Below are 72,089 nucleotides of genomic sequence, written 5' to 3'. Positions count from 1 at the left end.
TCAATAATGTATTATATATTTATTTGGTACTTACACACGTAGTATAATATATTATTATCTATTTTATTGAAGAAATGTGAACTGTACTTGTAGGCTGTAGCCGTCGCCGTCGTTCGGTAACGAAATACAAACACGAAGTAAACGATTCTACGACAATAATAATTATTGTCTTGTTTACAAAGCAAAAATTCAAATAGATCAATGAGAGTTAATGGTGTGCGTCGTCAATTGCTTGCAGTGTTTCGACTGCTTCGAGAATTATTGAAGTTTATCTAATACGGAGGTTTATAAAGTGGTAATATACATACAAGGAAAAGTTGAGTTACACGCAACGTCGGATTTTTGAGCGTTCGACCGCGTCCGTTGGTTAATTGTAAACTATATTTCATATAAATATATTTTGTTCATGGGAGAAAACCATGTCCGCGCGTGCCCACATAAATCGAGGTCTGCAAATATTATGTAAGAATTTTTAGTTTTCTTTTTTTTTGAAGAGGTTTTGGGGGTGGGTCCAGTAAATACGCCACTGGTTATTTTCGATAACGAAAACGACAACAACTATCTTGCGCGCCGCCGAAGTATCATTTTGTCCTAACTATTTGCAATGTAATATTGTTATTTATTCTTACAATATAACTAGACAATCATCGGAGATAGAGAAAATATCATTTATTTAGTTAAATGATATTATATTCATATCATTTATCGTCTTTATTTGGTCAGTGTATAAAACTATAAAGTACCTATGTATAGATATTCCACGAAATAACACCATTTCATACTATAATGCTAACAAATATAATATTTTAAACGGTGGTATATGAGGTAAAGGTTTATCGTTTATGGATACACCAGTTCAACGGAGATTACCAAATTACTATTTTTTTTTTTTTTAGTTTTAAATTTTATGTTTAACTTATTATCACGGACTAAGATATAATAAATTCTTATATCCGTGATTATTATTGTTGTCAAAATCCTATGTGAAAAAAAAAAATTATTCGACGAGATAAATGTGAGTTGATAGCCGTGCATAGGGCTACTATGAAAAAGTACTATGAAAAAAACTAGAGAATAATATTATCTTCAGCGATTGAAATTATCGTATTAATCTAGACGTTTTTAAGACGTACAACATCGCAAATGTGCTTGTATTTCATCGAATAATTAATTAGAATAGGTAAATTGTGCGACCCACACCATAATACAAGAATGTATTTTAAACCTGACTTCCAATGCAAACGTGTCTTTAACGTTTTGCGCTCCATTAGATATCAAAAATACGAACGATTTCGAAGATAATACTAATAATCACGGACTCGGTTTATCAGTCAACAACTGCTATAAATAATAATTATTCGGGAATAACAACGGAAAAAAATACTGTACCCCGCCCCGCCCCGCCGAGCGCAAAACATTAGCGAGGACCCACGAGTTTGTAAGCGCGTCGCGACAATCGCACTTTCGCAGCGCTCTCGTAAAGAATATTGTTGTTCAAGTGTGGCGGCACGAGCCCCTCTCGATGAGACGATAAAAGCGTTCGTTGTTCCATTTCTAAAAGTGTGTTCTATTTTTCTATTCCAGTTTTCTTTATTTCATTTCAATAGGATCGCCGCTGCTGCACCAACTATCAAAATGAGTGATTCAAATCCAAATGTGAGTACCTATACCTATACGATCTGCCTACTGTCTACGCGCATAGAACCAAGCCCGGATTAAGGGGGGGGGGCACTGATTTCGTTTTGTTTGTTGCTCTTTTTTGTTGAGCATTTTAGATTACCGATTTAACTATTTAAGTATATAAAAAGGTAGTTATGAGAAAAAATTATTTAGCTCTTGTAAATTACCCAGACGGCATCTGCTTGTTATGATAATATTATTATAGTATTATAATAACGTTATACTACTATTATTCGTTATTACAATGTTATAATAATATTATTAATCATAAAATTGCTGTCTGGGTAGGTAGGTATTTCAGTTAAAAGTATCAATGCATATTATACTGAACATTAGAGGTCCACAGTTAATAAACTAGTGAACCAAAATTGATCATTTGACTGTAAAAATGTTCAGAAAAAAACCTTTACTAGAATCCATCAAAAAATATAGTGGTTACCATTTGAAAAATAAAGTCGATTTTATTATTGGTACAACTACTTGTTTAAAAACGTTATAAACAAATTGTCTTTTTTTGGCCCACTAAGTGTATGGTGTCCCGGGGCCCAATTGATACTTAATCCAGGCTTTCATAGAACCACAAATTAACTTAAATTAGTCAAAACAACATTAAAGACGTTAAGTTATAAGTATGGTTTGGATTTTAATGAATTTACACTACCTATTGGGTACATCAGCGTACATCGAACATATTATGAAAAATCAAAAAATATATTACTATTATAGGTATACAAAATAGGTATTTATTTTGAAGTTGATACATTTTTTTAAAAATTTGATACCAGTTATACAGTGATGGTGCAACTTTCAATAATTTTAAAAAATAACTTAACATTTTATTATAAAATTTATCGTACCATTCCTTGTTATTGCAAACCAACTGTAGTGTTCTTGGCAATTATATATTTGTTTTATTTTTAAAGTTAACTGAAAAAGGCTATAAGTTATTAAGTTAATGGCTATTAGAAAGTGAACATTTTAACTAAGTAATGCTCAGTGTTAGGGAGTATCTTAAGTTATAAGTTACTGTAGCAAAAGTACTTTTTAAGTAATTAATAGGGTTTGGGACTTCTTGATTTGCATGTTTTTTTAGTACGTATTGGTTGTAGATTATTCTAGGTAAGTTATAAATTTGTTTTACGAAATGGTAAAATTAAATATAAAGTTTGAATTTGCATATTTTTGCATTTTTCATCATATTTTAGGAAAAGTGCATATTTGAGCAATTTTAGCATATTTGTGCATATTTCATATAATTTTTATTTTTATGTAGGTACCTTCGCAAAATGTTTGGGAAAAATTATATTTGGATAACATTCAAAAATATTTCTTAAAATAAATTATGCTTGGATAGGTAGCATAGGCGCAAATAGTGTTTTGGAAAGATTTAGGGAGGCTGAAGCTTGAAGCCTTACTATAATATTGAAAAAGCATAAAAAAAAATTAGATAATGTTTGTGAGGGCTGTTAAAATTGTTGGTAGTAGTTGCCCCCTAAATCCCCCCTATATGAGGATTTTATAGTACATAAGTACCTAAGATTTTAAAAGTCTCTTTTCCAAAACCAATCAACATCTATATTCTAGATTGTACGAAGAAATGAAAAACTAGTACACGTGCCAGTATTTCTAAAAATCAAGTTGATTTATTTCACAATAGTTTAAAAATGCCCAAAATATGCATTAGTGTCCATATTAATCAATATATATTTGAATTAGTAAACATGTGAATAAATTATTTGTATTACCTATGTTCATGTAAGTACCTACCTACTCATTTTTAAATTTTTATTTCCAAAATTATAATATGTTTTATGCATTTCTCAAAAATAATATAAAAATTAAGCTGCACATATTTAAGCATATTTTGATAATTTGTTGTGCAACAAGTCCCAAACCCTGGAAATTACCATCAAATTATCAAATTTAATCAAGTACACTTTATTTCAAGCATTTTAAGTTAACTTTAAGCAGATAAAAAAATTACCAAATTTACTTGTTGCTTTATTTTTTGAATACATTTTACTAAATTAATTGATAATATTATGTATATTATTATATTGAATAAGTACAAATTTCTGACAATAACATTTTTGCAATAGTTATTTGACAAAAAAATGTATTTTACTATGGTATAATTTGAAAAATGCATTGTCATTCAAAAAAATAATGAATGATGTTTTCAAGGATTTTTCTTTTCTTTAATTCTTAAATAAGCATTTTATTTTATTTCATGTTGTTGATTCTCATTACCTAGTTGTTAATTTATCAACAATATATTTATTGAGCTACACTGTTATTTTTGAACTTAAATATAAAAATACATTTTAATATTGTACCAAATAAAGTAACTTTTTAACTAAAAAATTATATTACTTTACAAATAAAAAAAAAGGAACTTAAGAATAATTTAATTACAATTTTGAAAGGTAATTTATAATGATTTTCAGGAAGGCATTTATAAAAAAATATATTTAATTAATATTATAAATTAATTACCATATTAAAATGCAGTACCAACAATAATTTTTGTGTGGGGGGGGGGGGGTTGATCCCCTTAACATCTATGTATGCCACTGTGACCCTGCCCAGGTGTCTGAATACTATATAGCCTTGCCATTCAGGTTTGTTATCTCGCCGCCATCCATAATGATAAATATATTGGAAAAAAAACTTACCAATAAATAAATAATATTTAATAAAAATAACAAATAGTATATAAGTGATAGAACCTAATTCATTTTTTTATTTGTATAATAATATTATATTTGAAAAAAAGTGTTATTAATGATTAATGATATATTAATATAAATAAGAGTTTTGGCATTCACAACGGGCACTTTTCTTGGCACAAATCTTTTAAATTTATTTTAATAATATTATTATATAAAATAATAATACGCATTTTATAACTCTGTAAATTGAATAACGACGAACAAAAACGTACTTAGACACGGATGTTATTTTTTAAATGGTTTGATGTTATGTCTGTTTTATTATTGTTTTTATATAAGCCATATCATGTTATTAATAGGTATGGTACCAAGGTTTTGTCATAGTAATGGTATCTTTTTTCTGAGAACAGTCAGATTATTAACGGCTTTACCCGATATATTTGTTATAATGGATGTCGACTATATAACAAATCTGAGTAGCGGGACTATAAAGTTTTCACATGCCTGGTACTCAAACCAGTACCGTAATTTAATTACCAAAAAAATGTAGGTAGCTTTCCCAATACTGTTGATGCTTAATTTTGTCTCATTGAGTATTGGAACATTTAATCTAGATATAATAGCGCTCCGTTTGTAAGTTGTTTTATAGCCCTGCTATAACTGATTGGGCTTATGAGTTAAAAATATATAAACTTTTTCAACCATAAACTTCTTGCTAAGCTTAGTAAACAGTCATTTTATTTATTATTAACTCGTTGATATTTAGTATGATCAATAATAATAATAAATGATTATACCTACATATTTATTATTAAGAACAAATGAAAATAATAATATAGTATAACAAATAAAACTTCCTTGAGTTATAAAAAACTTAACTGTACTCAAATATATCTTTCAGTAATTTAAATTAATAAAATTTATTTATTGAGTTAGATTTGTTGACTTTATACTATTAGGTATTTAAATAATCATAAAAATGAATATACATTTTTTTAGTTGTCTTGGGTAGCGGCCTACTTCCCAAAATCTGATGAATATGGTGTATTACCTATGAACTGGTTATTTGAAAAAAAAGGTAATGGAAATGAATTGTACTGTCTATGGCCTCCTGGTAAACACATTACTAGCGAAGTTGCAATAAGAGCTGACCCTCCAAATTCATCTTGGTTAACATTTCAAGTAAAATTAATTATCAATAGACCATTTGGTAAGTCTTTAAATTAGCTTTAGGCTAATAGTATTATGAGTAATACCTGTGTAATAAATATTTGAGCGTAATATTTATTTTGGAAATTTAATTACTATAAGATACCGTAAAGGATACCTACAACTAAACAAGACTTTAATTTTTTTTTTAAAGATGATTATGTTCAAGCTTGGCACCATCTAATAATATTAGCTGAATCTTCTTTAATAAATATTCCACTGATTACACCGAAAAATGTTAAAAAGTACAACTTATCAAAACCTTGGAATGTTAATATGCTGACTGATGCATGTTCTTCAAGTCAGTTATTAGAGGTACAGTGTGTATATAGTATTTATATATTTTTTATGATATATTGTTTATTTTTTTGAAAATGTTGATGATCATAATTTGATTCATTATTATTATGGACCAGAAATATATGCACAGAAAACTACCAAAATATTTGCTAAAATATGCCCTTGCATTTTGTATTTATACATACATATACAGGTGGATTCATAAAGCGTAAAACACTCATTATCTCAAAAAGTATTAATGTTTTTGAAAATATTTTTTTACATAGTTTCAAGTTGTTAAAAAACTATATTTTTAAATATTTTTTATCCTTATAACTTTTTAATTTTTTTACTTTTTTGAATGGCAGTATAGAGTTTTAAATTCATATTCCAAAGCAGAATATTTTTCTAAGTATTTTGATTCATAAAAACTAATTTTGGGGCGAGTAGTCTATGAGGGTATAAGCATTAAAAGTTTTGATGGGCGGAGTGGAGTGGTATGGGGTTACCCCGCAAATGTGCAAAACCACTACTCCGCTTGTCTAAACCTTAAATACTTATAACTCATAAACTACTCGTCCTAAATTCGATATTTATGTATTAAAATACTTAGAAAAATATTCTGCTTTGGAAAATGAAATTAAAACTCTATGCTGTCATTCAAAAAAGTAAAAACTTAAAAAAATATAAGGATAAAAATATTTAAAAATATCATTTTTTAATAAAAATGATGTTTTTTAACAACTTGAAATTATGTAAAAAAATTTTTTCAAAAACATTAATACTTTTTGAGATAATGAGTGTTTTACGCTAAATAAATCACCCTGTATAAGAAAAAATACCACTTAATTCTACAATTTTTATTTCAATTAAGTTGATGGTAATTAAAAATATTATTTTTAAAACATTAAAAAAAACTTGAATTTCAATTTGGAAATTATGAAATATTGTAAACGCCGTATATTATATGTCCTTTTCAAACATTTCAATTTACTATCTTATAAATTTTCAAATGTAATCAAGTGCTGGTTATTGACCAACATGTTTTTTTTACAATAAAAGCTCGGCTCTAAGTAAAATTATGAAATTGGAGTGTATTTAAAATAGGTATCACTTGAATAATCTTCTGTTCAAAAATATAACTAGAATCAATCTACATCACCAGAACTAATATGTCTTTTAGATTCTGTGTGAAGCGATGAATGTATTGGTTTTACAATGATTTATGTGTGTCGGTCATCACTTTTTAAAGGCAATAAAAATGCTTTGATTGAATACTTCAGCATATTTTCTGAGAAGAATGTGAATCTAGTTGGATACTCTTTGGCGGGTCAATAGTAAAAAAAAAATTCCCAATAGTTTTCAAAAGTGTAAGGAAAAACTAAACAAATAAAAAGGTGGACAAGTGGGTTGGGTACAGCTCTCCTGTGCAGTAGTTGTTGAGTATGCCATTATAATGGATGTGTTAGATTTGAATTCAATGATAAATCATTGCATACAAAAAACGATTCTCAGCGTAGACTGTATGTCATTCTAACATACTTATATAAATAATAAAATTTAATAATTTAAAACCGCTGAATATCAAATATCCTAAACATTTTAAATTCAAACAATCCTAAAATTGAATGTGACTTTACAGTGAACTTTTTTTTTATTAAGGGAATTTTTCTATTCAAGTTTCTAATGTTAGCTATTCCTCATAAGTTGTAATAGCAGTTGAAAATATTAAAGATACATAGGAATATTTTTTTAATACAAACATTTATTCAGAATTGTTTTTTGTATACAATGATTTTATATCCCATTAAGCCCAACTTATTGGGCTAACCTGTTTTGGTCCGTCGCCCGGGTACGTTCTTATTCTGGCCGTAATATAGAGTCTTGACAGTAGACAATTACTGTACAGTAGAGAGGTACCCACTTGAACTTTCAACCATGAATGAATATCAAAAACACGAAAATTTGAAAATTATTTTGTAGTAAAATTCATAAATTTTTAATTTGAATAGATACCTATGTCTTAACAATTTAATACTATGCAAGCCTCATAAGTTATTCTTACTGGAATAAAAAAAATTGTGTAAAACTACATTTATTTTTACCAGCAATAAAGTTCAAATTTTAACAAAATTGGGTAATTAATCATAAAATAACAAATTTTCATCCATTAATATTAGTTGTTTTATTATTCAAAAAACACTAATTGTTAAAACTTTACATTTTGCCATTTTACATTTTACATATATTATCATTTTCTACGCATGGTTAATTTTCCAAAATATTTATAACTGTTTGTACCATTTTATTAGACGTTTATAAATCATTAATAATAATTTTCTATTGTATAATATTATTTCAATAGTTTTTATATAATATATGGCATTTTATTTTCAAAACTTGTTAACTTGTCACAGTATTACTAATAAAATAAATTATTACTAATATTAATGATATTAATATAAATGTATTATTATAAGATATCCGTAGAACTAACTTCACGTCAGAATCGATTTTTCATTGAATTGAAATTTAAACTATCCATTAGTGATTTTTTCAATGCCCAACTTCCTATACAGCAGATCTCCGATTTTCAAGTTTTTGGATTAACCTTCCTGGGATTTCTGATAAAACAGACTTATTTTGTGCCAATTGTACTGATTATTGTAGTAATCGGATAATACTTTTGAAAAAATATTTGAATTTGTAATGAAGGTAACATGAAAATAAAATTCACTTTTTTGAAATTGTAACTCACTCTTCAAAATTTTATCTTTTAACTTTTGAATACCAAGCATTTTTCAAATACTAATAAAATTAAACTAAACAATTAGTTAAATAAAATAAAGGAAGTTGTTTTCAAGCAAACTTTATGAAAAATTAAAAAGTGGTTTTGGCCATATCATGGGTTAAATTTGTTTGTTAATACAAGAAATGGTACATAATGCAATGTTGTATTCAGTGGCAGATCCAGGGGGGACAAATGGGGAATTTGCCCCCCCCCCCACCAAGTTAAGCCTGGATCTGCTGGTTGTATTGGCGTAAAAAAATTCTTAGTTGTAAAAGCCACAAGAAGAAAAAAATACAACTGTCAAAAGGTTAATAATTTTATACAAAAATAAATATAATATTTGTGTAATGCATTATTGAGATGAGCTTGCACTTGCGGTTTGCACTTTGCTATTTTTTTACACTATGGTCACACATACTACTGATCATTTTAACGCACACATAAACTTAGAAAATTGCTTATATTATTGAACTTGTTACATTAAAAACAATTTGTATCAAATCCTTTTAAGGGGCTTTGTGCCAAATTTGCGAAATTTTATAAAATTTGAAAATTAAAATAAGACTTAATTATATAATACTATTCCATTAATCTACTACCTGATTCCTATTTAGGGGTTTTTGATAGGGTGTATTAGTGGAAACCTCCAAATAACAAGACACTTTTTCAGGAACAAACTACAATCTGAACCCTCTGAATAACAGCGAACACCTTTGAACTGTGAACAGAATTTTAGTGACTGAGATGTCCAGTATTTATATGTTTCACTGTATACTTAATAATGATTTGTCATCAAAATTTTACTAATTTTGAAGTTCTTATTTTATTTTTATTTACTTATTTACAATATTTTTGTACTATTATTAAACTTAGAATAATAATCTGCCTAATGATGGGATGAAAACTGGCCAAGAGACAATAATGATGAACACACCCAAGTCAACTGACATTCAGAATGATGATTCCACTCATTTAAATAGTAAACATAGTCTTTTTTCTCTTAAAATCTGAACTTGTCCTACATTATTAAGTTTAATAAATATATTTTGAAGTATAGTTAATATTATGTTTGTTGTTTGTGATTGACAATTTTTAATTTTGTGCGTAGACTTGGACATAAAACATTTATTATATGGAATTTTCAATGGTGGAGTAAATATAAAATTCATGTTAAGCCAAGTATTGTCAAAATTGGATAATTTGCAAAAACTTTTTGCCAAAATGGAGTTACCACCAACCAAAACTCTAGATGCACAGTTTTTAGAAAAGTTTCCTATAAACAGTTCAGATGCATTAAAACATATAGAAGAATGTATAATAAGGGACGAATTTGACTTTGGATATAAACTAGTTGAGCATTTTTAATATTATGTAAAATATATTAATTTAGGATTTTCTAATATAACTGTCTTATTATTAATAGGAAATTTATATTAAAACAATTGGTGGCCGTTCCTTTAAAGATCATGTAGGACGTGCTTTGTCAAGATTTATCACTGAAGAATATGCAACAAAGTGTACATGGACTGGTAGAGGAAAAGGAAAGATGACTAAGATTCGTGATACATGTTTGATTAACATTTTAAAAAGTAATGTAGATTTTTTTTATTCACCTGCAAATTATTTTATTTCAATTTCTCGTACGTATTTAACATTTATAGGAGTTTTGCAAGAATGTTATGCTCCACAAATAAATACAGATATTGAGTATGAAAAAATTGTAGTTGGGTGGCTTAGATGTCGTGTTCTAAGATACAATAAATCAAAGTCGCAGAATATCATTACATAAACCAATGGTAAAATTATGAACATTTCTTAATAAAGTGCAATAAATTTAATAAATTAAATATTAATTATACTACTATTATCTTTTTATAGAAATAAATAAAACTCAATTTTTATATTTATAAAATAACTCATAACATTGAGTTTATATTGTGTATAGAAACAATGTTTGATATTTTATGCTACGCTACATATTAGTTCATTGACGCTGACAACAGAGCGCGCTAACAATATTATTTTGTTTGTAATAGGTGAAATTAAATTATATTATATTATTACTCGTATTTTATTATTTGGCATATTAATAAAAATATAATAATTTATTTTACTGCTATATTGTTCATATTAGATTAAAGGTAATTATTATAATGACTTATTTGACACTGGTATTTGTGTACAATAATTATTAATAGGTAGCGTTACTACACTAGTTTTGCCTCTGCGGCAAATTTTTCCATAAGCCATCTATAGACAAAAATTTGTCCGCCTCCCCGGGAGCACAGGGTATTTTTATAGTACATTGTTTCTCTATACAATATATACTCAGAATTAATAATTAAATACTGATTTAATTTTATCTATTGTACCAAAGTGTTACATTTTAATGTTTAAACCTTCTAAATTATTACCTATAGAAAAATGATAATATTATTTAAATTAATTTTATATTGCAAACTTGAAACATTTTATTGTTTGAAATATTTATAATAATATAGAAAAGTGGTAAAAACCTTTTCTTTTATAAAAATATTAAATATAAGTAATTTGTTACCAGTTTCAATGATCTATGTTGATTATTTAATAAATATAATAATGAAAAACATTGAGTTGTGAGTGCCAGAGTCCCAGAGCAATGCAAAAGACAGGTTACTTAATACTTGAATAATAATTATTCAATAATTAATATAGTTGTGATTGTTAACAATATAGAGAAAACGGAAAATATATAGATTATACTATTATAGTAAAAGTCAAAACTGAGATTATAAACCTATTTTCATATGTAGATTGTTGTTTTTTCATGGTATTATTTAATAGTTTACAATTTAATTACAATTTCAGATATCAAATTCAAGATTTTATGTTCAGAATATTTGTTGATATTTATACAGCACAGTTTTGAATTAATTAAAGTTAACAGATGTTTACCAATACATTTTATTATAAACATACATCCAGAGTATTGTCTTACATATTATAAGAGTATTTGAATTTTTTTTTTTCCTTTTTGATTTAAATATTGCTATATTATAATGAACTTTGAATTATTATTATACCAGTTTTGTTACAAAAAAAAAAAAAAATATTTACAAACTGTGTTATATTTCATTATTATTTTACTATTTAGTTATTACAAGCATTGTTATGGAAGTAGGTTTTTATTTTTTGATAATTATATTAATTTATTATGTTTTAATTTATAGACAATTCTAAAAGTTTGTTATTTTATTTAAGAGTTGAGTTACAACAATACTTTCTTTTATAATATTCATGTACCTACCTTGAATTATATTTTAAATCAAGTTTATAATTTTTTTTGTACTTATGTATGTTATTAATATTTTTTTATGTTTTAAATCAAACAAAAGTAATTTTGTATTATTATAATAAATAATAACATTTTGAATTTCCTATAAAAAGTTTGGTTTTAAGTTAAATTAAAAATATATTTTAATAATTATCATTGATATTTAAACTATTCAAATGAGTCTAACCCAAAATAGATCCTATTACAGACACTTATTAGGATCCACCTAGATCAGAGACCAACAATCTACATGCTATATTCATGCATAATATGAATGATTTTGCTTGAAGTTAAATTTATTCGTTATGTAGGATAGGTCATTAAGCGCATTTAACAGACTGGTGATCCTTTATAAGGACATTATATTTATATTAGTTCTAAAGAGTATAGGTCAATTTTCTACATTTATAATTAGACCATCAGGTTATAGTACCCTAACACCAATTGAATAAGTGTTATATCCACTATCTTTAAGAGGACGTTATATCCGCATGTGTTGTCTCCGTCTTACAAGTACGTAACATTTTACGCTCATCAGAACACGTGTAGGTCTGTTGGTATAAAAATTAGAATGAATTGACTCCTTATAAAATCTAAAGGTAACATTATTATTTAGGCAAATAAATTTTTATTATATTTTAATTTTAACGCGAGTTATGAGTATTTTAAATTGTAAATTTTTTATTCATCTTAAAATACTAATAACTTGCTTTAAAATTAAAATATACTAAAAATCCCATGAGGTTGCATAGATAATAGTCTTACCTTTAGATTTTATAAGAGGTCAATTCACTCTAATTTTTAAATTTATGGAGCTACACGTGTTTTGCTGAGCGTAAAATTTGCTATGTTACGCACCTGTAAGACGGAGACAACACATGCGGGTATAACGTCCTCTTAAGTTATAAGTTTTTATGATTTGAATAAAGTTGTTTTGCTATATTTTCAAACTCAATGTCATGCTTTACAAATTTGTTATTAAATTGTTGTTTTGGCCAATAACACCTACTAGCCGTCAAGCCATAAAAGCCCACTGTTTTGTTGCTCTGTTGATGTTGTATCATATGTATATAATAAATAACTACAACTTCCCATAGTCCTAAACTGTCTTAACTACTTTCCAATAGACTAACTTATTTTAGTTTAATTTATTTATTTTATGATATATAGAATGATTTTTTAAACATGCTATATGCTTAAATCATGCATATAATATATCATTAAAATTATTATTTTTATAATTTTTAAATACACTTCAGGACTATATTTTTGAATCTTTAAAATGTTATGTACCACTTTAAGATGATTTTGTGGGCTTGATTATTAATTTCTTAGAGGAAATTCTCTGCGCATTGTTGTTTTGCCCTCTGGCTTATGTGCAACATACAAAACGCATTTATGTAGAATTATTTTTTTTTTATTCTCAAGTAATCTTAGAGTAAAATCACCCTTTACAAAAAAATAGATAATATATTTTTAAAGGAGCTACATATGAATTTGTCTAAATATTGCCTCAAAACAATTTAAACATCAATTTAAATTTACAAAAAAAAAATTAATTAATTTTAATTTGAATACAAAGTCAAAAAATAATAAAATATAAAGCCAATATGCCATACCCTCAAAAATATCCACTCTAATTTTTATAATTATATGTGATTTTCCTCTGAGAAAAAAATGTCCCAAAAACAGCTAAATATGCAAAAATATGCACCAAAAAACCCCAGATTTGGCTTTGTTTTAACATGTTAACAAAAATATTTGTAGTGATTACATAAAACGAATGTGCAAAATATGCTAAAAGTCCTATGCCCTGGACTTAAAACAAACAAAAAACAGAACAGTTTAAAATCAATACATTTGCTCCACTCTGCTGAAATAATCAAACTCCGATTTGGAATATCTTAATATCTTCTTTTATATTGTAATTTACATAGTAATTTTTTCTTTTAGTATTCTCAACAAACCTAAATGGTTAAGTAAATATATGACAAACAACAAATAAATAAAAGTCGGTTTAAATTTAAATTATATTTGTTTTATTATTATTAACTGCTGAAATCGATTGCACATTACTATTTTTTTTTAAAACTATCTACATGTTTTACACAAAGTACACACATTTTCTTTGAATTTAATAATTTTTTTTTACGTTATTTATAACAATACAATGTTACTTTAAACATAGCGTTCTCTAGGACAATAATATATAAATAATTATTACATCATAATATTATAGCGCATGACGATATTTATTTCATTCTCAAACAATATTTAAATTCGATTTTCACTAACATCTATTGTATATTTTAATTATTATTATTTTCTGAACAAAGGCGAATAATATTGTGCATTATATATCAGTATGATCTGAACTAAAACATAAATAATAATAATAATAATAATAATAATAATAATAATGATAATGATAATATAATAATAATAAAATATAAAAATAAGAAAAAAAAACAGTTTAAAGGGTGCGTACGACTACCTGCACTGATTTTTTTTTTAATATTAAGTAGTACTTAGTGTACACACACACACGCACACACACACTCACAGGTACATTAGTACATTTAAAGGCACTTAGAAAAACAATTTTTTTTTTTTGTCTTTTTTCATGACATAATTAAACAATATAATAATCAATTTTAACTTAAAAAAACAAACTGCTGCTCGACAAAATGATGTTTGTACATTTATTGTTAAACAATAATAATAATTATTTTAATAAAAAAAATTAGTCATAGTACAATAAAAACTTCAAAGAAATTTAAACATTAAACACTGTGGTATGGTGAGTGGGTAGTGAGGCTAACTAAACCAATAAGAGGGGAGGGAGTCCAGAATGCATACAAAAAGATGAACATCCAACAGGTACACTGCGAAAATAACTTTAAACAAATAACTACGACAGCACACGTCGTAGGTATCTACTATATTATGTAATATACTACAATAACATGTATGTATAATCTTAAAGAGTTCCTTAATAATAATAAGCAAGTAATAATATTAACCAAAACAATTATTTTATTGGTTTTTCAAACTCTATACAACACGTGACTCGCTATATATTATATTATTTTTTTCATTTTTTTTTTTTTCATAAGGTGTTATTAAAAATAATAATTTTGAAAAACTGTTTGAACATACACACACACACACACACACGCACACACATACGGCAAAGCAATTATTTAAATACGATCATGGCGGGGAGGAGAGGAGACGCGATGATGGTGGTTGACCAAATCTTTTATAATATTGTAGCACATTGAGGTCTGATAACTGATATTTGATAATCACCAATAAAGTATCAGCCGATAGTAAAACAATATAAACAATTTTGACAGAGGGATGGTACCCAATAAAAGCAATAAAAGGGTCGAACAAATGGTCACCACCGCGAGCATACACGTGTGTACAGGAAAATCAAAGATGTCAATAAGAAAAAAAACCCTGGAACGTTTCTTTCGGTTTAAGAAAACTCAATATTTGTTACTTAAATACAATAGGTTGGTAGTATAAATTTCATACATTAACAAATTGTGTTAATTTAATCTGATGGGATTCGAACTAAGAAAATATACAAAACAGCGGCCAGCGGGCTTTTTAAAAGACAACAAGAACTCAGCGGGCATCATATTGTACGTTCAAAAAAACCGAATAATAAAATACATAAAAATAATTAGGAACATTGACTGGTACCGATATTGATGTGTAAACCAATTTTAACGTTGCAATTTACAGAATCAATAAAACATAACATTGTCAATTTCATTATGATTATCATTTTAAAACTACTGGTCTCCGCTTATCATTTGAAATTATTATTGTTTGTACATTGTTTTCCTTAATCGTATTATATTTGTTTTTAAGTACAAGGCCTTTAAAAATTAATAATAATAATAATAATAGTAAAAATAATATTAATTATAAAAAACCATACAACTAAAAATTATAACTGTAAAATAAAAAAAAAAATAATAATGAATTATTATAAATAAAAAGTATTAACAAATTGAGCAGAGCAGATCTGTTTTTATAAAATGAAAATAAAATATTGGAACTCAAAAAGCAAAATACTCGATGCAGCGAATATTTTTAAAAGATCAATTATGTGGTGGCATGAAAAAAACAAAATAAAGATAATTATTCTTAGAAGAGCGCTTGATATTAAGTAATTATAAATATTTCACAATAAGTTGTATGTTTTAAATATTAACATACACTAAATATGAACCAACAAGTCTAATTTCACAGAGATTTTATCATGAGTATGAGAACTTGACAGACAAAATTTTGATAGCTCGACTAAATCTCTATTGGACGTAATCTTTTACTTATCATAACGTGATAATTGACAATTGTTTCGATAAAAATAAAACATTTAATGTGATATTTTGCCTCATGATCGGTTGTTCTAACAAATATATATATTTTTTAAAATCATGAAATTCAATTGATTAATGTTTAAGATAAAAAGTTGTTGGTTCATATTCTAGTAGATGACAGTTATCTAACTTAAAGACACATAAATTACGGGTACACGTGTTCCATTTGATTTTACTCTTTAATATTCAGAAAATTATGATTACAATATTTTAAAATATATGGCACTTGTTCAACATAAAAATAATTACTTATTCAGGTTTACAAAAGAAAAAATCATTGACATTATTTTATGCATAACAAATCTTAATAACTAAAATTAAACATGGTACTATCTAACTTAAGTATTAAAATGTTTGTACTATAATAATTACCTGGTCTAAACTTTGATTAACAATAAAAAAAAAATGTATATACATTATACATATTATGACAAAATAAAATACTCAATTCACTGAGTCTTAAAACAAAAATCTTGGTTTAATTTTACATTGTGAGCTGAGTATAATATTAATAATAATTATACATCTCAATTCATTGTTAAAGCACCAGTCTACGTTATAAATTAACATTAAAATCGGTCTGAATAAATATTTTCCTACATTTGAATAAAATCTTGATGGTTTGTATAAATCTGTACAAAAACGTGTTATATATATTTAAAAAAGGCAGGGAGGGAGTTTAAAAAAATGAAATAACTCAAATATTAATCAATCATTGTTCTACTTCTTGGTTTAATGTGTTTAATAAAGATAAAACTTATCGATTTCAAGTTTAAAAATATATTATTAAATTGTTTATCTACTCAGTTTAAATGGTTTACACATTATTTTAATTTAATTTATAATAAGTCTTATTTGACGTATTCTTTTTAAAATATATTGTATATGCTTTAATTTATGGTAGTCTTTTATTTATAGTATATTGTTGAAGTAAATTAAAATGAAAAAAATATAATATAATAATGAGAAACTGTTATGCATACATGGAAAAATTTGTTCAGTTTGTGCCCAACCACCTATCTACTAACATAATTAATAATGCGAGGCACTTCAGATTTTTCAATGTAAAACATAAAAATAAAAAATACATAAAGTGTCATCAGTCTTTCCTTTCGTCAGTCTAATTAGGAAAAATGACCACGACCTTAAAAAAAAAAAAAAACATAATATTAATAACTTAAGTTTGTAAGTAAATATTTCATACTATTACTTCATTGGTCAACAAGCTGTTTTATTATTTTGTTTGATGAGTGGCATGAAAGAAATCAATGACTAGTGTCAATTAATAATAAAAAAAAAATAATAAAAATAAAAATAATAAATAAAAATGAATGAATGATCAACAGAAATACACATAACATTCGTATAACCAAGATGCTGAACTTTTAAATTGTTTTTTTTTTTTAATTAATAATAAAATAATATAGATATTATTATGTCAAATAATTATTGCACTTGGGTTCGACTGAGGGAGATACAGAAAGAATAAAATAATACAATATCTTTGTTCAGATGTTTGATAGGTAAATTATTTAAAACATTTAAAAACTATGTATACAGTAATAACACGCATTAAAATAATTTTAATAGTAAAAATAACATTTATGTTTGTACTTTAAGTTGTATTGACTATATTTGATAAGATTATATATTATTATTTAAATTGTACTTATAACGTAGTAAAAAGAAACCCAATTAGTTTAGATTTTTTAATTTAATTTCAAATTCGGCTATCGTTTGTTAACCGCTTGAAAAAAACTAATGCTAATTTTGCACTTTGATTTGTACTCTATTTTTTTAAAAAAAACGTGTAAAGTATAATTAAAAATAATAATTCAATAAAACACGATATTATATACATTGAGCCTTATAATTGTTTGTATATATCATAAATTAATATATACATATATTATAGTAATACCAAAGTATTATTATTTTATTGTTTATTTTAGTCGTATATATAAAACATAATTTTTTAAGTTCTATAGAACGATTATAAAATTATACGTTTTTTTCTTTTATTTTAATTAAGATGATGCATTTGCATATTTCGAGTCTCATAATGAAATAATTTATCTTATATAAATATTACATTGTTGTTGAACACATATGAAATGAGGAAGTCTTCAGACTATACTGTTAGCAATTTTTATCATTGAAATGTATACTTGAAACAAACGGGTCAACACAAAACATGTGTGTGTTAATTAGATGAAAAAAAAATAAATAGGTAAATAAATAAATTTAAAAAATGAAACTCATAGGGGATAAGTTTTTTTCAATAATGGCACTACCTACGAGTTTTCGAAAAACTTAATAATATAACTTTGCTGCATCACTAAATTTGTTTTTATTAATACTGGTTTATAGTTAGGAGGTACCTACTTTTAACTAACGAGTTAATATGGCATGATATTTAAAGACGAAAAAAAAATATTATACATGTAATAATATAATAAGTTCAAGTCTTGTGATAAGAGGTTGTGATCGATTTATTACTTGGCGTCAGCAAAAAAAAAAAACACATTTTAATGTCTACGATTGAGGTAGTTGAAGAGGAATGGTATAGTTTACTATATAATATTAGAGAGTTTAACCCGTAAAAGGTATCGTAAATATTATATTATTATATAGGTGTATATTATATACTATGGCACGAACGAAAAGAAAAAAAACCGTTTTTTTTTTTTTTAAAGTCTGATAAAAACATTTAGGAACAAACATGTTTGAACTGTTATGTTGGACTGTTAAACAATTTAATGACTAGTCGTAAATAAATAAAAACGTAAAAAAAATAGATTAATAATAAAAATAATAAAAAAAAAAAAAACTCCGGTCAGAAAATCGATCTACCTACATTGTCTTCTGTGGCATTGAATCAAAAAATTTTATACCGTGTTTCATGATAGTTTTCGCTTAGCAAGTATAATAATATTAGAAATTATTGTCCTCCGAGAATTTCCGTTGACGTATATAATATAATATATATTCACAATGTCTTTAAAAAAATAATCTTTAGATCTTACGGTTCCGTCCGCGAATCACATCATACACACGACCTAACCGTCCGCTACACTTTATAGCCATTATATTAATAATAATATTTTATACACGTACTATCCTCCTCTCTTTCTTTTTCTTTCTCTCTCACACACATTGCAGACGACGAATCGCGGGTTTATTCAATATATTACACTCGAAACTAAAAGGCCTAAGTCCTAAATTTTTTTTGATTTTTTTAAAATTTTTTACACATCTGTTTTGTCGCTCTTGCATTGGCGAACGGTGGCGGTGTGGATGCCGCTAAATTGTAGGGACGATCAGTTCTTGCCGGCCTGCAGCGGCAGCGGCGTGTCATTGACGCTACCGGCGGCGCCGCCGTCGCTATGCCCGCGACGGCGGCGACGGTCGTCGTCGTCCTCGTCGTCGACGTCCTCATCGACGTCGTCGTCGATGTCGTCCTCGTCAATGTCGTCCTCGTCGGACGCTGACGAGTAATCCGCGTCGTCGGGCGCGATCTCATGCTTGATCATGTCGCCGGCGATCTTGGACGCGTAGAACAGCGGCGGGTTGGTCTCCACCAGCGCCTTAAGGTACGAGTCCAGGAACGCCTTGTTGTTGTACGGCGAGATCTTGCTGTCGCCCGGCTGTAGGTCCTTGCCGCAAGCCGCGAACGACGGCAGGAACGGCGATAGAGCTCCTCCGCCGCTGCCGCCTCCACCTCCGCCGCCCACCCGCGCGTAATTGTCGATCAGGTCCATAGCCGTGGGAAACTTACCCCCGCCGCTGTTGTGGAGAAGGTGCTGCTGCTGTTGCAACAGTTGCTGTTGCTGCGAGTCGCTGAACCGCTGTTGGTTGTTGTTGTTATTGTTGTTGTTGCCGTACTGCTGGTGGTGATGGTTATTGTTGTTGTTGTGGTGGGTGTGGTGATGGTGACCGGACGAGTTCACGGTAAGGTCCTCGGGGTCGTCACCGCCGCACACGCTGCTGTTGGCCGACTGCAAGTCCAACTTGCCGTCGCCGCGCCGGTGACTGGTCGTGACCGCGTCCGTCGGCGAAGCCCTCGCCCGTAATTCGGCCGGCGATACCTGAAATCATCAGACGCGCATTAGGGAGATACGATACAGGCCGTGTTTTGTGCCACGATAGACCTGACTTATGTCTAATTGCAAATCAGGTTTGTATCAATTTTACAATTTATTCATTCAAAATATACTATAATTTTATACTTGTTAATTCATAGCTATTATAAGTACCTACTATAAATTATTTGTTAAACATTTCATTTCTTTTTTTCACGAACGATTATTATCTTATCTAATTTATGTAACGGGCCTGACCCGTTTATAACTTAGATCAATAAATAAACTATCATTAGTAATCCCGGATAAAAATTCTGAAAATATGATTCTTGGTGAGTTAGGCTAATTTCGCACAAGCCATAATCTGTCCAAAATACACCGCGGACAACCAACTTACAATTTGTCCGGTGTAATTAGGACAGCCAATTTAAAGTTAATAATAGTCGTGACTTTTAATCATTATGATCATTCTAAAATTGTAATATTTTCCATTTTTTATTAGTCATTTAATATTTAAATATCAATAAAATCCTATATGCGAGATTGCCCTAGATAATCTTACACCTTTAGATTGGATAATTGAATAATAAAAAATAAAATAATAATTATTATAATAATAATTAAACCACTATAATATTAATAAGTATTAGATCTAATACTATAAACTATATGTACCAACTACAATACAATTAATATGCAACAATTAACTGCGTTATAATGAAACAAACAACAGAAAATGGACTCTTCTCAACAAAAAGTTGAAATGCGTTGTACGTTTTTAAGACGAAAACACCACATGTGTTGTAGTCTTAGCGGTAGCAGCGTCCGTTTAAGTATATTATATTTTGTCACGAAAAAAGTTCTTTTCGTATTCTCCGTTAATCATTATTGTGGTGGATTTTCAAAACTTTATAAATTAGTGCCAATTTTTACAGTCTATTTGCATGTCAGGTATAAACGTGGACACTGGACAACGATACCGTCGTTTAAATTTAGATAAAATAAACGACGTGACCGCTCACTATTAGTAGGTTAAAACCACACTGCATAATTAGGTCACCGTTCACTTTATATAATTAATTTAAAGTTCCTTAAAAATGTATATATTTTTAATTGTAAAATGTTTAGTTTATTATTTATATTTATTTATTTAAGTATTTAACTTTAAGTTAAGTATACTCATCGCAATAATTTTATAAGAATTCAATATTTGTTTACAATATGTTAAAATAACAATTTCATCTTTTAATTTTTTAATATTGGGCGATAAATATCATAATAACTTAAAACAAAATTTAGTGCTTCTCTTAAACTTTTTTGTATACTTGATTAAAGTTTTTGACGTTCATAAAATATCTGCTGGTCTCTATAGATTCAAAATAGTGTGCAGCATTTATATTTTACAATAAACCGTGCGGATTTTGAATGCAACCTACAACATGAATTAAGGACATCAGGACACACTAATTGTTTAGAGCAGGGGTCTTCAACTCGTGGCCCGGCTTGTCAGTTGTCATTATTTGATCGCATTTGAAATATAGCTTGTATATTTTCTATTTTGATAAAATTAGAACGGCTATAGCCTATAATTTAAGCTTTAATAAGACATCGGTATCGAAAAAATTGGGAAACATGCGATATTGCGATAATATTACCTACCTAAACCTACATATAAATGTTGGTTGTTGCCTGTTAGTTCGTTATCGATCGCGGAATAAACATAATAATCGTTTACGAGTTAAAGTTACAATTTCACGTATTTTCAGTATTTTTCCTTAGTGCTTAAAGCAGTCATAGAAATAAAAAAAAACATTTGAAATCAATGATACACCGCACGGGAAACGAGTAAATGGCCCAGCGATAGAGTTTACCGACCGACCGCATTTCCGTTCCGTGAAATTGTATACGGTTTAAAACAGGACGAGCAATAAAAAGGAGAGTCCCATCCTTAATTTTTCGGAAACACTGAGTATCAAAAACATTTCGCAAAGGGGGCCTCTGTACTGAACAATGAACATGTATAAAATAATAACTATTATTACTGTCCCTGACGCATTTACAACATAAAACAGATAAAATACCGAGACACGAAAGCTATTGTGTTTAGTACCTACTTATCCAGACGACAAATTCGTAACAACAATATTATAAAAAGCTCAACGGCACTCAGTGAAATGTTGAGTATTATAATTGTAATTGAATATTAAATCTAAAATGTATTAAAATCTCACAAGGACATGTATAATACTACAATAACATTTTGTTTTTATCATACCTATAGCATAACTTTGTTTTGCAAAATCGTCTTTGTATGTTTCAAATTATACAAATTTGTAATATTCTAGTTAAAATTTGTAGATAAAAATTTAAAGAACAACAAACAAATAGGTAATCAAAAATAATATTTAAGTACCGTATGTATGCATAGTATTTATTAATAGTATTTATGATATAATTTAAGCATTGCTTTTATAAAAAAATGTTTGAATATTGAATAATTAAAAATCATAAAATATATTTTTATATAATATATCTATTATCTACATTTACATTATTATTTATGAACAGTATTTAGTTAATTTCAGTGTGATGATTTATAGTTAATATTTTTATAAGACTCCATATAATTCTATAAACGTCAAAGGCGTGGCCAATAAAACAAAGTAGAACTTACTAACTCATTACAATATTCGAATTATATCATTAAAAATCAATCCAAACATTCTTAGAACGTTTTTATTTATTTTAGGTTCTTAAAATTTAGATTTATTGTCTGGGACATATAGCACGTGTGCTTATAAAAATAAAAAAGACGTATTGGTGTACCTATGTAAATAAATAAAATACACTGTAAAAATTAGTGAATTTAAACTAGAAATGCTGCATACATTTGCAGTGGATATTATTGTGAATATATTTTGCGCGGAATAAATTAGTAAATTTTCTGATTTTCATGATTGGATACATGGAAATATTTAAATTTACAAACCGCATATATAGATTGATAAATGTCAACCTTCTAAAGTCTGAAGACGGTAAATTTACAAATGATAATTTATTATGCGTTTGTAAATGTTCGAGACAATAATATAATATAATGTACCATTTTACATTACACGCTATTATAGTTGGTTGTCTGATACCACACGTTATTTATGTAAATATCAAACCAAATAAATATTTTCACAGTGTATAAAATGTTTGTTTATGCCATTTCGTCTTTATTTATTTTTTCGCTGTAGACATTTCTATAAAACACCGTCTATAATGCATAAATTCGATCTAGAGGTCATCCATAGGGCGACGGATTTTTATTAAATAAACAAACTATATTCGATTAATATTTTTTTTTCGTTGCAAAAATATTTTCTACGTTTTGTTAATTTTTATAGCATATTTAGGTACCTATACATTTTTTGAGTACCTATTTAGTATAAAATAAAGCAATTAAAAATACTGTTTTAAAACATTTCGTAAATTATTTAATTATTCATGTAATGCTCATAATTATTTAACAGGTACTTATATAAAATAGTTAAACGAAGAATTTAACATAATTGGACATCATTTTATTTTTATATTTTTGCATGTTTAGAATGAATAATATAGCCCCAAGATGTTTTTCATCAATAAAAACCATCACTGACGAGTCATTTCCAATTTTGACATTTTAAAATGATTTAACTTCTACGATAAATTATTGAAATATCCGAATATGTACTAAATTGATTTTTTTTTTTAATAATGTAAAATAATGTTTAAGTAGGTAATTTATTTAAGTTGTTATTGCGGTCAAGGCATTTTTGACTATTTTATTAGAGCAATAGATTATATAGCTTGTCGGGGATGTACTTGCCTATAGCAGTGGTGTATTTAGTTTTTTTTTTGTAGGGGGCGGATGACAAGAATTTTAGTTTACAGATTACGATGTAATAATTATAATATAATATAATACACATGTATTTAAAGAGCCATGGGGGAGGATTTGTCCTCATATCCGCCGCCGTAAATACGCCCCTGACCTGCTATAGTAATGATCGCGGTTTTACGAATTACCAATAGGTTTTCGAGAAAAACACACTTGAAAAACTATAAAAAAAAAATCATAATATTTTATGCATAGTTAATTATAATACCTTGACTCCGGCTTTCAGCAGGAGGTTCGACGCCAGTTCCGGATCGAAATTGGACGGCATCGGTTGCACGGGTAGGTCCTTGGTACTTATACCACGGTGTTGACGCGACATGTGCGAGTGCAACGAATTCCTCGATTTGGCCACCGTGCCACACAGCACACATCTATATCCAGAACACACGGTGTGCTTGTCCTCCAGATGTGTTCGGAGCGTGTGTGCCGAACGGTAGATCTTGCCGCACTTGGGACACGGTCTCGGGTCGGTTGCCCTCACTCTGGTCATCTCGATCGATCTCCTGGCTGAAATATTTACACGTTTAAAGAGACGGGCCAACAAACAAATACAATAATATGCCTGGCATCAATATAATATTATTAACCATCAACAATTATTATTACCTATCCAGCGGGCAAATTATTTTAAATTTACCAACACTACGTCATTATAATAATATACTTTATATTCATATTTAATAAGCCAGTAGAAGAAACCCGAATATTTTTTTAAATAATTTGAAATTTACATGGCTCGCTTGGGTATGACTTAACATTAATATATACCTAACGTATAATGTACGCTACTCGAAGAACGCTATCAGTTGTCACCGCTTGTAATCATGTCTAAATTTAACATAACACTTTTATACAAAAAAAAATATTCATAAATTGAATAATTGCATAACGCATAATACCATATCGTATAAATCGTATTATATTATAATTTTAGTCTATATTGCAAACGTTGACCTGAATTACTGAACAAGTGAAAACACTGTCGCTACTCGACTCCCCTTGAAGGCGCCCTTGTTTATGTATAGTTATCTCAAACACGAGATCGACGTATATAGTCATATATATAGGTACCTACCTCGTGTTTGAGGAACGTGACATTAATAATATGCGATGGATGCAAATGCAAATTTTTTTAATGAATAAAAACTTTTTTTTGTTGTAAAATTTCGCCTTTATTTATGTATCCATATAGTTAATATATAAAATAAAAAGAAACCCATAGGATTCTACATAGTACCATATTTTAACAAACAATCGATAATAAACCGTATAGATTACAGTATAGAGAATTTCGCCATAAATGTATGTATATGTACTTACACACGTAATAATATATTATCATAAAATACACGACGTACACAATAATTGTCGAAAAAAATACAGCTCGTTCGAAATAATAAGACATAATAATATGATTGTGTGTATAATCAAATAATCGCATAAATAGTTAAATACTATGTATTGTAATAACGCGCAATAGGTATATCTCATATAAATCATTATTAGTATAATAGATAGACGCCTGCTATACAATTTTTACTGCTTACAAGTTATAAATTAAAATAGGTATAATGTACAATAAAATATACATTATATAAAATTGTTATTTTGAGTTTTGAATGTTTCAAATGTAATAAAATATAATATTTTGATGTTTTTCTATATTTTATAATATACGTTACTACGAAATAGGTATTGGGCATTTGTGATCTGTGATAGGTATTCACATTTTTTTGATGGTGGTTGAAAATAAGGTTAATTTTTTATGCATTTAAACCAGAAGGAGGTAAGATAAAAATTGTTATTCCCGTGGTTCGATTAAAATTTTCAAAAATGTTTGAAATTCGTAAGCCTAATTTCTACAAATCTTATAGGAAATGGATTTTTAATTTTGTAGACGTTTCTTACAAAAACAATTATGCAGATTTAAAATGTCATTTCATTACTACAAAATGGACGGTCGCAGCTGCAAGATGAAAAACAAAATATAAATAAAACTATGACTCTAAACAAAATGGTTTTAACCGCCTTATACGCTTATACACAGATAAAGTAAATAGATTGTTTCGTACAATAAACAAAAACCCTGATAGATGTGCAATGAAAATATTGAATGATGTAACTCGGACAGTTTTTGTTATTTTCTTAATGTTGGGTTATATATATATTATGTGGAGAATTATATTAGTTAGCGATTACCAAATAAAAACAGTTTATATCGTTTTATCGTATTTATATATTTTTTGATGACACGCACAATATACGGTTTGCTGTTAATTGATAATGTATACAAACAATATTCTGTTAGTATCGATCAGTCTTCTATTGAATAGAAATAAAACATAACAAAATTTTAAAAAACAGACACAAATCGGAAATTCGGTGTAAGCATAATAATATTATGAAGAGTTTGGTGTAAATATTGTTATAGGTAAAATTGTATTACTTGACTTATTATAATAATTTATTATTTCATGTAATCAATTCAGGAAGTTAAAATTAATGGTAAAATGTCATCTTTAAAAAAACTATATCAAATTTAAAGGGGTATATGAGGAGGTTTATAAAATTATATTATTATCTGTTGAAAAAGTATGGAGTACATTGAAACAGATACGTTTAAACCAAAATAAACAGAATATTTTAATGATTGTCAATAACATATTTTAAATTATTATTTCAAAGACATGTTAAACTATTTAGTTTAAACTGAGGAAAGGATTACGTGGTATTCGAGTGTTTAATGAAGTAAAAAAAAAAGAACCAGCAACGAGTGAAACCATAATAATAAAGTTTTTAAATGTGATTATACTACAACGACTTTCAGATGATGATTAAAATTAATTTAGTATATCAAAAGTGTAAAATTGAAATACAGGGATCTATCTAGTTTAATATTAGTACATCCCAAATTGAAAACAATTTTGACAACCAAAAATGGGGAAATTAAACGTGTTTGATTATTTTAAAACTAAAAAAAACATAGGTATTCCCAGAAAAATCTTTTATTTACAACGAAAATATTACTTAATAAAAATAATAGGTACATTTAATATGCCAAATAAGTTTCCAGTTGGTCGAAAGGAACAATACCAGAATTTTTTGTTTATAGTGTTTAGTAACAAACATGTAATAGGTATCACATAATTGAGATCGATCACTAAGTTTAATTTCAAAAGTAACAAACCATTTCACATACATTAAAAAAAAACAAATTGTATTGCTTTGTTTTAAAAAAAAATTTATATTAAATTTTTATACAAAGATAGCACCCGAAAATGACCAATATAATTAAAATCTGACCTTAACCGGTTATGTTGCTATTGGTACCAATTAATTAATTTATCATATTAGTAAAACCAAATTAAACATTAGATAAATAAAATATTCCATGTTACATAATAGCATGTATTTATATAAAATTGAAATTTTTGATGATGAAAACATTTATATTTTCAACAGTCAAAATATGCAGAGTGCTAACCAAATTTATAAACAATACATTAAAATAAGTTCGAACATAGCTCGTTATCGATACCAAATTTATAATTTAATTCCTTAGGGCCGTTCTTACAATGTCCGGTTAAAGTTAATCGACACTTAACCGGCCGAATTCTGCCGGTAATAAAATCTGTTATCAGTCGGTTAGCGTTAACCGACACTTTACCGGACATTGTAAGAACGGCCCTTAATTTGTGTTTCAGTTGTTAAACTACAAATAAATAGAACGATTTTTTGACATTTTGATTTTATAAATTTTGATTACATTTTAGAGTTTTGAAATGCCTGACTAACATAATAGATGAAAACAATATTATGACATTGGCATCTTATTGACTAAATAATGCATTTTACTTATTATTATACAATTATTATACTTTATAAAAACGTTATATGAATGGTATAGTTATTATTACTACTCTTTTTTATTAAAAAATAAAATGACCAATAAACTAAAAAAAACATATTCTAAATTAAACATTTGAAAAATTATAAATAAAACGTAACAAAAATAAAAATAATTGATAAATAGAGTAGACAATGTAAAGTAAGTTTGGTATTTAGTTATTGTAATCTATTTGCAATTTTTTTGATTAAGTAGTGTAAATTTAAAACACTATTATCACAATTTATTCATACTTGTTTTGAAAAAATGTCTATAAATTAATAATATTAATATATTATGTATTTAAATATGAAAATGGTATTTCGTTTATTTAATATAAATTGTACAATAAATTCATTAATGAATTAGGAATTGCAATGGTTCAACTACCTACCAAAATACTTTACGTCACGTAACAAAAACATAAGCAACTATTTTATAAACTAAAAATAAAATAACCAATAAAATATAATTAAAACATTAGAGTAAATTTTTAGGTAATTTTTTTAACGTAAATAAATGTAAGATATGTAATAAAACATGATAATGCATTATATATAGCTGCACTTCATTGTCTGAAGACAGTTTGAATAATATAATCAATTAAAATATTTATACGACTAATATCTAATAATTATTTCCACAGTACTAAAGACTAGAATCAGAGGACCAAATTAAGGATAAATGACGATATAATATAAAATATACATTATTTACGCAGTCGTATTTACATAGTAATAAAATACAAATAATCCTTACTATATTATATTATATTATATATGAATTGTAAAAATATAAATATATATGTTTAAATTTAAAATTTAACGAAAATCATTTTATTCTTCATCTGTCGATAAAAACGATTGTTTCATAGAGAACAATACCTAGTAAATATCAACAAAATATTTATATAATTTCTAAATGTAGGACTCATATTTTCGGTCATAAATATTTTAACAAATATCACTATGATTATACGAATATATGACTATATCACTCAATTATGTATCGCATAATGTTTAATGTGTCGTTATATCTATTATCTAGTATATTTTCTAATTATTAGTTATATTTTCAAAAGTATTTTAATAATCTAAAGGACTTATTATTTATTATGTTCAGACGTAGTCTGCATAAAGAATCAATTTATTTGAATGAAAAAGAAGTAGCCAGAGTTCAACTGTTCCATTAATAACAGACTATATACTAAAATACAATTGATAGATTAAAAAAAAACTTTTTATTTGTATTAATTATTATTATGTTTATTTGGTTATAAGGATAAATAAAGAGAATTCAGTTATGATTTTTTATTTTAATATTTTGTGTAATAAGCACATTTGTATACACGACAAAGTAATGACTAATGACGAACACGGCGCGAATCGTAAAGAATATTAATCATATTTTCTTTTGTAAAAAATGCTTAATGCTTAGATTTATAATTTATTGGTATTATAATATTATTGATCGCGGTTTATCGTGAATACCAATTATTATTATAATCGTGTGTGATTCGTATTTTTTGATTTCGTAATTTTTAGCGAACATGTTCAAAAATAAGATGAGCAAAATATGATGGTATGTAGCTTAATATAATATGCTACAACTAAGTATTAAGTATATGATATTTCCAAACGTCAGCATAATTAAAAATATATTTTTAATTTATAAAATTGTCAAAATTGGCACGTATTTAGTCGTTTATGAAAAAAAAAGTTTTAGATAATAATTATTGCTAAAATCGGATGAGTTGACGTCATAACACCCCTTCCACGTTTGCGAGTTTTGCCTGCAAATACGAGAGTAGAAAACAATGTCAAACATTATGATATAATATATTACGTATGTACCTACTATGCGGTACAAACCACAGTTTATAGAACGTCAGACCCGAGTGCAAACCGGATAAGACACACAGTATATACCTAACCCAATACAAAAGGCGGTTTGGAAAAAAAAATTAAAATGATACTATAAAAGTAAACCTCGAGTAAAATAGAAAAACAAAAGTCATAAACAATGACCTCGTCGTCGTCCGACATACGCGCAGTGTACATGATGCGTAGCAGTATACACGTAATAATATAATAGGTAATAATGTATTACGCGTAATATTATATACCATCGGAAACCATGGTTTTAAGTCCCATCGTCGAGGTGTACACCTACACAGTGTAGCCGGGTTAATCTTAACTAAACTATTATTATTATTACTTTAACAGAATTAATATACGAAACGGGGGACTATAATATTATCTGGTAACGGCCGACTTGGATAACATGTAGAACTGGGAAGATAGATCGGGGTTGTTGAGTCGGTTCAACACGGACGCCGACGAGGACGACGGTAAGGGTGGTACGAAAGTGTTTGGGGGATGCTGTTGTTGCTGCTGTTGCTGCTGCTGCTGCTGCTGCTGCTGCCGCTGTTCGTTATGATCGGCGGCGGCGGCGGCTGCGGCTGCGGCGGCTGCTGCTGCGGCGGCCGCGGCGACGGACGCATGCGACAGGGGCTTGATGTCGGCGTGGTGCGACATGAGCGGTTTTACCACGGAGGCGTTGGGAAAACACGAGGAAATTGTGGCCGACGGGCTGTGGGCCTGCAGTGGTGACGACGACGACGCGATCGTCGATGGGTGAGAAGGATGGTGGTGGTGGTGATGGTTATGGTGGTGATGGTGACCGCCTCCACCCCCGACACCACCGCCACCCGAGGGCAAGTGCATGTGCATCCTGCTGCCCCGCTGCCGGATACCGTGGGTTTGCAACAGGTGATTGAACAGATACTGTCTGGTCTTAAAGTGTTTACCGCACACCGGGCAGGGTTCCCAGTGCGGAGTGGCTGAGTGGACGTTGGCTACGTGCTGCTTCAAGTTGCTCACGCTGCTATACACCCGGCCGCATTCTGTGCACACTGGCTTCGGTTCGGTGGCGTTCAAGTAACATCCCATCGTAGGTCCACCGCCATCCCCTGGAACCCCACCAGTCTAGTGTCATATATACGTGTCATACAGCATTTTTTTTTTTTTTTTTAAATAACATTATTTTTTTGGTTTTTCTTCATGGCTATAATATATTTCACACACGTGTACCGTTTTTGCCACCGTGTCAATGATATGGCCTATTTTCTATATTATATAGTATTTTTGATACATGATTTTGGCCAAATATTACTGATCTTACAATTACAATAATATGATTTTTAATATTTTTATGATTTACCCGAACTTGAAGTAAGAAAAATTTAATTTTTTTATCTATATAGACACCCGATTTATAAAATAAATTTGTATGTTAATATTTTTAAAGTTGAATCACTCTAGTATTCAAACAGTTATGTACGTTTAAAGTTTAGGCAAGAAGCGGGATAGGAGTATTTACCAAGTGTTTAGTAGGACTGCAGGCGGGTACCAATACAAACAAAATGAGATACCATATATTATATATTATACCATCATACTATAAAATAAAATATATATTATATTACAAATATACCATATTATACATTGTTAGACTTATTCGTAAGTTTCATAAAAATTTTCATTTCCAAGATTGGATTTTTTATCACCTGAGAACAGAGTACCCCTCGAAGCCCCACGATTATAAATACAATATTGTCCTAAAGAATGATTGTCAACAGTTACGCCTATATATTTTTTTCTATACATCCAATCTCGGTTTTAATTTCCGTGATAATATTATGTTTGCTGTTTATTGTTATTAATTGTTTTATTTTAGTTAAACGCAAATTATTATTATAAAACTATTCTATCAATATTTATATTTCATACCCTACGTTGAAAATAGTGTTTTACAGTTCCTTTTGCTAGTTGAATTTACACCATAATGAATAATTTATTTTCAAGTAAAAAAATATTATAATCTAAGGTTATATTGGGGTATTAAAAGTAAAAATAATGTCGTTCGTGATAAATCAAAAATGTAATTAAATATTTAAAAAAAAAATAAATAAATAAATAATTAAAAACTGTTTACTATAAATAGAATATAATTAATAGGACTTTACACCCTCATGTGTTGTCTCCGTCTTACAAATGTACAACAAAGCAAAAACTGTACTACCTAACTATACTACCGATCTGTATTTATAGTAGAATTACTAAAATTTCACAACGCATAGAGAAGAACTTTATCTGTGCGTCGCGTTTTTATTTTTTTTGATACCACTATCCAATAATTTTTAATAATTGAAATGATAAAAAAATCTAATGTTCTCCTCAAACTGATAACTTAAATTGTATTTATGTTATCCAAATAATAAAACGCTACGACAAAGATAAAGTTCTTCCATATGCGTTGTGGAATTTTGGTAATTCTATTATAAATTCAGAGGTTGTCCCGGGCAAAACAGTTTTTGCTATATTATAATATTTTTGTAAGACAGAGACAACACATCCTCTTCATATATTTTTTACTTTAATTACAATGATATTATGTACCACTTGCATCAATAATTAACTATATACAAATAAATACATAATCAACCTATATGTTTCTACAAATCCAGGTATATAATTAATGAGGTAAAAATAATATACACATCAAAAATGGCCACGAAAAAATAACCTGTTGAAAAAACTACATTTACAACAATTCAAAATGACCAAAATGACCTAAGAAAATATGGCTAAATACAAATGTTGGGGAAGTCACATGCTATATTGGATGTGTCGAGTGTATCATTAAGTAGGTGAAGTGTTAAATTTAAATTCAAATCAATTAATCAATGATACGCCATCGTAAACCTTTTGATAATAAACGATTTTAAACAGAGACGGTACGTCTAAATTTCTAAGGATATTATTATTAATTTATATTACTGTATGTAAGCAATTTATTATTATTATTTAAATTTTAAAGTACAACATTTTAAACGCCTAAAAATAGCTACAAAATAACCAAAATAGTTTTTATAAATTGTATCATGTTAATAGAAAGTAAATATAAATATTTAATGAACATTTCAAATTTGTATTTCCATTGTGCTTTGCTGTTTTCAACCTAATTACCTGTGTATTAGTCTAGAATTAGGCAATTTTAATATTTGTAAGTACAATGTTTATTATTAATCACCATCAATTTGCTTATTAGCATAGGTGCAAATAGGGTGGGGCTTGGAGAGGGGGATAATTTATTATCGTATTAGGTAATATAATTATTGCAAAGAAAAAAATTAAAATATGACCTACATCGAAGTAGGTGCATATAGTACATAAAAATTAATTTTAAAAAAATACTTAAAAAAATCAAGGGTATACTAGTAATTTATAAAAATTGTCCAGAGATTTTGAACGTTTTGTACAGTGTATACATAATTTCATATAAACCTATTACTATTATCGGAAATAATATTAATATTAAAAATAAATAAATATTGATGTGGAATCGGTCTTAAAGATTTTGGAAAAACTCAAAAAAGAATTAATTTAAGTTTGTAAATATTAACTAAAATAAAATTGTGTACATTTATTACCTATTTTATATGATTGTGATTTTCTTAATTTAATTAAGCTTTTATCTTGCGACGTTACAGCTGTGAGTATAACTAAAAATAATAATTCAATGATTATTTTGAATAATTTAAAGGTTAAGAAGAAGACCCACTCATTGGAATTCCCTATTTGCGCCTATGGAGTAAATTTAAAATTTTATTTTTATCAGGTATTAAAATGGTTAATTATTATTTATGTCCTATACATTTGTTTTGAGTTTATGTAATATTGCTTAACTCCTTACTTTTTATAAAACAGATTTATGCATAATAATTAATAATCAGTCTATTATCTTGAATGTAAGTTATTGCATATTATAATTTGCAAAATAAATTAAGGTTATTCACTAAAACAACATTCTGAGACATACCTACCCATAATATCATAAGTATTAAATAATTATTCACATATTTTTTCTCATGGCCTTATTTTTCTTTGACTAGTGGTATTTTGGTACGTGGACATTTTTTAACTGGGCACTTTTGAATGTGTAACATGGACATTTCTGTAAGCATATGGGTATTTATTTTTATATATAATATATATATTTCTCCCTGGTCATTTTCGACATTGACATTGTTACTTAGACTATAGTGACACGCCGTGTTTTTCCATATCCCCACAATTAGATGGATATTGGCGGGGGCTTTCAGGGACATAGTCCTCCAAATTGAATTGTATATGTGGGCCATGTAAACAGAAATTGAAGTGCGTGCCACTTTACTTTAGACCCCCTAAAAATGCAAACAAATGTTCGCTTATGTGTCGCCTTGTTGGCTATTTATAAGAAGACAGAAAAATGGTGGATCTCATTCTCTATACATTATATTAAGTAGATATTATAATTAACTGTATCTAATAATTCAGTGATGAGGGGAAACGAAACATTAAATTACAACAAATAGCAATTTAATACAATATTATACACGTTTATTATTACATAACGGGTCTCTTGAACAATTCTTATTTATTTATAACTTTACACTTAATGATTAAATATGTTATACATATTTTGTATAATAGTATTATTTCGTATCCACAAAATATTATTATGGGCAAAAATAAGATACACCTCAACTACCTAACCTCAATTCATAAAAATCATGTGGAAATATAGAATGTTAAAATTTAAAACTAAATGCGATAAAAAACTTATTAGACTTCAAAAGAATTAGTTTATCAAATTAAAAACATAACTAACTAAAATGTTTTAATATTCAATTCCATGCCAATGGATAAAACTAAATCGACATAAACGTATTGGGAATAACTAGAGACAAGATTTAGGGCTTAGAAGAATTAATTATATTTGTAACTTGGAATTTTCTTCTTATCCAAATTTATTCTGTAAATCTTTTTCATTTCTAAAGCATTTAAGTATCTCGCACACACACTAATTTCGATTTACAGGCGACTTTTGTGGTTACAAATATCACCTAATAGATAAGGTTATGGAGCATCCTATATTCTCACTGTTTTCTGCTCGGTAGAGATTAACAAGCTCTGGTTCATTAGCTAAATTGTGCATTTTGGCTACACCGAACCTTAATCAGTATAGGTACATTACTTGGCAACCTAATCGCACAAATAAAATATATTTGTCATTATTGTTGATGGTTTGTTACGAGAATTTATTTAAACGACTATCTATCACCTCAATACGATTACCACATATATTATCACCCATTTACATTCATAATAAATAAAAAACATTTCAAACGTAGGTACAGACGTACAGTAAGTATACTGTATAGTTTAAAATTAAAATTCATCATTAGTCATTAATCGTTAGAAAAAAATTGGCTTTTGAAGAAATTAAATTAATTCTGCTCGTTATACTAATTTGTTATTTAATTACTTGAAATTTCTTTCCTTTATTTGATAAAATATTTTATATTAATTACAGTTCTTACGAAAATTAAGTTAAACTTTTTACAATAATTATATTACATTAATTTTCTGAAATGCTTTAATATTTACACAAGCTTGGAATGATACAGTGGTATTTATAGAGTTTAATTACGTTCAAAAGTAAAATATGTTATTTATCTTTTAATTAAAACCTTTGCTCTTTACTATTTTCTTATATTATTATTAATATTTGTTTTTAATTTGACATATTAACAAAACTATAGCATGTTACATTTTATTTTATACAGTAAAAGTACCGATTGTATAAACCGTTCAATATAGAAACCTATAGTTGAATTTTCTCAAATCTATGTAGGTATGACTTAAATTATATATTATAATTTATAATATAACGTTGGAATATAAACCAAAAAAAAAATTCGAAATTATCGTAGACTCAAAAAAAAATATGGTTTCTTACAATTAGTTTCTTTCAAAAATAAAATTTTATGTCTTCATGTAACATTTAATTCAATTGACTTTTTAATGCGTAAAATATTAATACCCTTTAAGTTAAACGTTAAAATTATAAAACCATTAGGTAAATGATGACGGTTTGAATTTTCATCGTTTAATTTCATAAGCCAAATCATATTATTTTAACACATTGTGCATACGCAATTTCGTTCTTTTAAGTTAAGACCTAATGACTAATGACACTACAAGTAATGGTTTATAGTGTTTAAAATGTAAGTTTTAAAAGCATATCAACGTAAAAAATAAATGCATTCATCATATTTATGGTTAAATAAAGTGATCAGAAAAAGAAATCGCCAAAAAATGTTGTTTCTTAGTAGATAGGGACACTGTTTTATTATTTTAGAAGAAAACAATCTAATTAAAAACAAGTTTCACAAAATTTTTATTTAATTAAAATACGCACAATCTATAGTGTTATTATTTTAAAATATAATATATAACTTAAAAAATGTTTTTGATACCTACCCTTCAAAGTCCGATTTATCGTTTATCTTCAGTGTGATATTTAGAACCAATTAAAAAAACTTTAAGACGAACACATTGTTTATTATTTATGATCTATGAACTAAAAATAATGGTTTAACAAATCATGTCTAAAATGTAATTAGCATTGAATAAAAGTAACTAGGTTGGCCGTACCGACATGTATTGTGAAATAAGTACCTACATAATTTGTTTATTGCCAAAACTGAAAGTATAAGTTTTTGTTAAATTGTATGTTTTGAATTTATTTATTAAGTAAAATCATCTTTGTGTAAATATGATAATAAATATTATTCAAGTTGCAACAAAATACAAATACGTATCTACATTGTGTAGGTACGTAATGAAGAATGATTACTAGTCTTTAGTTTTTTCGGTGCCAACATATAATTAGACAGTCCAAAAACTAAGGTCACTTTATTATGAACCATATTTATACAGCAGTGCTTTACAATTTATTGCACGATCTCGCCATGTGCCGTGCACATGTGTTCAGGACCGTTCTTAAAATGCGCAACTCAAAAATGTGGCAGAACCGGGAAAGGGACTGGAATTCATCAACAACCAGATTTTTGTTAATTTGTAAAATAATATATATACGTAATAATATGTAAGTGCACGAAAACAATTTAACCCGGAGTTATTTTCAATGGTATTTTAGTTTATTTTCTAGTTTCATCGAATTATAAAATATATTAGACAAAAAAAATTGTACAAGAACCATTTTAAACAATAATATGATACCTATAAAAATACATCCATGCAAACTTTATTTTTCAATTTTTATTTTGGTAAAGTACCTATTCAATCTATGTTTAATTGAAAAATAACTGTTTAAAAAATACAGATATGTATATTACAGGGCACTATAAATTGCAAAAAACTTATTTTTATCATAATCATAATAAAACAATTGTAGAATGCTGTAGAAAATAAAAAAATGTTTATTTAAAATTAAGTAAGCAAGAGTGCTCATTTATGAATTAATCCATTCATACGCGATTACCCGGATTTCCAAATGCATAAACATAATAATATGCCATATAAATATAATTAAACGAGAAAATATCTGAATACTTCCTAACCAAGTTAAATTTATTAGATAACGACCAAACACCAAAAGTGTCTACATCAACAAAAATATTACCATGTCAACAGTATATACTAAATGTTCAGATAATTATAACTTTTGCGAAATAATAAGTATGAAGTATACATCCAAAGAATAAATATTCACAATACCTATATATAGGTAGTTCTTCAATGACATTAGTTTAGGTAATAAATACCTATGTACCTAATATTTGATATTTGAAATGTATAGGATAATTGTTATTAAAAATAAAACAGTAAATGGTTTTTAATGTACCTAATAGTTTGATCAATGAGAATATTTTATCAATGCAAACGCATTAAATGTACAAAACAAAACGCTACTGTGAATTAATACAACACACACATTAAACAATTTTAATAATGCAAACACACGAAACTATACAAATAGTTGTTTAACAGATACAAATTTCAAATAATAATTGATAATTGAATGGATTTTTTTTAATTGTATCGTGTAATATGCACGGAGTTTTTGAAGACTAGCATTTTTATTTTTACTTGGTATATTGTAGACACGGGACAAATCAAGAGGACGCTATACACGGCTATTTGTCGTCTTAGTCTTACAAGTGCGTAACATAGTAAATTTATGCTCATGGGAACGCGTTTAGCTCAGTTAGTTTAAAACTTAAAATTAATCGACCTATTATGAAAGTTGATGGTAAGTACATTATCTATGTTTGTGTGTGGGTTTTTTACGATATTTAAATTTTTTAGTAAGTTACGCGTATATAATATAGCGTAAATTGAAAATGCTCATAACTCACTTAAAAACTGAATTATCGTAAAAACAGATAATGTACCATCAAGTTTCATAATCAGCCGATTCACTCTAATTTTTAAACTAACAGAATTAAACGTAATTTTCCATGTTATGCACTTGTGAGACGGAGACAACATATATCCGTGTAGCGTCCTCGTCAAGTTTAAATCTATCCATAATAATACACGATTACCAATATCATACAAGTATACAACATTATAATTTACAACAATGTCTTTATAAGTTCCAATTATCACTTCAAAATAAATGGATGTAATATTATTGATGTTTCATAAATCATAATTAAAACGTCTAATTAATTTCAGTATGAGGCGTAGGCAAATGTGTTGTATATCTAAATAGTTATTTTAATAATAATATGTAAGTATGTAACATAATATTATTGTATGTTAAATAGGTATTTATAGTGTTACATTTTATCGAAGTATTAGGTAATTATTTCTATTTTAATCGTATAATATTTTGAGTCGTTTATTATAGGTCTTAACATTAGGTACTATTGTTATTTTTATATTGTGTGAAATACGTTTTGTATATTCAAACCAACTTTTTAAATATACAAAAATTGCCACGAACTTTAAGATTTATACATTTTTGAGTTCTTTGAAGTGTACCAACAAACGTTGCCTGCATGTAGTACTATTTTTATCTAAGTCCTATTGGCGAAAACATTTTATAACAAAACAATTTAGTCGTAAACAACTCTGACGATCAATGAAATACAGAAACATCTAATTAATGATATTAGTATTCCGTTAGTTTTAAATTGTTTTACTTAAAATGCCAACGTACACGATATATTATAATATTATGTTTAACAGTCATCAATAATCAAAGTATTAATTTCGAATTTGTTCGATGTACACATAAACGTTTTCCAGATGGGAAAAAATATTAAGTACATACTCTTTCTGTTACAGTCTAGAAATAAATGTTGATGGTTCAACTTTACACAAATAGTATAGTATAATAATATAATATATAATATAGGTTCATATTATATACTATGGAATATGTACAAAGAAAACGAAAAAAATAAACAATCTAAATTCTAAATTATTAATAATTCAAATTATTGTCATCTGATTATTCAATCTCCCATAAATAGAAGACGAATAAAATATAGTAATACACATTTTAGTTTCTAGATCTTTATTTTTAATTAATTGTAAAATATGTATGTAGGTAATCAGAAACTATAGATTTAAAATCAATGTATCAGAAGTTAGTTACCTGCAGGCTTAACATACAGGTAGATAACCTGATATAGAATGTATTACTAAATGTTATCTATTTAAAGAATACATTTAAATATTAAATCAATAGGGCATGAACCAATTTCGGACCAATGTTATAACTTTCTACTATTCATTAGAAAAAAATTATCAGACAAAATTTTTTAATTAAATCAAACATTATCTAAAAATATTTCTACGATGCACAGTTTAACATTTTTATTGAATATTTTCAATATTGATTACATACATTACAATGTACAACTGAAATTAATAAGTAATAGATATAGTTAAAATTAAAAACAAAAACATAAAATATTTGGCTTAACAAGTCTTATAAAAAAAATTATCATCCTGAGAAGCCAATATATTTTAATAAATTAAAAATAATGAGCCAATTCACTTTATGTATTTATACTTTATATTTCTTTTAATATTGTAAAATTACTCATAATTCATCAGTGCATAGTAGAGCTATTATTAAACGTTGTTTTATTCTTTATCATTAGCCAACTTAATGTTTTTTTTTACTATTATTATTATGTCCTATTTTAAACTATTCTTAAATCTCTAAGATTTATAAGTTAATTTTATCTTTTTAAATAAATGTAATTCTTCAAAGAGGGATTTCAATTTTTCTCAAATAGCTCATTAGTGGTACACATAATAGTATAATACCAGAATTAACTATAATTATAATATTAAATTGTGATCACAAGTTGGTTATCAATTTGATTCTAAGTAGGTTCCTCAAAACAAATAATCAATATTGCTACAGTCAACCCTCAATATAAAAGGAACATAAGGAGAAATAAAAATTTGTTCATTTGTAGAATGTATAAAATAAAAAATATACATGTATTTTTTTGATGAAATATTTAAAGAAATATAAATAGTTTATTGTAACATCCATTTCATATTGGGAAGTGTTTATACAATATAGAACTATAAAAAACGTTTACATAATTAAAATGTTAAATATATCTTATATTTTATTTAATAAATAAAGAGAAATCAAACAAATACTTATGTTATGCATATCATTTTAAAAATGAAACTTGTTTGTTTGACATTTTCATTGGAAATTGAAAATAAATAATAATAATAATAATAAACATTTTAAATTAGGTCAATGATATTGTCTACTCTTTACATAAAGTTATAATAACAAGACAGTATCTTAAATAGATACTTGAATCTTAATATTTCAAAAATTTGAATTGATTAAATTAACATCTAACAGATTGACTTTTTCACCTATTATCTTGATTTAAAATTTAATCTTTGTTTTCATATAAATGTATACACATGATTAAAATAAATAACTAAATATTATATAAATTATATTTTTAAAACAAATAAAAATGAGTCACTAACATTTAAATTTCTAAAAGTATAAAAAAAAACTTTAGATGGATAAAGATTTAAGTTAATCGTAGTGTTTGTGAGGACATTTTGTACAACATTTTAATGCAATTTCTCAAAAAAATACTAAAATAAAACATATAGTAATACAAACTGTACAAATTGTTACAACTTACAAGGAACAGTCATCAGTAGAAAACAATTGTATTTGAATCATTGATTCTTCTGAATTCTTATGTATCCAAAATCTGTATTATTTTTAAAATAAATACCTACTCTTTTTCTTTGAATAAACACTATACTTATCTAATGACAGAACACACAGATCCCCATGGGACACCACGGTGTCAAGCAAAGATGCGCTGAAGAACTGATTTTAGTCAGGCCGCGGCGGCATTTACTCTCGGACAGAGTTTATACAATCAACTCGTATTCTCCAAGTACATCACAAGTATTCAATACTCCTACCAAATTAGTAGTCAGGCTCAAAGACCTCATTTCTTAGGAAACATCAATTGAAAAATAAACCAAACTAATAAAAATAGAACTAACAGTTAATAGTTATAATTTCCATATGAAAAATATGTAGCATGACCAAAAAAAAATCCTTAGTAAGTTTCAACAAAATTAATTCATAATACAAATTGGATAATTATTTTTTCTATTTAAAATTTACCTTAAGTATAGAATTAGTATGTTAGGTATTAGTTACTCTCTCTCTGTAACACGATAACTAAAATCTAATTAATCAAATTTCTAGTTGGCAGATAATTTTTCTTTTTTATTTATAAATAATTCAATAATATTGTAGTAAATATACCATCAAGCTAGTTCTCAAGTAACACAAAGAATACAATTTAAATTTAAATTCAGCAAAGAAACATAATATATTGGTAACCAGAGCTTATTATTATTATTTGACCTAAAGTATACTTATAATATAAAATAAAATATTATGATACTATCAAATGTGTATTTATTTAAAAACTAAACAATTATAAAATGTACCTACACCATTCAACAATTTAAGTTGTTAAGTAGGTATTGAAGATTATATAATGAATAACATGAATGTCAGGCAGTAAATGTATATATTTTTTCCATGACATACACAAAAGTGCTATATTCAGTTTTTATAATTATTAAGCTTTATACTTTAATTCAAACTTTTTTTGTGAATTAATAGATATATTATACTATTATTTATTTATAGTGGTTGGGAATAACTAATATTCTGTATATCTAACTGACATTTTTAAAGCATATTGCCATTTTTGTTAGTAAGCATAATATAAATATTCACTCACCGTAGCTGTTTTCTTGGCTATTGTTGTGGATGCCTGATGGACCTGGTAATAGACCTGGTAATCCTAAAATAATTAATATATTTATTATTTATTTAACACTAAAAAAATGATAAGATTTTGCATGAAATAAACAAACCTTGTAAGCTACTTATGATTGAAACACCAGATGAAATTGATGTAGGAAAAGAGTGCCTGGACTGTTGCTCAATCGAGATTGATGTATTGTGTAGGTCATGATTATTACCACTACTTGATAAAAAATCTACAGGTTCTAGTTTTGAATGTTGGGCCTGAGATATTTGAGGTTGAATAACTATGTCATTGTTTTGTTGATTTACATTTGAACGTGTATCATTAACTGTATGACTGCCATCTGAATCTCCAGAATTGCTATCTTCTTCGTCAGACGAATGACCAGTGACTGACGAGTCTACTGTATTTTTGTTCTTTAAATTCAAACACACACAAGAATTAGTAAATATACCTACTAATTTTTAACGCATGATTGAGTAAGTATTATTTATTACTTGACTTGACTGCGATTGATTCAATTCCAATGCTTGAACGAGCAGTGATGGTGTATCTTTATCTCTGTCAGCATTATAACTACTACTAGGAGTCAACGGTTGAGTAGTCAACTGTTCAGAGTTATTGCGTTGTCTTTTATATGGTGGGCTAGGTAAATTATCACTGGCTTTATTTTTTCCAACAACATCAACTGGAACTACGCTTGAACTTCCCCACGAGGACTAATAAATCATATAAAAGTATATCAGTCAAAAATTTTCAACCAACAAAATCATGTATGCCCATGGCTAGTTTATTACTTACCGGTTGGTTTTCTTTAGTAAAATCAACGAGACCTCGTACTTGCAAGCTACGAGCAGTCTTTAAAAACTCTGGTAAATGTTCTTGATTAATCCGAACTTCTCCATTGTACATGAAACTTAATAATGCTTCCATTTCTTGTTTCTTAACATCACGAAGGATTACAATCGGATGTTGGCATGGATTTGCCTAAAAAATAATAAGGAATACATTATGATAAATTGCTTTAAATATTATATATTATATATGAATATAATTTCAAAGTCATACCTTGAGCAGAGATCTGAAGTAAGGACTACATGCAGAGAGCACAACTTTATGTGCAGTAAATGAATGACCATCACAAGCGATAGTAACATCTATAAAGTCTTCTTGATCGAGTAAATGTCTGAATGATGTTATAATACTTGTGTGGAATTCATTCCAGCGCACGGAATATAATTGGTCGTTATCCATTCCGCCCATTATTGACTTATGTTCATCTGAAAATAAATAATTATTTTATAAAATAAAACAAATTAGTTATTAATGATTAATTAAACTAATTTATAGGTATATCTAAAACCTAAATTATTTTATTCAAAAATCATAAATTTAAAAGTCAAAATCATTGAAAATGAAAGGGACTGACAAGACTTAAATTTTACATGTATTTTTTAAAGCCTTAGCTGTTTATTAAAGTACTGAAAACCACTTTAATCTATCCATAAAAACTAAAAACGTTAAGATAGTAAATTGTGCTAAATGTAATTAAAATACAATTTCTAAATTATTAAAATCATAGGTAAAGCGAAATTAAAAGTATATAAAATATTTAATTATTAATCCTAATTATAGGTGCATAAAAAAAACTCCCACAATGAATGTATACCTAAGTAGTAAGTCATCATCTAACGATTTATAAATGATGTATAAGTAAATATAAGTTATTATTATAAATTATAAGTACATTAGGATGCTTAATTATAACATTCCTACACAAATTTAAATTAAAATGTGTTTGTTAAACACTTTTCCAAATCACAAAATAAAAAACATATAGGTACTTGATATTATTAATTTTATTTATACTATTTTCTAAAAGAGTATTTTTTCTTCAAATATTTTTCCACGCAAAAAATATTATGTTTGCACCGCAAAACTCGATGAGCGGAGACGTAGCTCATAGGCACTATGAAAAAAAATAAGTAGGTATACCTCCCGCATACCTCCTACAAAGTTTTACGTAAATATAAATTTTAATAATTTTTCTGGCGATAAAGAGAACGAGTGCGCTACTATTGCGGCGAATAGCGCAGAAAACGGCCCTCACGATATCATCGCGGTGTAGGCATTTTATTGCGATAAAAAATATTGTTAATAATAATAATTTATAGTTATAAAAATCATCGTTCGTCAGCCTGTCTCACCCTCGTGGTGTATAATAATAGGTAATATCAATATTGGGTTATTTTCGGATCCGCCGACGAAAGTAAATCCGCGAAAAGCGATTGATGATAAGAAAAACGACCTCCATCGGGCGGGGGTGAAAGGACGTGGATATATATAGTATTATTGTTATACCTAAAGTGTGTGGCTACTGTAATACAGCCGCCCCCACCCGATGGGAAAAAAAAAGTGAAAACGACAATAATAATACTATTGTTGTAAACAAACGGACCGTCGTCAGTTCGTCGACAACCCTCCGACGACAAAGACTACGACGACGATATCGAACAGTAAAATATTATTTAAAACATCGAAAATATTATATTATTATAGCTGGCGGCAGGACTAGGGGTTAAAGCGAAACGAGACTGACCGATTTGGTTTCCATCGTAGTTTGGCGGGACCCGACGGAACCGCGCGGTCGATACCTACGCGGTGCGATTGGTCAGCATTATAATATAAGTTGATGCGATATTTTAAATTACGCGATATAATAACAACGATAATCACCCCGACAGCAGCAGCTGATGACAATAACAACAAATTATTGTTATTGTTATTAATTATTATGGCAACGAATAAGGAGCCACTGGGTGCACTTCGACATACTGGATGCGCACGGCACGGCGGCACCCCGTACCATCATGAAAACGAGAGCACTCGACGACGAAAATAAATTATTGCAGATCGCAAAAAAAAAAATTCGTAAAACGTTTGGCCGAAAAAAAAATTAAAAATCCGATTTGATTGAAAAAAATATTAAAAATCCGATTTGATTGAAAAAAATATTAGAGTATTTAAGAAAAACAAAAAAATATTTAAAAAAAAAAGATATTATTAATAAAATTACTATTTTTGGAATATTATTAAAATAATAATATTTATTAAAAAAAATTGAAAAAAAAAATTAAACATAATATCGAGTGCAAAAGGTAAAATAAATAACAACAATAATTAATAATAATTAATAATAATAGTAATAACAACCTACCTCGGGTCTACAGCGGCCCCGTCGACAGCGAACGGCGAACGACGATATCGGCGGCGCGGCGGTGGTCGTGTGCACCGGCGATACGAAATGCGACGACCGAAAAACGACGACGACGACGACGACGGCGCGGCGGCGGCGGCGACAACAATGTGTGCGCGTGTGTGTGCGTGTGCGTGTGCGTGCGTGGAGGAAAATATTTCGCTCACATGGCGGCCGCGGGCCGACGTAAAAACTGCGCGCGAACCCTCACGGCAGACGGGCGCCGGTGCGGCCTGGACATGACGTACCGCCGCCGCGTCGTCGTCGTTGTTGTTGTTGTCGGCACGATGGACTCCGGTGGGGGGTGGAGGGGATATCGGTAGTGCCGTATCTGGCGGCGATGGAAGTGCGGGCAGTGGCGGTGGTTTTGGTGGTGGAGGTGTCTGCGGCGGCAGCAGGCGGCGGTCATCGAGTGGGTCGAGTGCGTGTGCGTGTGCGTGTACTGCGGTACTGATGTGAACGGCGGCCGACTACGCACATACGCCGCGCGACGGTATGCGGTGGCGGTGCTGGTGCGGCGCGGCGCGGCGGCGACCGATCGGAAGAAAAATCCCACGGCAGCGGGGCGGGGAGGGTGCCCGAATTTTTTCCCACGCGTATTTACCTACGACGCACACGCCGCGCGAGGGGGGCGCCCGCGCACGCACACGCACGGCCCGTCCGGGAATCGCTAAAAATTCGGAACGTCCGTCGGCGGGGGAAATGTTAATTATTGGTAGAGACAAAAAATGTAAATAAATAGACGAAAGAGCAAAACGGTAATAACCGCCGAAAAGAGACGCGCGCGCGATTCATACACGGTCGCGGTTTGAGGAACACCGCGAGGCAGTGTCTCCCGTTCACTCTCTCTCTCGCTCGCCGCTCTCCTCGCTCCGCCGCCCAACATTTTCTCGCTCGCACGCGTCGCGACCGCGCATGGCGCGCGGAAATTTGCGCTCGCGCGCCTGCACGCATGGCGGCGCTTGACTTGTGCGCCTCCCCTCCAGAGCGGCAACGGCGTGCACGGTCGCGATCGGCGTCGGCGGTTTCTCGCTTGATTATTTTATTTAATTTCGCCGCTCCTTTCACTATCCTTCCGCTGCATGCTGTGCACGACTATATAATATAATATTATTATAATTCAATTTATCGTTCCGGTTTTATGCGATTTACGGGCGTAATACCGGCGGTTCCGACAAGACTTCAACGCGAACAGTGGAGTGGTGAGCAGGGTTCGAATTTAGTGTAGCATGTAAATTCCACCGGTAAAACGTAACCAATGCTCAACCGAAAATATTTTTAAAAAAAACCAATAATTAAAACTAATAGAGGTATGACTGGTATGAGAATATTATGAGACATTGGGTATATGGTTGGGTAAATCTAGTACAATACAATCTGAATGAAACGTCAACTTGATTATATTAATATTACATCATCAAGTATCTACACGATAATAATCAAAAAATCGCATACTACAATATGTCTGTATACCTACAATAAAATTTAGTTTTAACTGAAAGTTTAAAAGTTAAGATAATAGTATTATAGATACAAATTAAATTGGCGGAAAAATAATATCAGTTACTACTATCTTCAAATAAAAAAATTGTAGTCCCTGTTGGAATTTACACATAAAAAACTATAATTATGTATTATATATTGCACATTTGTAAATTCCCCCGAATTTAGTACCATGGTACGAAAAATGATTTCATCTTTTTGCCGAAGACTGCCAGAGCTTTTCTATATTTTGTTATGTATTTAAATATTTTTATAATATTTTCTATTAATAAATTAATAATTTTTAATATTTACGTAAATAAAGGGAACTAACCAAGGAGCTCCCCATCACTGCCCCTCAAAACCACCACTGTATTGGGGGCTTCACACTCCCAGTTTTTGAAACAGTAACCTCATTGTCCATACCGTTTATTAAAATATATACAAAACATAGATAGTATATGATATAAAAAATATATAAACTTCAGCACTCTCAGTTTTAGTTATTAGAATTGGTAGATAATTCATTATAATTGTATGCATATTTTTCTTTATTTGTCTAACAATAGGTACTTTTAAATCCTAGCCTAATGAGTTGGTGTGCAGAATTTGATTTTGCATTTTTGAAACATTTTTAATTATTGTATATTTTTGTAACATTTTTCAAAAATATAATGTACCTATTACCTAGTATATTATATTGGGGAATAAAAATAGTAATACTATTACCCAACTTAAGTTATACTTACATTATTTTTGAATTTATTCTTACCCATCATAAGAGTCGTTGACCTTTTGTCTAATTATTATCAATACTTGATAGGTAGTTAATTAATAATTGTTTATCGATAGAGCATTCTATAACAAGATTAAGTTGTCCGTGTGTTATATACCACAAGGATAATGTCTATAAAGAAAGACCTATGTACTAAAGTGGATTAGTATATCTTATACTCTTCGACAGACATAGAACGAAGTTTTTCTCGATTCGAGAAGACAATAACGTATTTTCTAAAAACCAGCGTGCATTTTTATTTGAAAATGTATCCAAGTTTTTAATAGTCAACAGACAATACACAAAAAAGTACTAATTTTTTTTAATTGATTCTATAACGTGCATGCATTTTTATTTTGATATAAGTGTATAATGAAGTACAATATGTGCAATGAAATGAACCAATTAGTTAAATTATTAATATTATGTTTAACATTTTTAATCTTGTTTCAATTTCATAAACTAGAATATATTAATTTTTTTATACCTGCATAATAATATATTATTAGTGCATATTTTTTGACGATAACAAGTGCATCGTGCATGATGGTTATATTATGATGGTTCGTACGTTTCTGGTGCATAACATAATTCCGGTCCCTATTTATATAATACATTTTGCTCATCGAGCACCGGCGGCCATACACGCACACCACACTCGGTCTCAGTGTAAATATAATATATTTCGTCCCATATTATTATTATATTATGTGCGTGTGCAGTGAACGCACCTAAACGAGTACACTTGCGCGCGCGCACACACCGATGTGATCGTGCAGCGGGTGCAATGTGCATACTATGGTAAGTATACTGCGAGAAGTATCTCCATTATCCATGCGCGCATGTCTGTGCATCTAAATACAATAATCATATATAATAATAATGTAAATTGTGACGAAGATGTCTCCATCGCCTCTCTAGCACCTATACTTGGACAGTTGGACGACGTAGGTGTGTGCGTGTATGTGTAGGTCATACAGGTGTGTGTGAGTGTGTGTGTGTGTGTGTGTGCAGGGCCAACGCGTTGCAATTTCAACGTTAAAAAATGTGTTCATACCATCAACATATTCTAGAATTTAGTCTAATAGAAAAAATGATATATAATATTATATTTACAATTTCAAAATGTAGGTTTTCACACTTATACACTAAACTTTGACAGATTGACGACGTAGATCATATACAGGGTGCAACAGAAAGAACTGACAAAAAAAAAAAAATTGATGCAACTTAAACGTATGACAAAAATTGATAAAATTATACGATTAGTAAATAGTTTTAGAAATATACCCATGTTAACAAATTTCCAAAAATAATATTTTTATAAAAGTTTTTGCGTTCCAAATTAATTTAATCAAAAAAATATCGATATTTAAAAAAGTTCTAAAAAACTACTTGACTTAGATAAATGTTTTTACCATCCAAATCGTTCTTATAATGAGATTCACAAATTGGCTATGTTGAATTTATTCAAAAAAATTTAAGTCAAATTTAAAATTTTTCATTTTCAGTATTAGAAAATAAAAATATTTTTTTTTATTACACGTGTAGCGCAAGTGGCTATTTATTATATATAAAACAAATTTTAAATATTGATTAGAACAAAAGTTATTTCAAAAGTCAGTTCTATTTGTTATACCCTGTATGTGTGTGTGTGTGTGTGTGTGTGTCTGTGCAGGGCCACGCATTGCAATTACAACGTTAAAAAAGTTTATATACCATCAACATAATATGTCATATATATATGAATAATATATATGAACACTTATATTATTCTAGAACTAATTAGTCTAATAGAAAAAAATTATATATAATATTATATTTACAATTTCAAAATGTAGGCTTTCACACTTATATTATACTTGGACAGTTGGACGACGTAGATCATATAACAGGTGTGTGTCCCCCGCATTGAAATTTCAACGTTAAAAATATTTTCATACCATCAACATAATATGATAGTCCAGGGATGGCAAATCCATGGCCCGAGGTGGCACGTGAAAACATTTCGAGGGCACGCGAAAAATTAAAATACTTATATTATATAAATGTATTATTTTTATTTGTAATAATAAATAACATCACAATGTATAATAAATTAATATCTACAGATAAAATTGAATAATCTTTATTGATCGACAAAATAGCCGTATTCTCATAATATATACCTCAGTTTTTATGTAACTTTTTTCGTAATTTAATGGCACACTAAAAAAAAAAATTATAATAATAAAGTCATTTTTGGCACGTAGGTAGCGTCAAAATAATTTGCCACACCTGTTCTAGTCTAACAGAAAATAATATATTACCTATATAATATGTTAAATAATATGATTTTATTTACGATTTACTATTTTAAAATGCTCATTAATTTGTGTTAAAATTAAAATATAAAAAAAACCTATGGCCTTAGATAATATTCATAAATTTAAATTTGAGAAATATAAAACTATTCGCTCTTAAAAATAACTGAGTAAAATGGACTGTCGTGAACGTTAGCTATGTTATGGGTCGTTAGTAAGACGGAGACATCGCGCGCGACTACTATAACGTCCTAATTAATATAATTACAATTTGAGTAATACTTATCTTGCTCCTATTCATATATTTTAATTTATCAGACATCGGTGTACAAATAGATGCTTTAACAATTGTGTACTTAACTACTGCAGGATGAACTATAAGGACATTTTAGGACTGCACATCCTGATTATTTTGCGCAAGTGAAAAAATTGCTGGTCGCTATTCGTTTCGTTAATGTATCCGTAGGTATATATGTCACCACTATGAATATTCAACAAATGCAAATTTAAATGTAAAGTTTAAAACAGTTTAGTAATATAAGAATAAATACAATAATTTACAAAGAATAATTTTTATTAAATTTAACCGTTTTAATCGTTTAATCGTTTTAATAATTAAAATGTTGGGTTATTCAATTTTTAAACGTAAGTCCCAACGAGGCAATACAATTTAAAATAAATATTGTGAAAAGTGATGAGAATGTTGGTTACTGCGTGTAATTTGCATTGTTGTAATCGCACAATAAATGTCTTAAACCAAATCATAACTCATAAGTGTATTTATGACGTAGGTAGGTCGTAGGTATTTCGTATATAAACGCATAATATATTTTAATATATCTATTTGACGCTTGTAATATTATGTTCTGCACAACTTGCATAATACAAGTAAAAACTATAGGTAATTATGCATTTTAATTTAGAACTAAAAGTTAGCCTTGCAGTAAATTATTTAACAAAACTTTATTTTAATCCTACTCAAATATTACTTAGGCAGGTAGGTAGGTATAGGTACTATAAATAAGTTGGCATTTATTACGAACATAATATTTTATATTTAATTTCTCTCTCCAAAGTGCAACATACCTACATTGGATTCGCTACCGGAAATAGAGTAAGCACGAGTAAACGATCGGATCACTCCCCTTCTAACAGGAAAAAATAATCACAGGAATAAAACAAACACGCAAGTCCTCAATCTTCAATCGTCAATCCCGTCGTCGAGTGTTATTGACAGCCCGCGATGCAGTAACTTGAAGTTGTTTTTTTTTTGAGGTAAATTTGTTTTACACATTATGTCTAAAAATAAACAATGAGGAGGAAGCTCAGGAAGGGATATTCTTACCTTCTACCCCACAAAAATTACCAATAACAAATCTATAGAATATCTTAAACGTTATATAATATAACAGTCATTGAGATTTTATATACAATTGTTAAATTAGTGAAAATATATCAAGTTTGTACCTATACTATCTATGCATTAATGATCATAACTTTAAGTGTACCTATTATTACAGTATAAATATTTCAATGTCACATTTTATTAATTACCTACATACGAAACGCATCACACAGAAAAATAATGTGTTGTTATATTCAATGAATCAGAGCTTAAAACTGTAGGAGGGATCAAACGATATCGTTGCCCCCACTATAAAATGCCAGAGGGGCATCTGTCCCCCCCTCCCCAAGGCCACAGAGTACGCCTTTATGCGTGACAGTATAATAATATATTATTTATACGAATCTCGTTTAACACACCAGTATACATATAAAACATAATAATAATGAATTGTCCTGCAAACGAATCGGGTAAGGTATAACTCTAAGCAAGGAAGTATCTAAGACAATAATATTTATCTTATATATAATATATTTTATATTTAAAAACTTTTTTTGGTGTATATTGTATCTCTTTTTATTGTGTGTATATGAAGATACTAAATAGTAGATACAAATGAACATTTATTATTATTTTTAAATAAACAAAAACTGAAAAATAATTGCTATTTTTCATATATATTTTTGAGTATGCACTATGCAATGTATAGTACAAATCGTTTAAGAAATTACAACAAAAAAAAAATTTCACTGAAAGCAGATAATGGTGTATATTATATTGTCATATGTGTGATGTGTTATTTGAGCCACTAATCACTATAATAGCTGATATATAAATAATAATATAGTAATATAGGTACTCATAAATAGATCTATAATTGTTGTTTTCGTTATCTGAGTTTCTAACAAAATATGGTCGTCACTTGTCTCCATATATGCTATAGTTTAGTAATTTACAACTTGTAAAATATATCGATCATACTCGATATAAGTCTTAAACTCTGAGCGGAGCGATTAACGTATTGATTTTACAATTATTATTATGTGTGTTTTTTTTATGTGTTTGTCACAACCATCAAATTCATAGGCACGATTTTTACTTTCTTGGTTTTTAATCAAGTAAATATGGTAATTTAAATGGAAAAAGTCAGAATTTTGAAAACTTCAAGAATTTGTGTTAATTATGAAAATAATAAAAATGTAACTCAGTAATGATGAGTAGATGGGTAATTTAGCTAGCTTAATAAAATGTTAATGAGAGAGATTTGATATTACACACACAAGCGGTATAACCCCTTGAATCCATAAAAACGTCGGCGTGAACAGTCCCAAAATTTCTATTTTTAACTTTTCTCCTAAACTATGATATCTAGAAGGTTAGTTGATAACTCATTAAAAAGGGATTATCAAGTAGATACCAAATGTCGAATTTAAATTTTTTTTAAAAATTATTTAATTTTTCACAGATAAAAAAAGAGTTATTTTTCGCTAGATTTTCATCTAGATTTCCGAAACTGGAGAACGGGTTTTGTTGTTTGGGGTCTTGTTACATTCACATTGGATAGGAGAAGTGCAGTGAAGATTTTCAGAATTTTATCTCCAATCGTTAATTCACTACAAAGCTGTAAAGCTGAAAATCATCAAAAAACGCAAAATAAAATTTGTTTTAATTTTTTTTAATGTTCTGTAGTGAATTAACTTAATAGTTATTAAAGATAAAGTTCTGAAAATCTTCACTGCACTTCTTCTAACCAATGTGAATCTAACAAGACCCCAAACAACGAAATCCGCTCTCCGGATATCTATCTTACTAAATGAAAATGAAAATGATTTTTTGCGGGGCTGTTCACACAGACATTTGTCTGGACTCAAATTGTTATACCGCTTGGGTGCGATATCAGTTGATACATTTCTAAATATTAAAAGTCAAGAAAGTTTACATGCCGATCCCTGACTTGGCAAGCGTTTTTTATAAGTATTTATATCTATTGAAAAAGTATTCAAGGTACAAATGTGCAGTAACGCAACATTATTAGACATCCACGCGGGATGTGTATTACTGTGAGGGGTTCGTCACATAAGCTGCAGTAGGGTTGTTCTTCAAGTTTTATTATATATTATATGAGTGAGGTCGGTGTGTCCGATTCTGGCTCTTGTGGTTATCATGTCTGAGCGACGAGAGGTATAAGACCCGCTCGAACACCACCGCATCTATAATATATTATGTTATGTTTTTGCCCATCCAGGGCATGATGGTATTATTTGATAAAACGTATCTTAGATATACAGCAAGGCTGGGCATTAACGAGTTAAAAAGTTTAAGTTAAGTTTTATTTTAACTTTTTAACTTCACTATAGTTGCTTTTGGCTTTTCATTAACTTAACTATTAACATACCAAATTTCTTTTTTGATAACGTGAAATGAACTAATTCATTTTTCATTTTAAGAAATAAGTTAAGTACATTTATTTTGTTTAATGTTTTTAATTTTATTATATTTCACTATTTCAGTCTATATTTTGTTATCATGTCAAAAAATATTTACCGTGAATTATTTAAAGTTAAACATTAAATGTTATATTATTAAATTTTATGTTATTCGAATCTAACTTATATGGAAATACTGTATAAAGTATAAACACTATAGTCTATAATTTAGTTATGGTTGGAAAAAAATTAAGTACGCTAGCGTTGTATGCGAACAAATTAACTTTTTTTTAACTTAATAAAAAGCTAACAAAAAGCGTGTATTAACTTTTAACTTAACGCTGAGTTAACCTATAGTTAAATTAACTTTTAACTTTTTTTTATTGGTGCATATTAACATGGCTCAACTGAGTTAAAAAAGATCTTTAACTTGCCCTGACTTGATATACAATAGTATATAATATGTTGTATATGAAAACAATAAAACGTATCTGGTATTATGTCTTGGTAAATGTTGAATGCATCTTGCGTGTCTAGAAGTAAAAATTGATTGATAACTATAGTATAGGTATCGTATACCTATAGATGGCTATTGGCTAGATATACTTTGTTTCCATGTGTCTTGCCCATCGTTGTGTAGGTCGTGGCCAAACTGTAGCCGACTCGAAAAGCCCGTCCGACAGGGCCTGCTGCCGAAATCAGACGTCGTTTCACCACGACGAAATAATACGACGTACATTATTTATTTGTACGTAGGTTGTACGTGCGTTACACTCCAACAGAACGACATCTCGGTCGATAAAACCATATTATGCACAGTCGTATTGTGTAGGAGCAACGAGTGAAAGCACCCGAGCACCCCGCTCGAACACCACCGCAGCAGCTCTATATATTATAATGTATTATATTATTATTATTATTATTATTATTATTATTACCTATACATTGTGCAGCAGCTCGCCCGCGCGCGTGCAAATATTATATTATGCACACATATATGCCGTCGATACGAATAATAATCTCGCGAGGGATTGTACGGGGACGAACGGTTGTTCCCAGAATCGTCGCACCCCTATTTACAGCCACTACACCCTACCCCGGGGGTAGACACTTGACGTGTTATCGGCGGCGGCGGTGACTGCAGCAGCGGCAAAAGTGTTTCGAGTGTGCGCGCGACGTGCTATTATTATAATACGTGTGTAGGTGCATATTATATTATATGGGTATATATTATAGTGTATAATAATTTTCAGAAGGGGCTTTATGATATTACATAATAATATTATAATACATTTTAGTCTCGATTTTTTAACAATAATTATTTTATTTTATTCGTTTGTTTTTTTTTTTTTGATTTTACTGTAATACCTAACGTAAAACAGCGTTTACACGGTTTATTTTTGATGGCCATTTCAGGGATGAATAATTCGCAGTGGACACACGAAACATAAAAATCCACATTGAACGATGAACGAACTTGTGAGGGGTTCAACTGTTGTTCACTGTGGATAATTCATCCAAAATTATCGTCAATAGTATACCATGTAAACAAGGGTTTCCATAAAAATAAACATATAAACCTAAAAATAATTTTAAAAAATTGGAAAAAATAATCACCACCATTTCGTATTTAAGCTTGTATCTAGGTGGTACAAACGAGTTACCTATACATTATTAAAAAGTAAGTATACAGTTTAAATCAAATAATCCATAAATTATCTGTTATTGCTAATAATATTATCACCTATATGTTCCTTCAATTTTTAATATTATGTAATGCATGAATATTGTAAAATATATTGTAACGTCCAATGGTCACAGATGCCGCAGATAGTATGTTTCATAAAAAAAAAATCCATAAAATATAACAAACTAAAATATAATAATAAATAATAATAACAATATAGCACTTATACGATACAGTTGCATACTTTTATAAATATAAATCAATCCATATAATATACTGTGACTTAAACAACAAATTACTGCAACACTTAATGCATTGTAGAGATTTGTCCCCGCAGATCTACAGATAGAATACGCCATCAAGTCAACCAACTATATCGTAGAGTTCATGCTGTTGTGTATATAATTTATCGCATATTATTCGGAGCATTTCCACTGTTATATTATACGCGTGACCATCATTAATTTATCGAGCAAGTACCTACATTTCTCCCCGCAGGTTTAGCGAGCGAGTGATCCCGCCGGGTCTTTCTCCATATAATACAATATCATATAAAGGTATAAGATAAAAAAAAAAAAAATTGGTTTTTTACCCAGTGACCTATCCCCGCGATGGGTATTATTGCATAGGTCGTATAGCAAGCCCCGAAGGATGTTTTCGATTTAAACTGTCCGAAGGAGCGACGAGTGACCCCCGCCGGTTCTCTGCCGTATATGTACACGCATATGTATACTATATATTATTATGGTTTTTTTTTTTTCAGCCTCCTCTATAATATTATATATAATGACTCAGCGGGGTATCGCTGTACGCTCGCCCGGACAGTTTACATCGAAAACATCTTTCGATTTGCCATGCATTACCACCTACACATACACACGGGTAGGTCACATGTGCAGGGTGAAAACAGATTTTTTTTTTTCGTCAACGCCTATTATATTGTATAGACACCCGGCTGGAACACACGACGCTTTCTAAACCGTGCGGAAAAAATTGACCCGATAAAATGAGTTCCCATTATTCTATACGCGCTACGCGATATTGAATATTCACTTTTGAATTGGCTTCTTTGTCTTATGCTATGTTATATAGACTCTTGGCGGGGAAAGTGGAAACCTATATGTATATATTATAATAAAATATGCAGCGGACTCAAGTGCTATAGAACGAGTATACTCGTGCAATACGCTCGACTGGAAACCGAATTATTGCAGCATAACCAAAATTGAAATCGGGACGTCTTCGTATGTCGACACCACTATCAAAATGGCTGGGTGGCTGTGTGACTGGTACATTTACAGCGGTGCATTATTATATTTCATTAGGATGAGATGAAGTATTACTCTATACACTACACGAATGTTGTAAATAGGGTTGCCAACTCGTCATTTGCAAAATACCTGTCCAAGAGTACCAGGAAAAAAATAATTTTACGTCGATTTTTATTTAATGATTAAATTACATTATTAAGAGGTATACATATAGGCACCTACAGGTAATTTTAAAATAAGAATATAAATATAAAATATATCATACGTTTTTAAATGCATACGCGCCTTTAGAGGTAGATACCTTTTAGATACCTATATATAAAAAAAATATACATAGGTTGGTACTTATACCTTAAACCTATATATTTTTTAACTACTAAAAATATATCGTGTTTTATTATTCAACCTTTGTACATTCAATGATGTCATAAATGATTGTTATCGTATACAACTATACCTGTATAATGTATGTATTATAACCTACCACTTACCATTCATTAAAATAATACGATTATTTTTACGGAAAACCAATTTCACAAAAACGATCAACTATAATATTATTTATATCGATCTCTCGTCAAATGTCTCGATTGGATTGAAATACCGGCTTTTTATAGTCTTATCGGTTTATACCGGTAACCAGTAGCGATTTGATAGGTCTTCTAGGGGTGGGGGACAATATGCTTTTGCTCCAAAAATTCTACTTTCATCTATTTACCCACTTAGACTATCAACAACATGGCCTACAGACGTGAGTCAGTAAATGTGATCACTGACCGTTTAATGTGATAGCACAACTTACAAAACCATTAAGAAATTATTATTTATGACAGTTCATGATGTCTAAGGGGAGCCATTGGCCCCATTGGCCCTGTGTCCCCTTAAACGCCACGCCAGCCGGTAACAGATTTTTAAAGTCTATCTAAGTGAAATACCGGCCGGTAAATATGTGAAAAAATTGATGAAAAGATTTTTTCTTTGTATTTTATTTTATATTAGCGGTGCGGGAATGTCATAAATAATGTCGACATCCCTTACAAAAATGAGTTTGGTCGCCACTGCCCCTTATTTGTTCCAACCACTGCAGTGGCGTGTTTTAAGGGGTCCTTGGGGCCAGGGCAAGGTCTTGGTTTTTATATGTATATTTATAATATTGTATGTCTATATAGGTAATAGTAAGATAATTGAAAACAGTAGCTCAAACAGATTTTTTTCATCTTCGTTTGATGTGCCGCGATCGTAGCGAAACGTTCTTCATATAGTATAGTTGTGTTATAATGAGTAAAGTCATATTGTGTTTATATAATGCAAACTATCACAAAATTGTTATTGTTCGATTATATTTATTATTTATATACATTTTATCCATATTCTATAGATTAAATAAATATAATATACTATTGATTCACACCACTTCATAGTAACTACGCACTGATTCAATAGAGTTGTATATAAGTATGATATTATATACTAAATCGTATATTAAACAATAATTATTTGAACCATCCCTCGTGGACAGTGCTTGGATTGAGAGAGGGCGGATGAACAAAAATCCATTATATTCAAAAAAAAATATTCATGCGTACTCCTCCTAGTTATATAATACATCCTAGTCAATATGAGACATTTTAATATTCAAGTATCAACAGGTACGAAAATTTTTTTACACTTTTGCATTCCCTTTCGAATTTGTTCCTGCAAGCTCTGCAGTTCGCGTGTAGAGCACTATAGAACCTCAATCTATACGAGTTATGTCTGACTCCACTGACATGACGACGAGGTGCAGTGTGCGCATAACACGAATGTCACTTTCACAGGTTTGCATGCATAGTGTCATGCACTTTTGCGGGTCGGAAAAGTGGGGGCAACGTAAAAAAAATTGTTATTATTTTTTTGTTTGCGATTTTTGCAACGCGTACGGTCGCTTTTTTTCTCCACCCGCTCGTTTAAAGAGTGCTGCACGCGTTATGTTGTCGTATACCGTCGTCGACCGTAGCGTTGTCGTCGTCGGTATAGCACCTAATACGGAAACGGTGGTGTGGAGGTATTGGCGTGGAGGTGATGGCGTGGTGGAGGAGTGGAGAGGTGCTCGCCACCGTCTGCTACATTTTTTCCCGCGGGTGTTTACACCGGACCGACCGCCCCGGAAACGAATCATTTCGCTCGTCACGGTTTATATTACATATATATATATATATATAGGTACGTGCCCACCAGAATTAGCAAGATGTATATTATATTCTATAGTATGGTTTATACCATAGTATAGGTATACCGTATAAGACTATATATATATATATAACACGGGGTGTGGTCTAAAATTTAACGTACCTAATAGACACTCTGCATTATTTCACGAAAACCAACGTTTTACTATTTTGAATAACAACATACATTTTTAATTTTATATTCCGAGTATTTCGATTTAGGTGTATAAAAGTCAAATTTCAGACAATTAATTTATTAGTTATAACTTATAAGTACATCAAGTTTTGATGAGCAGAGTAATGGACCAACATTTTGCAAGGTACCCCTGTAGAATCATTCTACTCATCAGAACTTTAAGTATACTTTTGAAACTCATACACAACTCGTCCGAAATTCGATTTTTATGAATCAAAGTCCTCTTAAAAAATATATATTACTTCGGAGTAAGGAATTAAAATCATTTAAAAATAATAACGATAAAAATAGCAAAAATATATTATTTTTCAATGTTGTTGTTTAATGACTAAAAAATATTTTCAAAAACTCTATTTATTTTTGAAACACCTCAATGAGTGTCTTACGCTAGGTCATAATATCATAATATAGACTAAATTTAATAGTAAGCGGTATACAGTTATTTTGTTGTCATGTCACTTAGAGAAAAACATTTTTCATTTAATTTAAATTTGGAGAAGTAAGACATTTTTTATCAATAATTTAACTAAAATATACAATTTTTCTTGAAACAATATACAGAAAATATTTACTGTTAAAAATGTTCAGCATTTTTAATATAATTTGGAGGGGAGATCCGGACTCATAGACCCTTGATGTCTTGACGACACGCAGTAACTTTATTATAGCTTTTCGGGGGCCTTTTCTAACCCCTTTTCAAAACATTTTATAAAAAAAGTTGAACATCAGCCACCAGTGTCTAGACAGTCTAGACTATCTATAGATGAAAGATAACAAATATGTTATAATGCACTTTTGCTTGTATTTTCAACTTATAAAATATATATGATTTTTTTAAAATAAAAATTAATTTAATTTAATCATTTTTTATAAATATTGTCATATAATCATACTATAGTAAGTACATAATATATTATTATTAATACATATTAACGAACAACGCATTTTATAAGTTATACCCATAAAATAATCATAATTATATAGATAGGTATTATACCGAATTAATAACAAATTTAATAATAGTCTTTAAACTGACAAATCGTCAATAATTAATAATTATTGTACCCATATTGTATATTATATTTTATGTAAACTCATCAATTTCTATTGTCTGTACTTAAATATATTAAAATATTGTAACCAAACAAGAACATTTTTTAATGCCAATTTTATGAATATGAAATTTAAAATGGCCTATTCGTATTGTATCAACTATCAAGTATAATATTATTAATGTAATTTACTGAGTGATTAAGTATCTAAGATATGACCTAACGAAAGTTTGATAATAATCTACCGAATTCACAATCCCTATTACCTACGTTGATAGTTGATAGTGAATCAAAAACATGAGAATTTTCATCGAATGAATTCGTAATCTTTATTGTCCTAATAATAGATCGGTCAGGAAATTATTATATCGGTAACTTCAGTTGGATATTTTAGTAAACACAAAATATTATAGTAATATTTCTTGTAAGTTCATACTCCCCTCGATAAATTAGTCATTTTATACAATACCCTTCTATTAAAATGCCCGGGCATTATAATATGAGATCCTTGAACAATTTTCGAACTGCCCAAAAACGCGGGGCATTACAATAACAGTCTTTACAATGTCCCGATTTTCTATATTATATTGCCCGTAACATAATAATATATAACTTTATAAATAATTCCAGCAATACTATTCAGTTCCGTGTAATCCCGAAATCGCGTTTTCTCAGCGGAACAAAATCTACTTCCGTCGCACACACCTTTGCAGGTTTTTATCGTTATCATTATTATTGTACGTTATCACAATAACCGCGAGCGCCCGTCGACGACGATCGTGTCCGACATTGATTTTAAATTATATTTTATACATTATAATACAATATTGTGCCTACACTATATACCTATAATACAATGTGGATGTCGAGTATAATAACGTTTTATTATTTAATCGATGACGCGCGATATCGCTCCGACGACAATAAACGCAACGGCGGAGACAATGGTCGCGGGAACCCTGCCGAGCGGGGAGATTCGCCGCCGCCGCCGCCGCCGCCGCCGCCGCCGCGCAGCTGTAAACGCTGTCGACTAGAGCTGGTGGACGCGACGCGTTTCCAACGTTTTCGTCCCGATCATCGACGACTATGCGATACCTACCTAACTGCTATATACAGGGTGATCCGTTTGACGAGAGACCATATCACATTATTATATTATTATTATATTTATACTAATGTTTTTGAAAATATTAATTCTTTATTACGACAATAATTATTTATACGTACAAATTATATTTTATATTATTGTTTATCTCTATTAGTTTTTCGAGTGTTTTACTCTTTTCAGTGACAACGCCAACGTATTTAATTTCATTATATTCGGACGCAAATCCATCAGAATTCCAAATTAAATTTCGGACAAGTAGTTATAACTTTATAAGTACCTATTTAAAGTTTAGACGAGCGGAGTAGACGACCAATATTTTGCGGGATACCTCTTAACACCCCACCATCGTTTAAACTTTAAACACTTTAACTACATAAACTCATACACTACTAGTTCAAAATTCGATTTTTATGTATACCGAAGTACACCGAAAAAATTGTTTACATGTTCAAAAAAACAGTAAAACAAATTGTCGTTTTAACGACTTACAATATTTTACTGTGTAAGATAATATTTTCAAAAAAATGAATAAATAACGAGTGTCTTACGTTAAACGGATCACCCAGTATACAGTATTGTACCGTGGCAATAATATTACGACGAACACTGTACACATTATTATAATATTATGCGCGTTATACAATCGATAAACGCGCCCCTACCGAACTGAAAATAATATTCCTATTGTTATTTATAATAATATTATGTAGGGTAGGTATTGCGAATCGTTATTATTATTATTAAATATCATTTGTCTATAGCAGTGTCATCATTTTCGGGATGCAAGGGTGCTTGCATTTGCATCACACGCTCTTATTATATAATTTCACAGATTTGTAAGATTTGTTGTTAAAATTTATTTTTAAATAAATAATATAACATTTCTATATGGTTTTGCTGGTTTGGACGTTTTTTTTTTTGCACTCCATTAAAAATTCTGAAATGACGCCCTGGTCTATATAGTGTCCGGATATATTTGTGTGCAAAACAAAAAAGTCGAAATACGACGGCAATATTGTATTATATTTTATATTATACACTAAAAATAAAAAACTTACTATTATTCTCTTTATTTAATGAAAATATATTCAACATTAATCAACCAACATCAAAATATTATGAAAAATACAATTTTTTTTAACTTAAACATTCCCAAGAAAAATAGCACAACCACTTGATAGTGGGTATATTAAAATTATCTGACAAACAATTAATAATATGATCAACTTAAGAGGATGTCAGTGCAATATTTGTTATTTCTCAGACTCACACGCAACATAAATAAAACGCATTCGCCTAAAATCGTTTTCACGATTTTTGAGTAATCTTAGAGTAAAAGCACTTATTGCATAAATCATAGGGAATAATATTTTTGAGGGTGTGAAAATATCGGATTTATATTCTATTATTTTTTGATTTACAGTGAAAATGTATTAGAATAGTATAAATGGATTACATATGGCACATATGGATTAACACATCATAATATTATAAGTTATAACCGTTTAAATTGTATTTTTGATAGGCAAAAGTAGGCGTTTTACAGCAAATAGGTGCAATTGTACATCATAACTCATGAGAAACCTCCATACTTGATAAGTATTTAAATACTAGTTTTAAAATACTTTTAGATACAAAATTCTTTTAAACTAGATTTATAGTTTGGTTTTTCGACTATTTTTTCCCCTACAAATGGCTTATCGTCTACGAAACGACGAAGTACGATTATTCAATTTTGTTATCATAAATATTTGACAAACAATTCAAACATAATATTATTGGAAAAATAATTTTTTTTTTTTAAATGTAAATAATTTAAATATTTTTTGAATATATTTGTATTTGTTTTTAAATACTGATTGGGAAATGCATTTAAATAAATATTGTAATACTTTTTAATTGAATTATTTAAATAGGTAAGTTCCTACTTATTTGAATGACATTTTTACTTTTTACCTTCCGAAATACGAACTGTAGATTCAATTTTCTACTTGTGACCATGCTATAGATGTTGAAAATTAAAGAGTTCTTACTTCAAGTATCTTCAGATACACATCATTGGTAAAACCTGCAATTTATTATTCTATGCACCGCTCGGATCTAAAACAATCGAATAGGTAGGTAGGTGTCTACTTTAAAGTAAAATAACTATTGTATTTATTGGCAACTTTTAGTTTTTCTAACTACTAAAGAATAGAATTTTAGAAACAAAAATGTGTATAATATCTATTATATCATTTAGATTCGAAACGCTGTCATTTTAAACCTTCGTGATTATAATATTGTGCTTATACGCGATATACGCTAAGCATATTTTTTATGAAATATATCTCACACATAAATTTGTGTGACATTCGACATTCGACTCGTCACCTTGTAGAAGGTGATTTTCGTCACACTCAACGCACATTATAATATCTTGCCCAAATTTATGCGAACGTGCTAAATTCCTTGTAGAATTTAAAAAGACGGACGGACACAACAGGGATATAAGGTGTTCTAAACTTATGTTTAGAAACCTATAAACTGAAATTGATTTTATTATTTACAGCTTCAACTTGTCTAGTTATTTACCTAAATTGCGTTTTGATTAATAGACTTACGATATATACATATAATATATATTTTTCAATATTACTTCGGAGTATAAATTGGTTTTTTTTTTTAAGGAATGAAGCGCGTAAATTCTTTATTGTCAAGATTTCTTGTCGATTGGGCGAATCTGAGAAAACTTTCTTTTCTATTCGTTCCAATTCACGTAGGAAGTGTTTCAATATTTCAATATGTTACAATATTTCCACACGTATGCTTACCATATATAGGCGTAGGCCGGTTCCTTTATTATCGTACGTGGTTGATATTTGCATGTGACATTGTGACGTATCCTTATTATTGATCATATTGCGTTTGAATTCATCTCGTATCTTATATTTGTGGTAGGTATAATTTAGAACAAAACATTCGGTTACATATTCGATGGAGTTTATATTTTTGTTGTCCACCAGATTTCGATAATCGACTTTATACCGTTGTGGTTTTTGAGTTTCTTTTCGATAATTATATAGGTAAACCAAACGAGAGGGTAAGACAAAAAAAAACCTCTATACGTTAAAAAAAAATACTAAACAATATAAATATTATATAGATTATATAGGTATACATAATATTATATAATATATTTGACTATATAACTCTCCTTCCTACTCATAAGAACATAATTTGGAAAGCTTGGTAAGCCAAATGGGCTTCTTCCCCGTCGCCTTGACACTTCGCACATGGCACCACGGTATACTATATAATATACCCAACACCAATACTGTTACCACACAACTACGGTTTTTTTTTTGCACTTCCCCTTCATCGACGCACTATATTGTCGCATTCTCACGTTTGTGGCTCGGCTATAATCTGCTCCCTTCTCATTCTCATTTTTACTTCCTCTCAAATCATCCCCCTTGTGCAAGGAGCATGCAGTCTGGAGCAGAGGAAGGCACCACGATGAAACCTCCTTCACATTCTACTACTTATTGACTGTCTTTTCCTCCCTCTCTGCAGACTCTAGACTCTTACTTTTTTCCACCCTCCCTTACCTTGCGGGTTACCTTCCCCTGACCATATATTCTCTTGTTAAATTCACAAGCTTCTTCTTGTCACTATTATTTCAACTTTAATTTAATTTTTCACAAATTATGGTTGTCTAGTTTTAATTAGGTACCTAGATATTAAATATTTTATCTTTTCTTTGTTTTTTTTATCTATAAATTCTAAGTAATTACCTATACAAATTATTTACTCTACTGCAGCACTAGATTAAAGTCCATTATTATTATTGTATTAATTTTTTCTATTATCTCTTTTATCATAATTGATGTGCTACAATGTTTTTATTTAAATAAAAGCACTTAAGTATTTTATATATATTACCCACAAACTGCGAAGCCCAATCACAAATTAATGTTAAACTAGGTTTAACTAGTTTAAGCTAACGGATTCACTACCTATTCATACTCAATAAAAACTGAAAATCACAATTTTATTTGAGCTTTTTGGTATTTATAATTTAAATAAATATCAGTAATTTGTCTAAATAATGTACCGATTGTCGTTATTTTCAAACAAAGAAGTACATATTAACAAACAATTAATGTATAATTTTATTAAATATATTAGGGATAACATATGGTAAATGTATAACTTGGTTTTCTATTTTTTAATTATTAGATGAAAATCATATTAGTTATCCGTTATGAATCAATCAGCTTAGACTGTTATGATTTATAGATTCTAGGTTGTATACAAACAAAAGGTTTTTAGTAAAAGCCTTTAAGCCTGGATTAAATTCTGACTATGAAACTCTTGCGATGGCTTTAAAATATGTGTACACAAAAACAAGTACAAATAGCATTATATTATTATACTTTAATCCAAGCTACTTCAAATTTATAAATATTAAACAATTAGATTTAATACACGTATTTCAAACTATATATATACAATTTAATTGTGTAATTATTTCAATTCAAATTGGTACTTATAACCTATGAAATCGCAATAAACGACAGATACAATGGATAATGTCTTACGTTAATATAATCACTCTGTATAATAGGTATAACAATAGTGTATTATTATAGACATACAATATTATATATTACCACCATTATACGTAATATTATGCGTGCGTATTTGAGTATTTCGATATTATTACACAACGCTTAGGGAGCAGTTATATAAATGTACAAAACTTTTCAACGACATGTGCACATTTTTCAACAACAAGGACGGTTCAGGCCTCTTCAATCTCCATTTAGGTATATGCAGTATATATTATAAAATAATAACACATTATATATTATTATGTATAAGGTGATTCATTTCAGTATAATATCTACACTTATTATTTCTCGAAACAATTTCTCGTTTAAACTTTTTTGAAGATATTATTTTCACATGATTTGATGTCATTGTACAAGAACGTTTTTACGATTTGTTATCATCATTTTCGTTTTTTTTAAGATTTATGCACCTATTTGGATGACTGTAGCGCAGTAACGAACGACTTAACGATTTTAATTTCAAGTACCGAAACAGAATATCTTTCCGTACTTCTCTTAAATATTATAATTAATTAGTATTATAACTTATAAGTATTTAAAGTTAAGACCAGTGGAGTAACGGATCAAGATTTTGCGGTGACCTTTGCGTGCCACTGTACTCCGCTGCTCTAGTAAAATTTAAACATAATAATTATCTAAGGAATAACTAGAGATCGGGATGCACTATTTTTACTTTTACATGTTTTTGAGTTTTTCTTTAGTGATTGTAAAATATTCTAGATAAGATATACATTTCTTTCATGGAACGGTTAAATTAAATACAGTTTAATTTTTGTATATTTCATTATATTTGACATAAAATACATATTATGGTTAGGCATATGTCTAGGTACTGCACAAATTAATTTAACCATTCTTAACAATATTATTAATATATTTATACATTTTTTTTTTGTTAACATAATATTACGTATCATATTGGTACATATTTTGGTAAATTTAAATCCTGTCTTCACTCATTTGTTACCTGCATCATTTTATGAGAATTTTTATACTATTTTTATTACTTTTAACGTCAGCGTCTATAAACTATAAACACATACATTTTTTTTTTTAAATATTGGTTAAGACAAATGTAATTTTATTTGTCAGGTCATTCCGTTACACTTTGCACCTATACGTATACGCGAACCTATCTACCTATCTTCTCTAGTTCTCTACGACTATCCTAAACCTATCTATACGTAAAGTCAGTATTCCTATGCACAATACCACATTACATAATATATTGTTAGTTCAACAAGTTAATACAAGAGGCAGCGAATGCAACGTTTATGACTTTTTATGAAAACTGTACCTATTAAAACATAAAAGTAAATCTACACGTTATCAGTTGCAGTTTATCGTTATTTATTGTGGACGGTTATACATACCCGGAAAATTAAAACGTACCTTTACGGACTCGCCGATATACGCATAGGATTTCAATAGGAGTTTTCACCAGAGGTATTTATAGAAAATCTATAACTATAACAAATCTATACCAATTGCTGGCCCATAATATGTTAGAATCTGAGCGGAGCTATCTATAATAAATCGGTGTTAGTGTGTTACTATGACGTATATAGATGGGTTTTTTTGTGTGCGCGAACAATGTCTGAAAACAATTTTTCTAGTAGCAAAATGCTCTGGTCATCAACTTTGAAAGAGGTTTCTAGTATTGAATTGGATTTAGTTTATATTTCGGAGGTCAAAAGTAGAAATTTCCCAAAATCGTCAACTGTTTTGTAGACATATATACCTTATTGACCGTCTAGCTTCGTTCGGAAACGTTTTTCATCGTTATATATACAATGATTTATCGTTGAATTCAAGTTTAACACATCCATTACGCGATGTTATACCCAACATAATATGACAGAAGCGCCAAAGGTGCAACATTGACATATAATTTGCACCAAAATTAATATTTTAAATAAATAGTTAGTTAAAAATGTCGATCTTATAAAAAATTGTCAATAAATATAATATAAATTAATAAACTATAGTTATAAAATTATAATTTTAATAAGACGATTGATTTTTTCGATCTTATAAAAAATTGTCAATAATAAATTGTTATAATATAATATATAGTTCTAAATGTAATATCTGTTAATTAATATATATTAACCGTGGTACACTGCAGGTACCTATCTAGGATTTTGGCGCTTTCGTATGATACAACTTTTTTTTTCTTATCTCATTTTGGCGCTTATGTCTTCCACCGTTATACACGTCTTTACCTGCTGCTAACTCTGGATGAAATGAATAATATACAGAATAACTGAAGATCATACGCTGTATGTTTTGGGTTTGAAAAATGTCAGTGGAAATTAAAATTGCCAACTATTTACGTAATACACCGTGTAATTCCGAAAATACATATTATTTACACTCGTGTGACCGTGCGTTGATTTGCCTACCGAGATAATTTTGAAACGAGATTTGTTTTAAGAGACCATAAGTATTCCTTATCGTGGTGGACGGTGGTTCTAGCGTATACGGACACCTACCCGGGTTGGTTGGGTACCAAAATGTTCCCCTTATTGAAAAGCTTAAATTTAAATAATATATCTAATGTTAGATATTAAGTAATATTTGTGGCATAAATATTTTACTAGGAAAATTACAGTTAAGACCTAATAATTGTAAAATATGTACTTTATGAACTGTATGTACTATTGCTTGTATGAAAATTTAGTCCTAGAACCCGCGCCTGTGTAGTAGGTGCCCATAATATGGTCTGTGATTTAATGACAGCATACATACGCAGCTCACTATTATAGATGTATACGATGTGCGCATATTATTATCATAATTATTAATAATTATTACATTGATGTGAATATTATTGTTATTATCACCATCGCAGCCGTACATACGGCGTGATAAAAACAAAAAAAATCTAAACTATATACTTAATGGTTTTTGCTCGGCCTTGGTAGACGATAAACTGTAATCGCGGTTACATTATGGTACATACCTACCTAAATTATTTTTAAACTTTTTTTATTGTTATACAGCATCGACTCAATAATAATTATAAGAGTTCCCCTCATTCGCCGGGGATTTTGCTCGAGTGTTGAATACAGGGATTAATTAAAAATATGCGTTAAAATAATTTTGGACAAATAAATTTTATTGAAATATTTATTCTTTTTATTTTACATTATATTTATTCTTTTTATTTTACATTATATTTATTATTTACTATTTACATATAGTTTATGTTAATATTAGGTTAAATAACTTGATTTACTTTAGGAAGTTGATAATGTTAATGTTTAATTGGAGGTCGGGTTATGAGGCTTCTCCTAATAGATGTGCCATATGATGTTAGTTTCTTCAGTCTTCCAACTTTAGAATATTGATAATGATTAGGTAAATATTATATTATAATGTTCGGGCATGGAATTAATTTCAAAATCAATTTTGAATATCGATAAAAGTCGTTAAAAATGTTATACAAAATCAAAATATTAATAGGTATAAAAATGAATTTTTTTTTTATAATTAATTATACAAATCGACTTGAAATTTATTAAAATTTAAAACTCAACCATAATCAATACGAGTCAATAATATTGTTCATCGGTAGGTGATTTCGTTTTTTAGGACTGTTTCACAACTACGCGTAACGACGCGTAAATTATGGAACGAGCAAACGAAGATCGATAATGGCTCACGTAATAGTTATAAATGTAAAATCAAAAAAAAAGAAAATTATGTTTAAAATCTGATTAAAAACAGATACTGTGCAACAATAAAAAAAAATCATAAAATTATAATATAAATATACCTATTATTGAAATTTAAATCAGAAAAAAACTAATATGTAAGTCGATAAGCGAAATCGAAATTAAAATCAAAAAATTTCATTTCGATTTAAGCCCTGCAGATTATATGTTGTATTGAAAATGTGGATTTTCTTGTCTGTTGATTTTATACAATCCGATGACCGCTGTGGTCAAGGAGAGGGAAGGGGAGAGGGTTGCAGCCCACCATCGGTGTTCTCCATATGTCTTACAATGCAAAATATAAATTTTGCATCTACCGAGCAGAATTCTGTGCGCGCGGGCGTCTTTGTATAGAAAATAAATAATATCTAATAATTGTCTAGTTGGCGTATAATAAACAGTATTATTATAGACTATGCCTATAGTAAAAGTGTAAAACATTTATAATTTATTGTTATTATTTATAATTGACACAACAGTTATTAATATTATGTTTTCGATAAAATAATAATTAATATAATATGTATTTATCCATCAAACCAACATTACAAAAAAAAAATAAAATTATTTACAATAATCGATCTCCTCAAAATCCGATAGCTGTGCAAGAGGAGAGAGGGATCCCCATTACAACAATATTAGTTATACGGTTGACTATACTAAGTTGTCTAAGTTAATATTTAATCTGATATAATATTATTATTATTAATCTTATGCAATATTAATTGTGTACAGCTATTGTTACCATTTATACTATTTTTTATAAACATAAATAATAATAATAAAGAATATTATAGGAAATTCAAACATTGTCCGTCTAAAAAATATTATTTATCCGTCACAGGTTGTACAATAAATTGTGTCTTGTGTGTCATGAGAAAAATCCAAATAATTATCACAATTAAATTTGAAATTTATATAGTTGCATATAAGACGTCTATTTTATTTTCATCTACAAATATTTATCGATTTTTATTATTATTAATTATTATTATACGTGATGTATATCATAAGCCCAAATTAATGAATTGGTGAAAATATGAATATTGGAGGCTAAAAATGTTTTTATTTATGAACAAACCTTACATAGACTCAATGTATTAATTTTTGTGTTAAATTTGTTTTACTTATTAGTTCTAATAATCTTATAATTGTATATTTACTTTCAGTAAGTATTTATGAAGAGTGAAAATTACGTCAGCTGATACCACTAATAAATATTTTTAATAATACCCTCCAACTTTTGGCTGTTTGTGAATTTTAAATATAATAATATTTACACAATAAAAAGTTTTTCTATTAAAAAAAAATCTTTCAATAACTTTGTCGGTACCTATGTTATATTAAAAAGACAAATTTCCGTTTTTCTGTAAATTTACATTTTGACGTAATTTCAATTTTGATATCTAAATAAATATTAGGTACTTATCTTATCCAAGTTTTTTTATTCTGCACATGGTAGAAAACCGTCTTTCGCTATATATTGATGTTGTAGGTAATGATATGAGACTTAAAAAAAATATAAAGATTTGAATTTTGTTTTAGACAACAGCCCCTGGAGAAATATAAACCGTGGTGGGGGGGGGGGGGGGCGGGCAGAGTCGAAAATCCCTGATAAGTGATAACACAGTAGTACAACACATACTATTTTTGTTTTTACAAGTTATAAAATAATTAATATTAACTAAAATAGTGGGGGGAATGACCCCTACTCGGCACCCCCCTTTGGACGTCCATGGTTTAGATCTTCCAAATTATTTTTTTTTAAGTGCACAATTTTTATTTTTCAAAATTTCATAGTACTTACTTATAATACATTTTTTTTATTAAAATCAAATTCTAAAATATATTAACATTACGTAATTATTATAATCATAGTATTGTATAGCTTAAGAGGACATCGTACCCACGTGGCCACGTGAGAGTTTTTTTATCATACCTATTATGTTTATTTTAAAAAGAGTTGGTAATATGATGAATTAAAAATTTGTTTGAAATCATAATGAAATAAAAATATGAAAAAAACTCTTTGCTTTACCATAATTCATATTCTGCTCTACAAATTCGATAATTTGTAAATGGTCTCTAATATTAACTATAAATGAGGTGCAGACTGCAGACGTGCAGTAAGAATCCGGTATACTTAGATTTGTTATGTTACGTGATCTGCTAGAAAATTGCA

At 29.0% G+C, this 72,089-nt stretch overlaps 2 protein-coding genes across 3 annotated transcripts; one reads left to right on the top strand and one right to left on the bottom strand.

The window, feature by feature from the left end:
- The first annotated feature begins 1,400 nt into the window (after positions 1-1,400).
- Positions 1,401-11,961, top strand: LOC132935485 (uncharacterized). The gene is made up of 8 exons (XM_061002053.1): positions 1,401-1,656; positions 5,352-5,562; positions 5,716-5,876; positions 9,505-9,610; positions 9,740-9,981; positions 10,055-10,220; positions 10,293-10,427; positions 11,479-11,961. Exons 1-7 carry the CDS (start codon positions 1,636-1,638, stop codon positions 10,418-10,420), a joined length of 1,035 nt encoding a protein of 344 aa, XP_060858036.1. The 5' UTR covers positions 1,401-1,635; the 3' UTR covers positions 10,421-10,427; positions 11,479-11,961.
- A 3,026-nt stretch (positions 11,962-14,987) lies between these two features.
- Positions 14,988-46,522, bottom strand: LOC132940297 (protein abrupt-like). 2 transcript variants are annotated; one of them, XM_061007812.1, is made up of 8 exons: positions 45,682-46,178; positions 43,533-43,744; positions 43,266-43,451; positions 42,962-43,183; positions 42,571-42,880; positions 42,435-42,497; positions 24,563-24,861; positions 14,988-20,432 (listed from the first exon to the last, which is right to left on the bottom strand). In XM_061007812.1, the coding sequence occupies exons 2-8, from the start codon at positions 43,725-43,727 to the stop codon at positions 19,665-19,667; spliced, it is 2,043 nt and encodes a 680-aa protein (XP_060863795.1). In that variant the 5' UTR covers positions 43,728-43,744; positions 45,682-46,178; the 3' UTR covers positions 14,988-19,664. The 2 variants fall into 2 exon arrangements, with proteins under 2 accessions (XP_060863795.1, XP_060863803.1); XM_061007820.1 differs by lacking the exons at positions 14,988-20,432; positions 24,563-24,861 and adding an exon at positions 25,516-31,211 and having other exon boundaries at positions 45,682-46,522.
- Positions 46,523-72,089: the final 25,567 nt, after the last annotated feature.

The sequence above is a fragment of the Metopolophium dirhodum genome, chromosome 1 (assembly GCF_019925205.1).
Source record: "Metopolophium dirhodum isolate CAU chromosome 1, ASM1992520v1, whole genome shotgun sequence".
Lineage (NCBI taxonomy): Eukaryota > Metazoa > Arthropoda > Insecta > Hemiptera > Aphididae > Metopolophium > Metopolophium dirhodum.
The sequence above is the reverse complement of the archived record's forward strand: the minus strand, read 5'-3'. Positions and strand labels throughout refer to the sequence as shown.

Coding starts and splice junctions, on each gene's coding strand:
- LOC132935485 (XM_061002053.1), top strand. CDS start 1,636: ATGAGTGATTCAAATCCAAAT. Junction 1,657..5,351: donor TGAGTGATTCAAATCCAAAT/GTGAGTACCTAT, acceptor ACATTTTTTTAG/TTGTCTTGGGTAGCGGCCTA. Junction 9,982..10,054: donor TTGACTTTGGATATAAACTA/GTTGAGCATTTT, acceptor TATTATTAATAG/GAAATTTATATTAAAACAAT.
- LOC132940297 (XM_061007812.1), bottom strand. CDS start 43,727: ATGGGCGGAATGGATAACGACCAATTATATTCCGTGCGCTGGAATGAA. Junction 42,881..42,961: donor ATCAATCGCAGTCAAGTCAA/GTAATAAATAAT, acceptor TTGAATTTAAAG/AACAAAAATACAGTAGACTC. Junction 42,498..42,570: donor AATCATAAGTAGCTTACAAG/GTTTGTTTATTT, acceptor TAATTATTTTAG/GATTACCAGGTCTATTACCA.